The sequence below is a fragment of the Zonotrichia leucophrys genome, chromosome 21, assembly GCF_028769735.1.
Source record: "Zonotrichia leucophrys gambelii isolate GWCS_2022_RI chromosome 21, RI_Zleu_2.0, whole genome shotgun sequence".
Taxonomy (NCBI): domain Eukaryota; kingdom Metazoa; phylum Chordata; class Aves; order Passeriformes; family Passerellidae; genus Zonotrichia; species Zonotrichia leucophrys.
Window position 1 is genome coordinate 7,837,731 of NC_088190.1, and position 56,204 is coordinate 7,893,934.

Below are 56,204 nucleotides of genomic sequence, written 5' to 3' on the forward strand. Positions count from 1 at the left end.
GAGCCTACAAACATCCTCCAGGCTGTTCCCTGTGGGCCCATCCCATGGATGCTCCTGCTTAGCAGGGAAGCATCCTTCACTTGTGGGAGGCTTTCTGGAGCAGGGGAGGTGGTGACTGGCTGAGATCTCAGTGCTGCTCCCCCTGAACCAGCTGGGGTGTCCCCTGTCCTCACTGCAATAGTGACAGCTCTGTGCAGCCCAGTGACGGTAACAGGCAAGGAGATGGATCACGGAAAGAGGGATTTTTATTGTCCAGGGGGAAGCACACACTCTGAACATAAAAGGCAAACCCTGCCCCACCATCCCCACAGCCAGGAGCAGCGCAGGGACCCCACACTGCAGGATCTGACTCATGAACCACCTGCAAAGGGGCCATCTGGCAGCTCCCAGCCTCAGATCCTGCAGCCCACCTGGCTGGGGCTGCCCAGCAAACCCCAAGGACACAGGTGTGGCACTGCTCTGACCTCTGCTCTCACGTGTCTGTGACAGAGTCCCAAATGTTGGGAAGAGAGGACAGGGCCAGCACCAGCCGCCTGTGCTGCAGGGCTTGGATGAGCTTCATCACATGCTGGCTGTGGGGAGGGAGTGTGCCAGGGCTGAGTGCAGGATGCAGGGTGCAATACAAATGAAACAACACATTGCATCTGTCCCCCTCACAAAAAGCTTCCATAGGAAGAAGTAAAATACCCACCATAGTCAGAGAATCCATCAGCACACAAGTGCTCTGCGTGGACAGCCAAGCCAGCCCCGGACAGGCTGGTTTAGCCAGGATTATTGCAGCTGAGAAATGGCTTTAACCCACCCCCCACCCCCCTGTGCCCCAGCAGGCCTGGCAGGAGCAGCCCCCAGGCCCCATCCCACAGCACCTGCACTGGAGTGCTGCTGGGTTTGCTGTGCCGAGGGAAGGACAGGCTGCTGGGGTCAGGCTGGACCCTGCAGGGACTGAGGCTCCTCCCCAGTGTCCCTCCCCTCCTGTCACCCCCAGCCATGCTCCCGGCACGTGTTTTTTGCAGTGAGTTCAGCCCCACAACTGAGGCTTCTGTGCTTTGAGACCATTTTGTGTACCTAACATCCTACTTCAGTAAAACAGCTCCCAAACCCATAGAAAATTGTATTTACACCAAAAGGAAACTCCCAGCCCACAGCCTGCCCCACTCCCCAGTTATCTGCACCTCTGCACCCAGCTCAGCCTCTTGGACCAGCTCCACACATCTCTGGAGGCCACTGCTCAGCACCAGGCAAGCTCACCCAGAGATGCTCCTGTGGAGGACAGACCACTCTCCCAGGGTCACCAGCAGGGAGGTCTGTGCCCAGAACCTCTGTCCCCAGCCACAGGATGCTGTGATTGCAGCTGGAAACACGGCCAGGACCCCTCCTCTGCAGGTGATGAGCAGCCCTGGGCACTGGCAGCCAGGTGATGGCACAGCTCATGGGCCTCTCTAGGACAGTGTAAGAACAAAGCAGAGCTGTTTCTCTGTCCCTCTATCATGTGACATGGGAGCACACTCTCCCTTTCCTCTCTCTTCTGGGGGAGGCCAGGATGATTCTGCTGGCAGAGAAACCTGAGCTTGTGGCCCTAGGAAATATGCCTGGGCTGCCTGGAGGGCTGTGCTGGATCCATGCAGTAGTGCTGGTGGCTTGAAGAGGTGGAGAGTGTCCTGCAGCACTCCAGGGCTTCTTGAGTCTCCAGGCAGAAGGCCCTGGACAACTCTCCTCCCAGCTGGGTGGGATGGTCTGAGGGCAGAGCCAGGTGCTCCTGGCACTGCTACCTTGTTTTCTGTCCCCTGGAGGTGGGCCATGAAGTCACCTTCAGGCAGGTGCAGTTGGGAGGCCCAGGCTGGAGCGTGCTGGGAGGTGCAGGGAGCAGGGCAGTCCCTGCTGTGTGCAGGGTGCAGATCTTGCTCCGTTCAGAGATCCCAGGAGCTGCCTGATCCACAGGAGCTGTGTGCCATGGCAAGCCCAGCCCACTGCTCTTGCTTATTGCTGATGTGGCTGATGCCCCTGCACCTGCAGGAGCTGCTGGACCATCCCACTGGGTGAAGGGGTTTTCTCCTGTCCTGCACAGCTGTGGGGACACCCCCAGTCCCACAGGGAAATGGCAGAATCATGATGTGTCTGCTTGTAAGGCTGCTCCCCCCTTCCCCTGGGGGAAGGAAGCAGCAGGACCCCCAAGGTATCTGGAACACCACGTTTCCACCAATGCTGAAATCACAGAGATGCTGGCAGGGCTCCAGCTGCTGGTGCCCCTGTTCCTGCTCACCACCCTGCAGCCCCTTTGCCAGGGTAAGTGTTAAGGAATGCCTGATGCAGCTCTGCAGAGCTTTTGGTCAGAGATGCCTCCTGGGGCCGTTCGTGTTCAGCAGCTGGGATCTCATGGCCTGGATGCTGCTCAAGATCTTCTTCTGGTGGCCCATCATGGTGATGCCCAGACTCCGAACATCCCTGGAGAACAAAGACACTGTCAAAGACACCTGAGCCAGGCCCCAGGGAGACAACTGCACCCATGGAGCAGCCTGTGCCTGGCTCTGCTCCACCTGCACATCAGCACAAGGCTGGTCCTGCCCAGGGTCCAGGGACATTCTCCCAGGGACAGACAGACTGCCACTCTCTTGGACATGTCCTCCTGTGACAGCCCTGTGGGAGCAGGAGCAGCATCACTCCTGACAGGCTCAGGGGTGACAAGATCGATGCTGTGAAATTGGATTCAGTTTTAGTGAGATGCCCTCAGATAACTCAGTCAGAAGGATGGATGATGAGCCTTCCCCATTCAAAAGATTCTCTGATGTGCATGACAAACAAGGATCACTATCAGCTAATCCCAGAGCAAAGGCCCCATGTACAGCACCGACCAATGCACATGACAACTCTCTGTATCTCTCTGCCTTCCCATTCACTGCCACAGGAACCCCTGTCCAGCAGCTCCCTGCCTTTGGACAGGGAACAAGGCTCCTTAGAGGCTGAACAGGCTGTCACTCCTGGTAACAGCAAGGGATGAGACATGTAAGCAGATATAAGGGAGGAGCTGACATAGTTGCCTTCTTTTCTGGTACTGCTTAGATGCTCCACCTTGGAAATGCTCTAGACAGGTGGGAAATCAAGCTCCTTACAGCAGGAGGGTGATGAGACAGATCTTCTCCAGCTCTGTCTACTTAACCCACCCTTGGTAATGTGTGAATGAGCTTCCAGTGATGTCTCCCTCCTGGCTGCACTGAGCAGGGAGCCAGTCCTGTGCACAGGGGCCTGACAAAGCTCCAAGGTAATGCCCAGCTAAGGTTGTTTCCCAGTGATCCTGGAGAAGCTGTGCAGAATAGCACAGCCACACTCTGTTTTGCAGGGAAAACAAAGATGAGAAGCACAAGAAGACAGCAGCCCCCTGCCTGACCCTGCTCTGACCAGGAGGCTGGGTTAGCAACCCAACCTGAATTACCTCCTATGGCCCTATGGTGACATTGGAGAGCCACCACAGAGCACTGGAGGTGACTTGGAGCTCACAGCCTCTCAGTACAACTCACACACCTTCCCTCAAAGCTCAGTGCAGCCTTGGCCCTGGCCCAGGTCTCACCACTGGAGATACCTCTCCAGCACTGGGGACCAACCAGGCCGAGCAGCAGAGGCAGGAGGTCACTGTTTGGGGCTGGGGGGTTGCTGTGGGCCTGGGCACACCAGACAGTGCTGTTTGCTCCCTGCTACTCACTCGAGGTTCATGTGCATCACCATGCCCAGGGAGGAGTACCCGGCCATGGCGAAGTTGTCGCGGTAGTGCCCCAGGCGGATGGAGTCCAGCCAGTCCTCCACAGTCAGGCAGCTGCTCAGGTCCAGGAGACCCCTGTCCAGGCGTGGCTGGGTGAACCTGGGAGCAGAACAGACGGGATTACATGAGAAACGTTGGTCCAAGGTGAGCAGGCTGTAGGGACACCTGAATGCACCTATATAATCAGGAAAGCATTAAGGCTGGAAAAGCCCTCTAACATCATCAATTCCAACTCAGCACTGCAAGGGCTACCACTAAACCATGTCCCCAGGTGCCACATCCACACCTCCAGGGGTGATGACTTCACAGCTGCCCAGGGCAGCCTGTGCCAGGACCTGACCAGCCTTTGTGTGAAAAAATTTTTCCTAATATCAAACCTAAACCTCCTGTGGCACAACTTGAGGCCATTTTCTCTTTTCCTGTCCCTCATTCCCTGGGACCAGAGGCCAACTGCTGCCTGGCTGCCCCCTCTTGTTGGGGAGCTGTGGAGAGCCAGAAGGTCCCCCTGAGCCTCCTTTTCCCCAAGCAGCCCCATGCTCTGAGCAGGATCAGGTCATTGGGCCCTGCTCACACAGGGGCCTGGGAGCCCTCACCTGTTGATGGTGCCTGTGCACTTGAGGCTGTCGGGGTTGCGGATCAGCTTGTCCAGGATGCCCACAATGTGGGAGAAGCGAGGCCGCTCACTGCGCTCCTTCTGCCAGCAGTCCAGCATCAGCTGGTGCAGGGGGCTGGGGCAGCCCATGGGCGCAGGCAGGCGGTAGCCTTCCTCCACTGAGGTGATGACCTGCAAGGAAGCCACAGCTGCAGTGGGGCTGCACCCCATCCCACTCCAGCCCCACCGATGGGAAGGTCCATGGAAGCTGCTGGGGCCGTGGGATGGGAAGCAGAGGGATGTGCACAAGCTCCATGCTAAACAAGTGAGTGGCTGCCTGCAGGCTCTGTGCAGAGCTGGCAGCGGGATGGACTGTAGCAGACCCCACAGAATTGTCTAAGATCCCGTGGAGGGCTGAGACTTAACAATAGGAATTCCTGAGTCATGATAAGACAGCAAAATAAGCTCCTGTCTTCTGCCTCTCAGACCCCAGCTTATCTCTGTAACCCCACAGGTCACTTTCCCCTAACCCTTACTATTGGGCAAGTTTGGGATCCCTCTATACCCTATAAAAAGGGGCTGTTATAGCCTGTTCAGGAGAAGAAGAGCCATCGCTGGAACCTTCACAGACCCCTCAATAAACCATCGCTGTGGAACCACCAGGACCTCTCCTTCTCCTCTCTCTCGTCTGCTTCTCCCCATAGCCCTCTGGCACCTTAGCAAGCAAGCCAAGAGCTGAAATCATAAGAGAGCTGATAATCACAAAAGAGCTGAAATCCACTGAGCTTGCTTAAGGCAGGCACGGCTACGAGCGGCCTGGATATTCAGGCACTCTGCCTCCAAGAGGGACTGAGCTATCTGAGTAGGACTGCCTTGCTCAGGGGCAAAGCCTGCTCTGGGGCAGGGGAGACCTTTACTGGACATCACACACACACAGGAAATCAGTGCTATGACAATGGAGTTGTTTAGTGGTCCAGTGGCCTAAAATATTGCAGCTTCCCTCCAGCAGACAAGCCATGAGGGCTGCACTCACGCTCAGTTTTTCTACAGCTGGGGTGTGGCACTGGTCAGCAAGGCTGGAGGAAATGCTGCTTGAAGAAATTTTGTGGAGGGGGTAGTGTAAGCCCCTGCATTCATGCCCTACTGTCACCAAAGCCACCACAAAATAAAAAAAAAATAGGAAGAGAGGGGGCTCCCAGCACAGGGGGACATTTATAGTACTCAGAGGTAAAAAGAGGAGTCCTGTGGTTCTGCAGAGCCAAAATACTAATTTTACTGCCTCCTCTTGAAAATTTTGCCCTCAGCTTGTAGTCAGGATTATAACCTACATTTTCCTTCAGATTTTATGCTACCCTTGGGGTGAGAGTGGTTTCACACGACTCAGACAAGCCCAAAGCCTACAGCTGGGTGGTACTAGGCTGACGCTCTCAGCAGCCGCATTCGGACAGTGGAAGGGATGGATGCCCAGCAGTGGAACTGGCAGGCTGGTCCAGTGGGGCTGCCATGATCCTAGGAAGCCCTAACCCCTCCCAGGGACTGGGAAATGTGGCACAACGTGAGCTGACTCTCTCCAGCCAGCAGAAAGGCAGGATTGCAGACAGCCACAGAGCACACAGCCAGTGTGGCAGTGTCTCCCTGCCTGCATCTGTACTGGGAACTTCAGTCAGTGTCCCCAGAATGAGGCGGGATTGGGAAGGGCCAGCAGGCAGGTCCATATATGAGCTCTGGTCACTCCTGGGTGCCACGGGACTGCAAAGGCAAAGGCTGTGCAGTGCAGGGATGGAGTGCTGTCGGCACAGGGGGGACATGCACCCTGTGCACAGCCCTGGGGGGATGTTTAGAGAGGCAGGAGCTGATCCTTGGGCCCTGCTGCCAGCCCCAGACTGGCCGGGAGGGCAGGAGGGGCAGCTGGCAGCACTCACGTCGCGGTTGGTCATGTTCCAGTAGGGCCGCTCGCCGTAGGCCAGCACCTCCCACATGACGATCCCGTAGCTCCACACGTCGCTGGCCGAGGAGAACTTGCGGTACGCGATGGCCTCAGGAGCTGTCCAGCGGATCGGGATCTTCCCCCCCTGGAAAAGGAGCGAGAGTGGGGGCTCAGAGCGGGCAGGGCTCAGCATCGCGAGCTCTGCAGCTGGGACAGCTCTTGGACAAGCTGGGGTGGCATCTTCTAAAAAGGACTGAGGAGGGAATCTGCCCAAAAGAAGCCCAGAGGGGTATGTGAAGGACAACTTCAAGGTGTTTCCAGCAGAGCAAGGAGAACACTGTGCTCTTTTACAAGGTCTTCATGCACAATTTGGTTCCCCGGTGCTCAAGAGACAAGGAATTCAAAGTGATGAAGAGGAGCCCTGGGCTACCAGAGCACACAAGCACAGAGCTGATTCTGTGTGCAAGCAGAGAGCCTGACCTGAGCAGACAGGGAGAGTGATGGCATGTGCTCCCTGTCCTTCCCTGCTTTGACAGGCAAGGACTGAAAAGGCAGATGCATTCAATTAAAGGACCATGCTGACAAAAATCAGCAATATATGGACTAAGAATGCTTTTAAGTTGGAAATGTGGTTGCCAGCCATCTGAAGAGGAAAGTTGCAGCGTAGGGGACATTGGGTGGGCTTCCCAGAGCCCTGGGACAGGAATGGTGTGCCACCACCATTGAGGGATACCTGTATAGGGAGAGCTGCCTCTACCCAGCTGAGTCCTGCCTGCTCTGGCACATGCCTTGGTAAGGGCTGAAGATGAACAATGTGTCTTTTGGGAGAGTTCCTTGGGTGAAGCAATCTCCTGAGCATGTTGAAGACAACACAAGAGGAACACAAGTTTCTGAACACAAAGAAACCGCATTTGTGGGGTACCCTGACTGAGACCTCACCAGAGATCTGACTCTGGCACTGCATCCTTGTGGTTCAGCTCTGCCCACACTATGCACTATCCAATCTTCCTCCAGAGCAACCAGGTCTGGTGGTTTCACTGCACCAAGGTACCTCACAGCACCAGAAAGCAAGCAGCAGGAGCCTTGCCCAAAGCAAAATTATTTGGAATGACATGCTGTTTCTTGAGATACCAGAAGGAGCAGATGAACGCATAGACACACACAGAGGGAGCCCCTCTGGCTCAGCTTCTCCACTTTGCTGAAGCCAAGCAAAGACCATGAAAGGCCACGTTCTTTAGGCTGGGCCATGGTGCACTCATCCCTCAGAGCTACAGCTGCTCTGGGACATGCTCAGCATCAGCCACCCCAAAGGAGCCTGAAGCTCTTTCTGCTTCTGTAGTCTTGGTCCTTCTGAGAAATGATGCTCAGACTCCTCTGCTACAGCTCCAAACTGGCCTCCATCAGGAACAGTCTGTCCAACAGATGTGTTCCAGGGGAGCACACTAATTCTTTTCATGGCTAGAGAAGAGTAAGAGAGCTCGATTTATTTAACATATTCTATGTATTTCATGAAAATGTATTTCATTTTGCTCCTAATGACCTCCCATGGAGGAGGACATCAAGAAACAGAGCTGCCAGGTTTGCCAGAAAAATTTCAACAGGGCTACACAGACAAAAGTGTCCTGCATGAAATAAAACCACAGGTTGCAAAATCAATTCCCACCTTTTCCACATCCATGAATGAGGCACAGTTACATGGAAAAACCAGTGTGTGGCCACAATGTTGAAGGGTGGACCAGAACACCCTCCTATGGATCAAGGACTCTAGGACAACTGTGGAGTGGATGGAGCTACAGAGCCTAGGGAAGGACTCCAGTGGGCACACAGAGGCCACACACACCCATGGGAGCAGTTGGCTGGGGATGTTTGATAACTCCCTGTCCTGCCATCCTGCTGCTCCTTGTTCACTGCACACTCAGTTCTGGGATGTCCCTGTGCCAAGGACAATGCTTTAAGGCTCAGGAGCTCTTTGGGTTTGAACTGTTGGCTCGAATATCAGCAGGAAGTGACACTGCCATTCCTGCCCTACCTATTCTCACTTGAGAGTCTCTGACTTTTCCATGTGTCTGGGGCAGCAGCCAGCAGCAGGGACCAGCTCTGTGAGCCACCCACCGTGGTGGTGTAGGCAGCGTCGGGGTCGTCCTCCAGGATGCGGGAGAGGCCGAAGTCAGACACCTTGCACACCAGGTTGCTGTTGACCAGGATGTTGCGGGCGGCCAGGTCCCGGTGCACGTAGCCTAGGTCAGACAGGTACCTCATGCCTGCCCCAATGCCCCGCAGCATCCCCACCAGCTGGATGATGGTGAATTGCCCGTCGTGTTTCTGGAAAGGAAATAACCCAGAGTTCGCTTGTGGTGCTCACCACCATCCTGTTGGTGCTCCTGTCATTAAACCAGCCCCCAGTGCCTCTCATCTTTGGCTTTGCACATCCTCTGAGCCCACTGCCTCCTGCGTGTGCCCCTGCCCACTTCCTGCCCTCTCAGTGCCAGTGACACGTGCTCAGCTTTTGCAGTGTCACTTCAGGGAGCCAGACACAGTGCCTGGAGCCTGTGTCTGCTGGAGAGGTGAGAGCCCAGCACCCACAGCTCTCTCTAAAACAGGGGTTTCACTGGCTGTGAGGCTGAGGAGCAGGAACCAGCCCCAGGGGATGTGCAGTGAATGAAAATACAAACTCACTCCTTACCCTGAGGAAGGTGTCTAGCGAGCCGTTCTCCATGTATTCAGTAACAATCATTACCAATTTGCCTGCAGAAGACAAGGGAGGTCAAGTTAGCAGAGAAGTCACCTTCCTCCAGGAAGCCCAGTGTCAGGTTTTCACTTGGAGAGACATGAATTCAGGTCTCTGGGTCTTCTGCAGCCCCTCAAGACTGGTGTCACCCCTGCACTGGGCAGGATTGGCCCAATGATGGGGATGTGGCAACAACCCAGACAGGTATCTCCCCCTCCAGGTGCTATTGACATAGCTAGGTCAGTTTCGTTACCCTGCTGAAATTTGCATGCCATTAGTGTGAGCCTTTGCATCAGAATGTGCCTTTTTGGAGGAAGACTTCAAATTATGATTCAGTACAGGCAGCCTTTGAAATAAATGCCTTTGAGTAGGACATCTCCCAAACCAACAATGATCTGGAGCACGCTGCAGAGGACAGTGTGGAACTACCATGGGGAACTTTGTTCTGGAAGAGAAGGTAAGGGGATGGCTGTCCCAGGTAAATGCACAAATCTGAAAAGCCTGGGGCAGTGAAGGCTGGAGTGCACCCAAAGTGAGCCCTGACCCACATCTCCCAGGCTGCCCACAGGGAGATGCATCCCAGCTCTGCTCTGCCAGACGCTCCCTCCCCTGCCAGCCACGTACTCCTGGTGACCACCCCCTCCAGGTGGATGACGTTGGGGTGGTCGAACTGTGCCATGATGCTGGCCTCGCTCAGGAAGTCCCGTCTCTGCTTCTCTGTGTAGCCAGCCTTCAGTGCTTTGATGGCCACGGGAATCTCCCTCTTCCCTGGCAGCTTCAGGCGGCCGTAGCACACCTCTCCAGACTCCCCTGCAAGGCAAGGGAAAGCGGGAGCATGGAGAGCTCCTCAGCTTCTTGTGCTCACCCACCAACACCATGAATCATCCAGTCTGTCAGCATACTCTCAGCATGCCTCAGTCCCTCTGGGTTTCAGCCTGGATTTCAATCCCCTCCAACCCCTCCAGGATTCAATCCTCTGAAAGGATTTATCAGCTCTTGTTTCTAGCTCAGGAAGGGTGGGAACATCTGAAACCACCTCTCTCTGGTGCCTGTCACTGAAGGCAATGGGCCAAGAGCAGTGGTTACAGTGGCATCATTCCTCTGGGTTTGGCCCTCAGGGTGCTGCTGGTAAAGTTCCAGCTCTGCACTGTGTTTCCACAAAGTCCCTGTTCCTATGCAAAATTCCCTTTTGTTCTGAAAATGTGCCATTTTGCTTGCAATTTCATTTGCATCTTGTCACCCAGGTTTTTTCATGGGTGCATGCTGGGACACCCATGGGGACAGGCTGAGCCATCTGCTGTGTCAGCCTGAGCCACCAGCCCCACACCTGCTGACGAGCAAGCCCCGGCACCAGGCTGCTCCAAAGGGTTTATTTCACTCCCCCAAACCCCCACTCTGTCCAAGGTTTTGATCGCACAAGGCTCAGGAGCAGATGAAGCCCTGCTGAGCACGGCTCTGATCCCAGCAGGCCAGGAGCACAGCTCAGCCTCAGAGCATGGATTTCCCTAAGCAGACACAAGCAAAGGGGCAGCTAGGCACCACCACTCACCAGACCCGATGACCTTCTCAATCTTGATCCGGGAGGCCTCTATTTCCCGGGTGAACTCATGCACAGCTTGGCAGGGGTCCTCGTATGTGTGGGGGTCCACATAGAACTTGGACTCAGGGAACTTCACTGCCGGGTTGCAAAGTGGAGAGAGGAGATCAGCACTCTCAGGCAGCCCTGCTGGGAGGAGGGACACCAGCCACAGGGCAGAGGGTGGCAGGGGCAGGACAGGCTGAGGAGCCATGGAGATGCAGCACAAGGAACCCTAAGTCACGCTTTGGTGCAGCAGGGTCCCCAGAGCAGTTCAGGACCTGGCTGCCCAGGTGTTCTCCACATGACTGTCCCACTCCCCCACTCCTACCCCTGGCCTGCTGCTCTCTGGGATGATCCTGCTGCACTCTCAGTGCACAGTGTTCAACATTTCAACCCCACTACCAGGATGCCCCTGGGATCAGATCGCCCACTCAAGTCTCCTAAGACACGTTCCCAGGAGGAGACAAAATACAAAACCCGTCCCCCTGGAAACCACAGCTCTGTCAGGGGGTAACAGTCCATCTCTGTCCATCCATGGGGCTGGAGTTCTTCCCAGAGAGTGTCCTACCTTGCCCATTCTGATAATGCATCTTCTCCTCATCAGAGTCCTGGAAAGCCTTGCTGTACCCACAGTGCCTGCCACAGAAGGACAAGGGTCAGAAGAGAAGCCCCCATCCCTCACTCCCACAAGCATTCCAAAAGCAGGGTAGAAGGCAGTGCACGCTGGGTCTGTGGGCAGGCAGAGAAACACTTGGCCATCCACCAGCTGCATCCCTGCATCTCACTGCACCGACACTTGGGCACTCTCCAGGTGCCCTCCAAGGCTTGGCAGTGCTAAAAGCATGTGTGCTCCAAGGGCCTGGCTCAGCATGCTCATACAAAGCACACAGGCTCCCTTGGATTTGTCTGCTGTAGAAAAGATCTCTCCACCCCCAACCTACCCACCAGTCCATCCAGTCAGCTCTTGTACTAGTAGTGGTTCTAGTACTGGTATTGCTTTTGCTCGTGCTACTGACATTCCGTATATCATATATTATAATGTACACACTGATTTATTACTATTCAGCCTGCTGGCATGAGGGGAAGATCTGAAGACTGGCTCTGCCTCAGGGAAAGTGGTGACCCTTAAAAGAAGTCTCTTGGCTGCTTGTTAACCCTGGACCTATAGATGCTCTGGACAAACTGAAAGGAGAAAAGTTGTGCCCAAGTTCTCCCCTCCCTCCTGTCCCTGCTGGAGACCTCCAGGAAACCTCACTAGCCTCGACAAAACTCTTACCTCTTCTTGCAGATCAAAACCAGCAGCAAGGTGACAAGGCCAGTGATGAGTGACAGGCAGATCCAGACAATCGTCATCGTGTCATACCGGAGAGACACTGGAAAAGCAGGGTAGGAAGGGGCTGAGCTGGAATTCACTGCTGAGCTCAGGCACATACCCACCCCATGGTCGTCAAAGACAAAGCCTTGGGCTGACAATGCGGTAATGGTCTTCAAAGATGAAGCACTGTTCCACCTATTCTCAGTTTTGAGCCTCTCCCAGTGTACAGGGACTGTTTACATGTGGGGAAATCAAGGAGAGATCTGAGAAAGCCATGGTGACACAGCAAACCAGTACAGAGAGGAGACTGGAGCCTCAGGACCTCTCCAGGTCTTCCCTGCCCTAACTGCTGCATCCTTCCTCCCTCTTCTTTCTAATGTATAAGCATAGAATCACAGAATCATTAAGGTTAGAAAAGACCTCTAAAATCATTGAGTGCAACCATTAACCCAGCATGGCCAAGGCCATCACTTAAACATATCCCCAGGAGCCATATCAACAGATTGAGTGAGCACTTCCAGGCATGGTGACTCTACCACTGTCCTGGGCAGCCTGTTCCAGTATCTTTCAGTGAAGAAATATTTCCTATTGTCCAACCTGAACCCTGTTTCAACTTGAGTCTGTTTCCTCTTGTTCCAAACATGTCAGGAATGTAACCTGTAGCAATCCCTGCAAGCTGAAACACTGGGGGGATGTGCCTTCATGTCCCCTCCCTGTGTGGCAGAGGAACAGTGGCCATGGAGAAGTATAGGGGCCTGAGTAAATATATGTATTGCAGCAAAAGATCTCTGTATTGTATAAGTGACCCTGCCCCAATTCTAGTTATTGTAAATGGGCTGCAGCTGTGATGTCCTTAATTGGGTGGCAGCTGTGGCCCGTGGAGTTAGCTGGGATAAAAGGGGGTGGGGCAGCCAGGGAGAGCTGGGGAGGAGTCCTGACTGAAAAGCAACAACAACACTGCTGTGAAGAGCTGTGTGTGAGAAAACCAGCCAGAGAAGGTATGGGACTCTAGAAATATGAATACAACCAGTGGTGACCCCTGACGTGATAGAAGATAGGACAGCCAAGAGCTGTGGCAACCTGAGAGCTGGGACTCTAGAAATACAAAATACAACAGAGAAAGGCATCCCCAGGCTCCAGGCTCCCTGCCCCACACTTCCCACACCCCACACCTGCACACACTCACCTGGCTTCCCCGTTTCCACCTCCACAGTCTGACTGAACCTCCCGCAGCCGGCAGAGGTGCGAGCCCGCACCTGGAAAATGTAGCGGGTTGCAGGCTTGAGCCCAGAGATGGTGGCAGTGGTGCTTTTGGATTTCAGAGTTGAGTAGCTCTGCATTTCCTTGTCCTGGGGAAAATCAACAACAAAACCTTCTCTGCATTAGCACGGCAACCACACAGTCTTCCAAAGAAGCCCCTTAGGCGAGGCTGGCTGATAGCAGGGGCTCTCTGAGAAACAAGCTCAGTGTTACCTTCTCATAGTACTTGATCTCATACTCCAGGATGATGCCGTTGGGCTGGTCTGGCTCTTGCCACAGCAAGGTGACACTGTTCTGGCCTGTGCTCTCCTGATGCACCACCACCACCTGTGATGGGGCTGGGGACCAGACAGGGAGTTAGGTGCCTGCTGAGGGGGGCAGCAGGAGACAGCAATAGAGAAGGGTGGAACCAGAGCCCCAGGCAGGACCCCAGGCTTAAACCAGGTTTCTGGTTTAATTAAAGCCATGTGGAGATGAGTGCTGTGATAGGGATTGCAAACAAACTTTTCCTTGTTTTGGCTGCATCAGTCTCTTTCCCATGGAGTAAGGCAGCTCTGAGAAGATGAGAGAGGAGGGAATAGTCCCAGCACAGGCAAGAGGGGACATGGGTGATTTATTGTGATCTGGAGCCAGAAAGGAGAAGGACCAGTGTGGTTGCAGGTCATGGAGAGTGTGGAGGCTGCTGGGCCTACACTAAAAGGGTCCGTTACAGTTCCTTGGACGGACAGACCCTAGATCAGAAAAAATCTCTGTTCAAGGCAACTGAGCAAAGCCTCTCACTGGGGCACATTTGCTGTTCTACCCAGTTCTACCTCCCTGGTCGGCCCGTTGGCCTCTCCACCCCTTTTCCCTTATATGTATACACCCTAGAATGTTCTCCCTTCCCTGCTTACCCATTGGGCACATATGGCCACAGTGTCCTGCCCCCTTTACCCTATTGGCTGCCACCCCTTGTCCTGCCTCCGTACTGCCCTGAGCCCTCAGCCCATTGGCCCTGATGCTCTGCTCTGCCCCCTTTGTCCCTCATATTTAAACCTGGACCCTCCATTGTTCTTTTATCTTTGTCCCTGGACCCTTTGAAGTATGGGTGGAATAAATCTCCTCCTCAGAGCTCTATACAAAGACCCTTTCCACTTCTTTGTCTTTGGTGATTCTACAAGAGCTACCTGAAGTGTGTGCTGGAGTGACTGTGTGTGACTGTGCCTGTGATGGTGTGACTGTGTGTGTGGGCGTGGGGGTGTGTGTGCACGCACATGCGTGTTGGAGTGACTGTGTGTGTGCTGCAGTTGATGGTGTTTGTGTGCTGTAGTGATTGTGTGTGTGCTGCAGTGACTGTGTGTGTGACTGTGCCTGTGACAGTGTGTGTGTGTGCTGGAGTGACTCAGTGTGTGTGTCACTCCAACGCACACACGCACGCACACTGTGTGCCTGTGACTCTGTGTGTGTGCTGCAATGCTTGTGTGACTATGCCTGTGACGGTGTGTGTGTGCTGCAGTGATGGTGTTTGTGTGCTGGAGGGACTGTGTGTGTGCTGCAGTGGTTGTGTGTGTGTGCCTCTGCCATGGAGCGAGCAGCTCCATTACTGGAGACATTTCTGGAAGGTCGGGCACCGCTGCCTCTCGTGCCACTGCCAACAGGCCAGCAGCTCACAACAGGAGATCCCTACTGCACAGTCCCCTCTTGTTCTACCTGTGGTAAAGGGAGAACGGCAGAGGGAAAGGGAAAATGGTAAGTGTGGTCAGGGTCTGAGCAGCAGTCTAAAAGTGCCTAGGGGTGCTCTACTGCCCTGGGATATTTGTCATCTTCCCAGGAGCTGGGAGCCTGTGAATCTGCTCTTGTACCTGTAGGCATGCCTGAACTGTAGCTGTCACAGCTGAAGGAACCAACTCACCAGCCTCTTTTCCTACTGGGAAAATAACCACTGGGAGTTCCCCAGAGTGTGGTGGGTGCTGTGATGGCCGGGTGCAGCCACAGGGTGTGACTCATGGGAAGGTTTCGGGCCCCACTTGTGAGCTTCAGTGTCAGGTGAAAAATGGGATGTGGCAGCTCTGGGGAAGACAGAGCTGCAGTGGCCATGGCTGCAGTGCAGGGGTGTCACCAGAGCAGCACAGAGACCAAAAGAGGCCACAGGGACTGCAACAGCAATTTTAGCTCATTGGGGATGGCTCCTCTGAGAAGCAGAAAATGCTGCTGATACAGAGCACCCTGTACCAGATGGGGAGATGGGAGAGGGTGGGATGGTGGGAAGCAGTTAAACTGCTTGAGCATGGGCAATGCCTTTCCTCCAAACAGCCCAGGGAATCTGTGCTGCAGCTGCCTCAGCCACTGGGGCTGGGGGCAAGGGTAACAGCAGCCAGGAGGTTCCCTCATGCAGTGTTGGGGTCCCTCAGCCCCCTGGAGGGCAGGGGGCTCTGTCACGTGCAGCAGCTGGAGCACAGAAGCTGAACTACTAAATTCCCAACCCCTCTGCTTTCACAGCACCTGCTCAGAATCCATTTTGCAGCTGAATGGTCAAAATAGGAATACTCAGCACTTCCTGAGAGCATATCCGTCTGAGACATCAGGCTGAGGCAGCTCATCAGCACTTGGAGGGATTGTGAGGGATCAAGCCAGCCGGACTGAGCCATTTCCACATGCTGCAGAAGTGCTACAGGCTAGCATTAGTGACAAAGGAACCTGTTCTCATGCCACCCATGAACTAACCAGCAAAGCTCCCAAGTTTCTCCCACTGGTACCCCTGCCACGAGACCAGAAGGGGCTCAGCATCATGGGAAGTTCTTGTGGGCTCATTTCAAACTGGGAGGACTGACAAGGAGGGTCAGTCCCTCCCCTGATCTTTCTGCTGACAGTGTGCTCCATGGAAAAATGCCACAGAACAAAGTCCTGTCCTATCTGGGCTAAAGCACTGCTCAGAGGAATTTCCTGAGGAAAGATCATTTTGCAGTGAGGGATTTGCAAAGGTGAGACATGCATGGCATTGGTGTAAGATAAGAGCAGATTATGAACTGCTGCCTGGCCCTTTGGGAAGGGACAAAAGGCTGGAGGATCAGCCTGAAACAGTCATACTCCCTTTAGTGTTCCTGTCAATAAACAAGTGTTCTCTGTGTCCCCTGTCTCTTGCAGAAAAGGAGCCACCAACAGTGTCTGCAAGCTGAAGGGAATGGAGAAGGGAAAAGGACCCCATGAAGCAGAAGCAGAGTAGAGTAAGAGTTACCTTGGGCAGCAATTTATCCCGAGCCCATTCCAGTTCCCTGAACCCACCTCACGCAGCACAGAGGACATGGGTCCCATTTCTCGGCTGTCCCATGCCCATCACCAAATCAGCCCTTCACTGCTAGAGCAGGTTCTGGCTCCTGCAGACACTGCCTGCAGCAATGCTGGAGGAACATCAGCATGACCTGCGCAGGCCGGGTCTGGGGGTGGGTCTGCTCCTCCTACCTGCCTGGTTTGTCGTGATGTTGGCCACTGCAGCTCTCCTGGACTCCAGGCTGAGGTCGGAGACGCCGTTGACGGCCTCCACCCAGAAGGAGTAGTTGGTGTGTGCCAGCAGGTTAGTGACGGTGAGCGCTCCCTGCTCCAGGCGCATCTGCTGCGGCACGAAGCGGATGCCGCTGCCACAGGCCTCGCACGGCCCCGCAGCGCCCGCGCAGCGCCGGCACCGCACGTTGTACACGACGTCCGCGCGGCCGCCCTTGTCCAGCGGCGGGCCCCACTCCAGCGTCACCGAGGTGCCGTTCACGCTGGAGATCAGGTTCACCGGAGCAGAGGGGGGCCCTGCAAGACAGGCGGGGATTCAGGCAGGGCGAGGGCTGCTGGAGCATTGGAAATGGTGGAGCGTGGGACCAATGGGTGTTGGAACCCAGGACATTCCTCTGGCTTCCCTGGAAGACTCCAGACCCTGGCAGGGGCTCAGAGACCTTGGCACGGGGTCAAAGACACCTGTGCCTTTGATTTTAGCCCATGGAAAAAACTCCCAACTTTGTATGAAGATGTACAAGCCACAAGAGTTTGAGTAGAATGATAGTGAATTTACCACAAGGTGGAATAGTAGAATTTTGGGGTTTTTAGAAAGGGAGTTCAAGAGGCAAGATGGAGGAATCTGGGTGTGTTCCGTCTTTTTCCTTCTTCTTCCTAGCCTCCATCTTCTGCTGTGATGGTGACACTTTTGGATTGGTTTAGACCAGAGACAGACTGTCTAACATAGGTGACAGGTATTGGAAAATTATTGTAAATAACATTCATGTAGTTTTTAGTATAAAAAGATAACACCGACCTGAGGGCAGTCAGTGTGCCTCAACCCGACCTGCCAGACAGTCTTCAGCAGGTCAGAAAAAGAATGTTATAGATAAGGAAAAATAAACAACCTTGAGAATGAGAGCCAAGGAATCCCGTGTTCTTCTTTTGTCTCAGGGTTGGGAAAAAGAGACTTTCTGACACCTCGGGGTCATCTCGGCACCAGAGACCCCATCAACTGGAGATGTGCCTTGGGCAGCAGGACCTGAGCTCACAAACACTGCTGCAAGGGACAGAGCAGCGAATGTGCTGGGCATGAGACAGCAAAGACACAGGCAGGGCACAGGGTGAAATGCCCTGGAGGTAAAACAATCAGGATCAGGATGCCAAATGCCAGACAGCAAGAGCTGCTGTTAGCTCTGGGGGAAGCAGGAAGCAATGGTGAGGCATAAAGCTTTTTGGGGAGAGCCACAGTTGATGAGCTGGATATGCTCACCTAAAGGGAAAGGTGAACTCACATTTCCTTGGCAGATTAATAAACTTGGGTGGATATTCCTTAGGGAAACACAAGTCAGGTGCTGCTTATCCCTCCTTCACCCTGGCCTCGGCTAGCAATGCCACACCTGTCTGTCCTCCTGGACAAACTGCAGAAAGGTGAACCCCCCCTGGGATGTCCTTGTCCCCTTTTAATAGCACTGGGCCCCTCAAAGCAACGCATTGCAAAGCTGAGCTGAGACCATATGACAAACCCTGGTGTCACCCACAGAGGAGGAGAGCACAGCAACACTGGCACTGACCCCATGGCTTCCCAGGGGTGTCTGACCACCCCATGCATGTCTGGGAAGGGAAAGCTGGGGTGGGGGTCAGTCACTTCTCCCAAGTAACAAGTGACAGGATAAGAGGAAATGGCCTCAGGTTGTGCCACAAGAGGGTTAGATTGGGTATTAGAGAAAATTGCCTCAAAGAAAGGACGGTCAGGCATTGGAACATGCTGTCCAGGGAAAAGGTGGAGTTACCATCCCTGGAAGTGTTCAAAACAATGTGTGGATGTGGCCCCTGGGGGCATGGTTTAGGGGTGAGCATGGTGGTGCTGCTGGGCTGATGGATGGACTTGACACACACGGAGGCTTTTCCAACCTTAATGATTCTGTGACTCTCTGAGCCTGGTCAGCTGCATTTGGAGAGCAGCAGGATGGGGCTGACACAGAGGCAGCAAGGGAGTGCAGCCAAGGACGGCTCTCAGCTCACATGCCAGAGATGCTCGGGGTTGTAGGACTGGGGGAACCCCTTGGGCAGCAGGTACAAGGGGGCTCAGGCAGGAGCACCAGCCGAGGATGTGACACTGCCCCAGTGCAGCACAGTGGGCACAGGACAGCCAGGGGTGTTCAGGGGGTGCTCGGGGGATACTCAGGCGATACTCAGGGGGTACTCAGGGGATACTCACGTGTGCAGGCGGCCGAGGGAGGGTCCTGCACGGCGCGGTAGAAGCTGCTGTCACAGTGGCACACACGAGCTGCCCGGCTCTCCGAGTGGCTGTGCAGGGGACATTTGGCACACAGCTGGTCCCCAGGGGCTGATTTGTAAAATCCCAGCTGGCAGGCTGCAGGGAGAAGGGCACAGGTCACAGGGATGTGCCTGGATGAGGAGCATCCCACGGCTCAGCAGATCCCACCAGCACAAAGCTCAGCTCTGCTCTCATGCAAAACAGCCTTTTTCCCCTGCACCTGGGCGAGTCCCCTCCAGCTGCTCGTCTGGAAACTGGGCTCTGTGGAAGCTTCTGTTCCCCCAGCTGCACTTACTGCCATCCTGACACTCGTTCCCCACTGCTTCACAAGCAAACTTGGGTGCCTCTGCTGTTCAGGAGCTGCCTGCAAAGCTCCAGGTATTTGTTGCCCTTGTGCCTGCTGTCCAGCACTGTCTGCCCTCAGGACAGAGAGCATTGCAAGGATCAAACCAAGGAAGCACTGGAAATCTATTGGCAACTACTCCAAAATACCATTTATGGGGCAAATTTACAACACAGTCCTCACTTCACAGGGGTTGCCACAAACACTGGCTATGCCCAGGTTCCAAAAGCATCTGTGTGGGAAGTTTCAGAAATTAAATCTCCACAACTGGGACATGGTACATGTCCCTCTGCAAGACCCTGGGGTGCTGCCACACAGAGCAACGAGTTTTCTTACACAAAAGGATAGGGAAAGAGCCTCTCTGGTTGCACAGCACAGCAAGAAGGCACTGCACGCCTGCTGCCCTCTCTCTGGAGGCAGAGGGACACTCAGGCCAAATGAGACAGCCTTGGAAAAAAGTTCTTTTCTGTCAATACAACCTGCCTGCAGTTCCTCTGCCTGCTCCCGATGCAGGAGCTCATCCCACACCCATTGCTCTGCTTCATCCTACCCCTTCTCCCAGCAGCCCCTCAGGTAGATCATTTGTCACACAAACAAACAGCTTGTCTCTTGTTAAAAATCGATTTCTTCAAGAGTGACATGTGGCATGTCAGGTATCTGTCTGGGGGTGGAAGGATCTGCCCTCTCCTGCAGACTCAGATTCCAAATAAGGGAAAGCAGGCTCTGTCTGGCTCCCTGTACTCATGAGGCACTTTTAGGACCAATCCTTGAATCTAGTGATTCAAGGATTATTCCTGACTCTGACTCATCTCTGTTTTTTCCCACTGAGGTAGTAATACCTTCATTTTCTCATCTTTACCTCCAGTGGCTAGATTTGCATACAAGCCTCAATCTTTGCTTTCAGGCATGTAAAAGGGTTTTTTTTTGTGATCCAGCATCCTCAGTGGGCTGTGTCCCTCCATGCTGTTTGTTCTGTTTCAAGGTGCTGATTTGTTTTCTTATTAATAGCACTCCTTTCCTTGCCACAGATCTCCCTGGACTGATACTACCAGCACATTCCACCTCTCACACACTGTACTGTGACACAAGGGCCTTTTTATAACTGAGCCACTCTAGCAATGGCAGCTGAAGGCAGTGCTCCAGTCATGTATCCCTGGTGTGGGGAGCACTTGCTGGTCCCTCTCTGGGCTCTGTCTCCAGTTTCTGTGGCTCTTTTGCACCAAATGCTCAGGAGTGATACCACTGGCAGGACGGACACGTGCTGCATGTGCCAGAGGTGGTGGCACAGGCTGGTGTCACACCTTGTACAGCAAAGGCCAGCAGTTCCAGACTTTGTTCCTAAATTTCTGCTTCTGCACTCCCCAAAGGGCATCAGGGCAAGGAGCAGAAATGCCCAAAACTGGGGATGCAAGGGAAGGCAGATGTGAAATTGCAGCAGCTTGGGGCTGACTTTGTTCCCCAGCCCTCCTGGCGTCTTTCACCCCCTCAGGGGCATCAGGAGAGGAGAGAACATGGGGGATGCAGATTTTCAGGGGATTTCATTTGGCAGGCTCTGGTGCTGACTGGTCCTGAGGATGCCAAGAGATTCAGGGACTCTGCCCTTGCCAAGTGCCCCCTGATGCAGCACCCCCAGTCTGCATTACATGAGCACAGATACACCCTGTTCTCATGTGGGGACAAGCCTGGGAGGCAGCAAGTGGTGGGAAAAACCCCAACCAAACTCCCAAAATAAATCATAAGAAAGAAAATTTCCAGTTTTCTTGTATGGGAAAGGATGAAGACGCTGTATGAGCACGGATGGGAGCTGAGCAATGGGACATCCCCAGCTGGTGCTGGGGAGGTGCAGGACAGGAACTGCTGCCTTTAACTTGTGAATGTCCCTTAGACCTGCAAACCATCATCTGCACCCATGCAGCAAGCAGCCACTTGTGGCTCCAGAGGCACTGGAGTGCTTCCCTCCACCTCTATTTAATTAAGGGCAGAGAAATCAGTGCTACCTCAGGTAGGAAAAGACAGGCAGCAGGAAGGATGGGAACACGAAGCACAGCAGATTTGCACAGAGCAATTGTAATCACTTAGCATTTAATGCTGTAAAAATCCCATTAATTACCTGTAGCAATGAGTCACAATTATTTTAGATGCACTCAAGGGGAAAATTATACTAAATGACAAATTACAGGTGAATTTGTGCACCAGGGCAGAGCCATCAGGAGCCAGCTCCCAGCACATGGACAGCATGAGCACGCAGGGAGGGCTGGGGAGCACCTGGTGCTGGGACAGGCACTGCTCAAGGGGGTCATGGACCTCTGAGTGTCTCAGTGCCCACTTCTGAGGGGAGCAGGACATGTGCAAAGCCTTCACGGGATAGGGCACCAGCTCCAGCTTGCACACAGTATGAGACACCTTCAGTACAGGATGGCAGGCATGTCCTGCTCTGGACTGAGCCCTCTCGTGCCATGCCAGTGACACGTGGAAGTCCCAGGTTAGCTCTGGGAAGAGCAAACGGCACAGCTGTGACCAGTAGGAAAAATTCAAACAAATGCACCAGGTCTAAAACACACTGGGCTCCACAGCCGTGGTTGTGGCACACACAGGAGCCTCCCAAGTCTGCAGCCATCCAGCAGAGAGGTGCAGAGTGGTTGTTCTGCTGTTTTCACGGCAGTCAGCTATGGCCACCTGCCAGAAGTACCTTCCCTGGAGCCCTGGGGAAGGTGAGGGTTTCTTTTATTCCTATTATTTCATGTAGTTGACACCCTTGCCCTGAATCTGAGGATCTCAGGTCCTGCCTCTTTGTGAGCCACCAGAAGTGCTGCCATGTCCCAGTGCCAGCCCCAGCTGCCTGTCCCTGCAGTTTGGTCTCACATGCACAGTGGGACAGGAGCAGCCCTTCACCTGCCACTCAGCCCAGGACTTGTACACCTGCATTCTTCCTGCAGCCCAGACCCCTGGGTGATCCTGGTGTCACCAGCAGAGCCCACAAACCCAGTGCTGAACGTGGGCAGAGCACATCTCTAGCCCTGTATTGCACTGCAGACCTGTCTGGGTCTATCCCGTGGAGCTTGAACTGATCCCCCACCCTGCCCTGCACACGTTGCCTGTCTGCCCAGCCCACCAGCCCCACTGGCACGTGTCACCTGTCCAAAGGCCCCTGCAGCAGCAGGTTTGTCTCAGGAACAGGGAGCGTGGAGGGCCCTGCCTGCCATCTGGAGTTTGGTCCATTTGTTTCACTCCCCCTCCATCCTCTGGGGACAGGACAACATCTGCTAATGAGCTGGCAGAGCTCAGGAGATGATGGATGGAGCTGTCAGGGATCCGCTAGCAGGGAATGAGCTGCTCCTCTCCCTCTCAAGTGCTGCCTGGAAGCAGAGCTCTGCAGGTGGCCCTGGTGGGACCACCAAGGGCTGCTCCAGCAGGGCTGCAAATGCCAGCACTGCCCTCATGTCAGCCTCTCCTGGCTCTGTGCTCTGCCCAGGAGGGCTGGGCAGGGTGAGGCCATGGCTGAGGGTGACATGGGGCAGCTCTGTGACACTGGTGCCACCCTTCCTGACCCTTCAACAGATCTGGGCATCTGCAAGCAGCAGAAGAGCAGCCATGTGTCTCCCTTTGGCCATGCTGGGAAGAGATAGAGATGGAAATAAAGGTGTCACAGCCACTGTGACAGCCAGAGACAGGCACCAGTCCCAGAGCCCCCCAGGCTGCACAAGCCAGCACAGAAAATCCCAGCCTCCTTTCAATCCAGTTTCAGCATGATGCCTCAAATCTCAGCTCCCATATGACACAGACACTGAAACAGAAGCCAGTTATTCTCAGTCATGTCTTAAAATGACACATTTGCCTCACTGCCCAAAATCTTCTGTTTTAGCAGGGCTGTGCTCCCGTTTCCCTGCAATCCCAGGTCAGCCCGGGCTCTGTGGCCTGGAGGGAGTTTGGGGGCCTGGCTGGGCTGGTGCTCTCATCTCCTGGTGCAGAGGCCATGCCTGGCCCCAGGGCCTGCTGGTGCTCACAGACCCTCCTTGTGCTGCTTGTCTCCACTCTGCCTCAGCCCTGGTCACCACATTATCCTGTCCACAGCCCCACTCCCACCCTGCAGCCCCTTTGCACCCCTCACAGATCCTCCCACTCCCAGTACAACCCCTCTCACCACCACACACCCCTGAACTTGTCTCCTGTTGCCCCAGACTCCACCTCACATCACTTCCCCACATCTTGGCCCTTCTTCCCACAGTTAACCCACTTCACACCCCACTGTACCCCTGAGTCTTTCAGAGGGGGAAACAGGAGGAATTTTTTACCCATGAAAGCTTTGCAAAGCTAGAAGAACCCTGTGCTTGGGGCTCCCAGCAAATGGCACACAGAGCAAAGGACACCCTGCATCCTTCTTGGTGACACCCAGATTTCACTGCCACCAGAACAAGTTGTATCTAGGAGGGTCCTGGTCTTCCAAGTGGAGTAATTGCACTTGTAGTGCTGGGAAAGCTGGAACTGCAGTTGTGCAGACTGGTTGCATCCCAAACTGGAAATCTGCATGATGCTGCCATAGAAAAATCAGCAGGTCTCAGAGTCACAGAATCACTCAGAACCACACCTCTAGCACAGAATTCCAGAATCCCAGAGAGGTTTGGTTTGGAAGGGACCTCAGAGATTATCCAGCTCCCCTTCCACCTTCCACTAGACCAGATTGCTCACATCCCCATTCAGCCTGATTTTACACCTGACACTCTTCTCTTTCCCACATCTTAAAAAAATGCAAAATAAAAGCAGGAAACACCCTGTTTTTCAAAAAGTCCCAGTTTGCTATGAGTGCTGCTCTGCTGCCTGGTGCAGACGTCTTCTTTGGGAGTGGAGGTGAGGCTGTGAAGATTTGTGTAGGTGAGACACCCTGACATGCTCAGAGCAAAGGCTTTTTTATAAAGCTTATCCAGGGAAAGGCTACAGCTTGGTGGAGTAGCATGGAAACAGGCAGCCTAGTGCCAGAATTAGAAAAAAGCTGTTTCCCAAACTCAGTCTTGTCAAAGAGTTTTAGTCAGAAGTATCCAAAGCTTCTGAAAAATCCCCACAGATTTCACCAGACCAGAAGCAAACCCAGAGAGCACAGTGTAGAGGAAGGGGTGTCACGCCTGGAGGTGACAGTGCTGGAGGCAGCTCTGTGTCCATGGCAAGGCAAGGAAGAGGAAAGGACACAGAACACCAAGAGCTCCATCCCATCCCTGGCAGGAGCTGCAGGGCAGTTTGGGGGCACGGCATGGCATCCCTATGGCTGTGGCTGTGTGGAGGGGCTGAGCTGTGAGATGCCAGGGCCAGCACAGCCCTTGGCCCCTCTGCTGAGCTCCAGCAGCCTCGGGATCTTTCTCCTTCCTGCAGAAGTGGCAGTAGTTTTCAGAAGGGGAAGAAGCCCTGACACAAACAGTGACATAAGTGGCATCTGGAGCTCCTGCCAAGGGCAGAACAAGTTTCTGGCAGGGCCCTCCTGCTCTGTTGGATGAAGAGAATCTTCCCCATGCAAGGCAGTCTCACCAAGCCTCTGAATGTGCTGGTGGGGAATTTGAGATTCCTGCCCCTCAGTGTGTTACGCTATCCCCAGTGCAAGGACTGGTGCAAAATTCCAGGTCTTTCTTGTGTTCTGTGTCCTAACTCCCCAACAACAGCTTCCCAGGCACCTGCACACTGGAAATCCAGAGGAACAGCCTGTTTTCATCACCCAAAGGCAGCCAAGTTTTATGGAAGAGTTCAAAATAAAAATCCCCTGAAAAAAACCCACATTCCCAAACTGGTGAACGTCCTCATCCATCATAGCCCAGCTGCTCCTCACCACTTCTCAGAGGGACACAGAGACCTGCTAAGCACAAATAAAATTTGATTAATCCCCATCACTACCCTGAACTCCAGCTCACTATCATTCTCACCCTTCATTTCTGTCAGCACCGAAACACAGAAAACTCAGAGGAAAAGTCACACAGAATATTCAGCCAAGGACAAACCCTATATTGTTGTGTTGGTGAGATACAGTGGTGCTCTGCAGGCAGCTCCATCCTTTTTGTTTGTTCCTTAGCAGAGAAATAAGTAAAGGGATGTTGGGGTTCTGCTTTGTTTTGTTTTCCAAGCAAATGCAATTAGCCACTGCATTTCAGAGGTGGGAGTGATGCTGGAGATCCTGGGATCACTCTGTCCTGCCTCCTGCTTCTCCAGGGATCTCACTGGGCTGAATTAACCACACACACAGCCCAGCACCCCTGGGCTCCCAGTCTGAAGCCAGGTCTGTGACAGTGAGCTGGAGCTCCCGGTATGAGACAAGTGTCCCCAAGGGTCCCCCCCAAGGCTGGATAAGCCTCTACAGGAAGAAGTCTTTGCTAATGAAAAAAGAAAGAGAGCAGGTTTGGATGGCATATTGGGAGGAATTGTTCCCTGTGAAGGTGGGCAGCCCTGGCACAGGGTGCCCAGAGCAGCTATGGCTGCCCCTGGATCCCTGGCAGTGCCCAAGGCCAGGCTGGATGGGGCTGGGAGCAGCCTGGGATAGTGGAAGGTGTCCCTGCCATGGCAGGGGCTTGGAAGGAGGTGAGCTTTAAGGTCCCTTCCAGCCCAAACCTTTCTATGATTCTGTGAGCTTTGGGATAACCAGGAGGTGACATGATCTCACCAGCAAGTATTCCCTGTATTTTACAGAGCAGCTGATGGCCTTGCACACCACAATGAAGATCTTGTGAGTCACCAACTTTTTTTGATTCTGTCAGCTGGCATCACAGAAAGGACTTTTGCATAACTCCCACAGCACCACTTTGGGATTGCTTCTGCTCCTGACCTTGGAAGCTTTGTCTTGGTACACTCATGGCAGAGCCCCTCTGTGTGGCACACCTGGGGCATTGGTGAACCAGCTCTGGGTACCAGGTACAGCCTGGTACAGACAGCAGGCAGAGGATGCTGCAGGCAGGAAGGGCTGTGGCTTGGGCCTGCCATGTGTGTGCTGGGACTTGCACAGAAATTCCTCTTGAAATCCACACCAAGAAAACTGAAACATCTTCCAAGATGTTTGCTTGGAGCTGCCGTAATGGGATATTCTCATAGAGTCATGGAATCCCCAAATGGTTTGGATTGGAAGGGACCTTGAAGCCCATCTCATTCCACCTATGGCTGGGACACCTTCCAGTAGACCAGGCTGCTCCAATCCCCATCCAGTGCCTTCTCCTGGCACGTTTCTCCTCAGGTGTTTCCAGGGCTTTCCCTGCCCCTGTCCCAGGCTTTGGGGTGCAGCTGGAAAGGGTTTCCTCTCCTTTCACACAGCTCTGCACCCCCCTTGCCCCACCAGATGTGGGACTTCCTTAATAGATGTCCATGGATACAAAACTGTATTCACAAGCACATAATTACCAAGCTGGGTATTTTCTCCTCTTAATTAGCAATGCCGTGGTGCTTTAATTGCTCGATTAAAGTTGCCCACAAGGAAGTTTTAAGGTACATTAAATCTGCTGATTGGTTCATCAGCATGAATCCCACCAACTGGAAAAAATTAACTGGCTTCCAGATTGCTAACCAGACTCTCCAGATCCATTTCCACCAGCTGTGTACCACAGGAGGCACGAGAGAGCTCAGCAGTCCTTCGTCTGTTCCCACCTCTCCTTCATTTTGGGGGCTGGAGGGGAAGGGTCCCAGCAGTGGCAGTGTCCCTCTCCTTTGCCCAGAGGAAAAAGGCCATTTTCCTGCTGAAGCAGAGCTGGGTAAAATCTAACCCAGGGCCAGATCCTCGTTCAGCCACACACATCAGACCTGGTGGCTGTTCTCACTCAGGCTGTACACACCCATCCTCATGTACAAATGGGCTGCTAGAGCAGGAATTAGGAATTGCTCAGTTCCTGCTCCCTCATCACCATTTTCCAGACTGAAGTGTTTAGGTCCCAAGAATTGAGGGAAAGCAGCCAGAGCAACAAGAACACCCAGAGGATAAGATGCCTGTTTCCAAATTTCAGGCAAAAATGTCTGAACAGCTCCTGAAAGCCATGGATATTCAACAAAGAAGCTCTTTGGGAGTGGCATTTCTGCCAAAGGCTCATCCACCCACTCTGACAACAGGAAAGGGGGCCTGCCCTCTGTTCCACTTGATTATTGACAAAAACCCTTCCTGGGAGGTTCTGTGCTCCTGGGGGTCCCCCATGACTGGATGCTGGATGGGTTTGTGTCAACTCCCAGAGAGCAGCACCATGATCTGTGGCCATGGCACTGCTGCTGGTGCTGCAAACAAACTCCCTCTGCATGTACAACCTGAGAGCAGCTCAACAGATTTTAGCCCAACTTGAAGTTTTTGCTCACTGATAGCTGGTGAGAGATGCAGCCCAAGAAATAACTGGGACTTGACTCAAAAGGGGGATCCTGATGCAAGGACCATGGATTTACATGGTCCAAGGACCAAGGTCTATCCACCGAGGACCACCACCAAAACTCAAGGTCTTGGTGGCTCAGGAGGCTGACAGCCCTCCCCAAGAGGGGCTGGCCAAGGCTGGTAGGAGGGCTGTGGCTGAAGAGCCACTGCCCCCAGCTGCCTGACCCTCCGTGTCCACCTCTCCATCCATCCATCCATCCATCCATCCATCCATCCATCCATCCATCCATCCATCCACACACAGGACAGAGTACCAATGGCCCAGCTCTCAGCCTTTGGGGAGGTGGATTATGTGCCCTTCCCTGCCCACAGATGCACAACCAGGCTCCCCTTTCCCATCCCTCCAATTGCACTGACCTTATTGAAATGGGTATCTATGTGTCCTGCACAGCAGTTGCATATCAATAAGGCGAATTATGCTGATTGTCTCCTTATCTGATGAATTGCTGGGACAGACCCTTTTCCCTCCTGCTCTTGCTTATTCTGCTGTTTAGGCAGAGCAGTTGCTATTTGTTGTGTGTAAGAGATGTTAATGTGCTGTGTGTGGACTGTTGCATTTCAAGGAGGAAAGAGCAGTCCGAGGCTGTGGGTTAGGGGGTGAGGGGAGAAAAGTCCTTCAGAACCTTGAAAACAGAGGGAAAACCAAGCGGGCTGTGCTGTGCCAGGAGGAGTTTTATCCTTGGGGTGGCCGTGGCACAAGATACTGTGGGGCTAAATGTTGGGAATGTTGGGAGCTGGCAGACCAAAGGATGTCATCAACAGATGTAGGAATTCCAGCTCAAATCCCATTTCTGTCCAGTAAGGTGCTGTAGCACATGTGCCCAGTCCCAGCTGGAGAAGGGGGTTCTCTGGAGAGGAATCTGGCAGAGGCATTAGGCACAGATTTGGGGACAAACATCTGGTGTGTGGGGGCTGTGATTCAATGCCAAGCCAGCTGGCATGCTCAGACAATCCCAGTGCCCCTGGGCTGAGGTCTGGCCCCCTCAGTCCCATGAAAACTGCCCCTCACATCCTTATTGCAAACAGCAGGACATCAAAGCAAGGCAAAATGTGGATCCTGCTGGGATGAGTGCAGGAGTCAGAGACCCCAGCCACCATTACCCTGGCCCAAAAAAGGGCAGAAGAATCCAACATGATAGATGACAGCCAAGCCCCATCCCTGCAAGGCCAGGCTGGACAGGGCTTGGGGCAACCTGGTCAAGTGGAAGATGTCCCTGCCCATGGCAGATGGTGGAACAGGATAAGCTTTAAGATCCCGTTCAACCCAAACCAGTCTGGGATTTTACAACTCTGTAATGGGGGTGAAAGGCAAAGAAGTTCCCAATGTTCCTATACATCATTCACCATGTCCCACCTCACCCCTTCCTTCCTAGGTCTATGGCACTGCCTTACTTCTCCTCTGAACGGCTGGGAACAGCCCTGGCCATGGTCTGGTTTCCTGAGCTGTCTTCCATCACTCTGGCAGGCCCTTACGAAAATGAATGTTAAAGAGGAGGGGAAGAAACCTCCACTGTTCAAATATCTTTAGCTTTGACAAATAAGGCATCTGGCTGTGAAAGGCAGAAGGAAATTAATTTGGAATCATATTTTAAACACTGCCATAGAGGCAAAGTATCTTCTCTAATTTCTCTCCCTCCACACCTCCTCTCCCCAAGCAAAAAATGAATTTCCCTGATATTTATAGAAAGATTATTAGGGCCACAAGGAGTGATTTATACCATCTCATCCCTGTGATCGAGAATGAAAAATTGCTGGGGCGACAGCCACTGGAATCCTGCTTTTATCCGCCTGACAATTAAAACGGCTAATTTCCAACTCCAACAGATCTGCTGGGCTTATAAATCATCCCCAAAAGGCACTTTTCAGCCTGAAAAATGAACTTTGCCCCAATCAGGCACAAGATCAGAGATTTGCATCTGTTTGCCTTCATGTGTAAATACATGTCCTGCTGCCCCACCAAAGGACATGCAGAAAGGAGGTGCTGCCCCTGTTCACTTGATGTTGGGTCATCAAACTGTGCTGGAGCCAGAAAAATGGTGCAGGGAAGGCAGGAGGGTGAGACAACACCCGTGTCAGAGAAAGCCCAGTGACATTTCTGTCCTGTTTCTGAGGCCACAAGGCTTGGAAAGTTTTACCAGAGAGCATTGCTGGGTCTGAGTCCGTCTGTGGGGCCACCTGGGGTCACCTGCTGGGCCACACTTCCTCCTGTGCCATGCCTGTGGTGGGAGCAACCCCACCCAAAACAGGCAGGAGGGCAGAGAAGGGGCTCTGCCAGGAGAGAGCAAACCTATCCAAGGAATCACATGAAAATGAGGCAGGCAGAGCCCAGCACCAATGCCACAGCCTTGCTCAGCCTCCTGCCTTTGGGGTGGGGATGTCCTGGGGCAGGGCGTGCAGCACAGCACTGCTGCAGAGGAGCAGTAGGAAGGGCTGGTTTGTCTGAGCCAACGTGGAGCTCCTTGTAGTGGTGGGGCTGGCACAGCCAAGCAGGAGGCCCATGCCAGTGTCCCATCCTGCAGCAGCACATGCCTGGCCCTGTAGTGAGTCCTATGTATTGGATAAGTGGGTCCTAGCTATTCTAAATGAGCCACAGCTGCTACCCAACTAAGGACTTTGCAGCTGTGACTCATTTAGAATAGCTAGGACCCACTTATCCAATACATAGGACTCTCACTACACGGCCCCACATACATCTTGCACCCACTCTTTAACACAATGGAAGACCTTTCCTGAGTTATTAGATCTATCCCAGGACAACTTTCAAATCAACTGTCACAGACAGAAGGAGTTTCAGATAAAAGCATTTATTCTGCCCATCCTTCCCACTCTGTAACTGGAGACCTGCAGGAGCCAGCCTGGGTCCCAGCAGCCCCTGGATCCATTCCAATCTGGTGTTGGACGTCCTGACCTTGAGCCAAGCCTCCCTAACTTGACGTTACCATGAAACTCAAACAAAGGCCCTGCACTCATATTTGTGCTGCTCCCCCTCCACACATCCCATGAAGAAACAGAGAGCAAACAAATCTGTGTGGAGGGCTCTCCCGGGGAGCCCGTGCTCTGTAAGCACACATCCCTGTGCTGCTGCTGGTCACCCCAGTTCCTTATCACAGTTTGTTCAGTTGGCAGCTCAAAGCTGCCCAGTGGCACTGAGGGCCCCTGGGAAGGCTCCCCACACCCTGCATGAGGGGCTCTGCAGCAGCCCTGGGAGGTGAGAGATGGAGGCAGTGACCTTGCTCCATGAAAGCTCAGTGTTTTCCTTTTTGCTTTTCTCCCTTTTAAACCCATTCCAGCAGTGGGTGTTTTGGAGAGGCCAAGCAGTGCCTTGCTGGAGCACACCAGAGATCTCAGCACCAGTCAGGGCTGCTGGGGGCACTGAGCTGGGATGTCTGGGCCAGTGATCCATGGTACAGAAAGATGGAACCAGGGCAGCCCCTGTCCTGCTGCCAGCCAGTCCCCATCCCAAAGCCCTGCCCTGTGCACCAGGACCTGTCAGAGCCACAGGAACTCCCAGGGAGTTTGTCAGTCATACCAGCCACATATTTTGGAAGCATGAAGCCAGCCAGCAAAGGCATGGACAGCCCTGGGCCTCCACAGAGACTGTCTGTCCCAGTTTCTGTGAGCAGGCTTCTGTCTTCAGCCCTTCCCCAAAGAGGCAAGAGCCCCTTGCAGGCAGCCCTTCCCTTGCAGGCCCTGCAGGCACTCACCCATGCAGGAATCCCGCTGCTCCTCATAGCCAGCGCTGCACACACACTTCCCGATGGGCACCAGCCACTCTCCCTCGGCACTGCAGTACATCTTGGGGGTGTCCCTCTCCTCGGAATGGCCCACGCACTCTCCCCGCACTTCCACCAGGGAGGACGAGTCTGCCCCAGTCACGGCCTCAGAGAAGGACGCCAGGTTCCTCACGGTGGCCGGGCACTTCTTGTAGTACACGCGCACCGAGACGATGGCGATGCAGGCGCCAATGTCCTGGAAGGCCAGGTAGAAGCCCCTCTTGCTTAGCGGCCCCACGCCCCGCACCTCCGTGTTCAGCTTCAGGCGCCGCACGCCCAGGTCCACGTTGGTGAAGCTCTCGTCTGCTGCGATGGTGTCGATCTTGAGGAACTGGCTCTCGCGGGTGCTGGTGCCCAGGTCCCGGTCAGACTCCATGTAGTAGAGGTTGAAGGTCTCCTTGCAGGTGCCCAGCACGCCTGGCATGCTGTTACAGTCCCTCAGCGTGAATTTGATCTCTGCGTACACGCGCCGCGCCCCGTCCCGCTGCACCCAGTTGGTCCGGAGCCAGTTGTTCTGGTTGGGGGTCATGACGTTACACACCTGGTAGGTGTGGATGGGGCTGAAAAACTCATCCATTTCATTGATTGAATCCCACTGCAGGACAGAGAAAATGGGTCATTCCAGATGCTCCCAACCCCTGGGGGAGCAGGGAGCATGCAGGGGTGTGTGCCATCTCTGCTGCTGTGTCTGGGTGGGAGGTCACTGCTGCCACAGAGCAAAGGGAAATGAGGAGCACTCGTTAGCTGCACTAATTTGGGCGGTGACACCCAGGTACAGCACTGTGGGAGGTGCAGCCCTGCTTGAAGAAGGAACACTAGCTGAGGTCCTGGCAGAAGCTGATGGCAATGTGTGTTTGGGAGGGCTCAAACCCTCCAGGTCATGTCTGAGAGCACCTTTCCTTGGTGCTCAGCCTGTCATTTCCAGCAGCAGCAGGAACCACCTGCCTTGTGCTCACCTGCATCTCCACTGGCTCGTGCACTGCCCATGCACAAACTAAACTGAGTGCTTTCCATCTGGAGAAGGAGTTTCTGGGTGGATACCAGAGGGTGAAGGGGAAGCCTGTACTGAGCACAGCACTGTCAGCAAGAAATGTGGACTCATGGGGGCTCAGAGGTCTCTCCTTCCCTGCAATGTGGTGCCAGTGTGGCTCCTCAGTGTGAGCCCACAGTGCCCAACCCAGCTGAGAGGCTGGATCAGGGCGGGCTCTGGGAACCAGAATGTTCATGGCTTGACAGCTCCAGGGTGAAAATTCCATATACTTGTGGCTGCAGGGCAAACCTGGGGAAGGGATACTGGCAAAAGCAGGTTGCAGCAAGCAGGATTGCAATGGAGGGTGGTCTGGATGAGTTTAGAGGGACAGAGACATGGGTGTCACACAAGGGAGGGATGTTACATGAGTTTAAGTGATAGGAAGTGAGAAGAAGTAGTGACATTTTGGATATGAGTTTCATAGGTGAGGAACAAGTAGAACTTAGCTGTTGGGAGCTACATGACACTTCTGGGGGCTCAGTCTTGCCTGGCATCTCCCTCTCCACTCTCACCCAATGCCTCACCAGGACACACTGCACAGGGGGCTTCTCACCACCTCTTCAGCTCACATTTCTGCTCAAACCAGGTACTCCAATCATATCCCCATGGATGGGTCTGGGACCCCTGAATTCACAGGTGAGCAAGGGAGGAGAAAGAGGAGCAGAGGAGAACTTCAAACCATCTGGCTTTTCCCCAAACTTAGAAACAGGCTTTCAAGTCCCACCCCCATACCCAAGCCGAGCCGTAAGGGACAGCCTCAGATGCAATGCTGCATCTGAGAAACTGGGGAAGGCTCTGGCACTCCTGCTCCTTTGCCTTCCAAATGATCACCACCTTTCCACCCCCAGCCTCAGCTTCCCCCTCCAGCACCTTCCTGGGGCCCTGGCTGTGCCTGGAAGCTGGCAGGGAGCAGCCCCACCTGGGCACCTGTGTGTACTGAGCTGTCTGTGGGAGCTGGGGGAGTCAGGTAAATCCCCAGCCATGCTGCACAGAGCAGGAAAACAAATCTTTTAGGCAGCATTTTAAGTACTTTAAATTAAACCTCTAGGCTTGCTCTGACAGGGCAAAAATGGTATTTTCTTATGCGAGTGGTGACTTGTGTTTCATTAGACACAAGGCAGCAGTCCCTAGAGAAGGATGCTCTGCTCCAGGAGGCTCCTGTAGCCTTCACCCCGGTGATGTGGGAGCTGACAAGGATGCAGATCCCTGGGACCTACACCCTCCAGCCTCGCTGGGTGCTGCCAGCAGTGCAGGGACAGGGCACAGCTAGGAGAGGGCAGCACACCTGCAGAACATAAGAGATACAGGTAAGAGGTATCAGTGATACCTGTAAAACAGTCCACTCACTTCTCCCCTCTCAGATGGGAATGTCCTTCCTTGTTTGACCTCCCTGACCTGCTGCTCCTGAGGACGTGTTGTCATGCCTTCTGCTCGTGTGAGGGTGATCAGAGCACTCACTGCCCTCATGTACATCTCCAGTTTTCTCCAGCATCTCCAGTTCTCTCCCGCATTTAGGAGAAAACCCTGCTTCTCTGTCCTAAAGAGACTAAAGTAACCTGGAAAAGGCAGCAGCTCCAGGTGCAAACTACAATGGGAGCTCATTTTAAGGGGAATATGCTGGCAAAGGGGGTCAAAATCAAATCCCGGGGAAGAAAAATGTTTTGTGATGCATTTAAAAAAATTGCCTTCTGAATTCCCAGAAAAGCCCAGATTTGTCCTGGGGTCACTGGGAACATGCCCTGCACTCCAGTACTCAGGTGGACAACATGGAAAGGGGCCAGGCTACAGGTCAGCTTGGCCAGAGGGATGAGGGCAGCAGCCCAGGGATGAGCCTGTCAAAGGTGCTGTGCCACCCAGGACCCTGCCCTGCTGCACTTGGGCCCTGGCAGTGTGTGCCAGCCCTGGCAGTGCTGGAGAGCACAGCAGCCCCAGTCCCACTCCCACTGGTGCTCAGGCTGCTGCTGCGGCGCTTCCGAGGGGGTGGAAGCCGCTGTCAAAATTAATTGAGCACAAATTAACACAACATCTGTTTCCTGTCTTTTCCCTGCTGAGTTTCCCGGGGGAAGGGAAGCAGAGCTGTGCACGGGAGGAGCCACACAGTGTGAGGGCAGAGCTGTGGGGGTGAGCAGGGATGTCCCCACAATGCACAGCCGTCTCCCCTCGGCACTGCCCGGGCGGGCAGGGCTCTCTGCTAGGGTCTGGCAAGGGAAAGATGAGGTTATTGTGAGCACCAAAATGCTTTGGATCCAGCTCATCTGGTTGGTTTTGGTCTCCAGACATTCTCTCCTAAATCTGGCAGAGGAGATGAAGCTCCCTACTGACACATCCCCACACGGCAGTCCCCATGCGGCAGTCCCAGAGCAGGCAACATCCTCCCTGTTGACAGAGCAGGAGATAAATGCCCACCTCCAAGTACCAGCAACATCAGTATCAGCCACACCTCCACCCTCTGGAGTGAATTTGGAGAGTATGCACATGCACCATCACTCTTTCAAACTTAGTGCTGTTTTGCACAGCAGCTGCACTGTCAGTTCTGTCCCACGGTCCCTTGGGATCCCAGTCTGAGACCAGTCCAAAATGCCACATTTGGCCTGCAGGGAAAGTGCACTAAGAATGGGGCAGGCAGGCTACCTGAGCTCGTGGCTCATATGCCACAGATTCATCTTCCCAGCGTGTCACAGGTCAACCAAGGTCCCAGGAGTCACAGGGCCTTTGGGATCACAGAATCCAAGAAATTATTTGGATTGGAAGTGACCATCTTGTTCAACCCCCTGCCATGGCAGGGACACCTTCCACTATCCCAGGCTGCTCCAAGCCCTGCCCAGCCTGGCCTTGGGCACTGCCAGGGATCCAGGGGCAGCCACAGCTGCTCTGGGCACCCTGTGCCAGGGCCTGCCCACCCTCACAGGGAAGAATTTTTTCCTAATTTGCATCCTAAATATACCCTCCCTCAGCCTAAAGCCATTATCCCTTATTCTATCACTGCTTAACCTTGCAAAAAGTCCCTCTCCAACCCTCCTGTAGGCCCTTTTAGGTACCAGAAGGGAGATGAAAGGACATGCTTCAGGAATGCCCATGACTGGAGGGGTTTTTCTGTCTCACCTTAGTTCCAGGCTCTGTGGGCAGGAGGGGACCTGCGTGACACTGGGTACCACTGGTTCAGGAACGCAGGCAGCATGCACACCCCAGGCACTGCTGGCTCTCAGTTCATGGGCTGAGATGGTTTTTTGAACCAAAGATCAGCTGGGCCCCACCAGTGTGATAAGATCCCCCAGCGAGATGGAAATGAGGACATCATAATTAACGTGGTGAGCGCGCACGCTGGGGAGGATGCGATTGCATCTGCATTCAGGAGTTTGCCTAATCGTTTAAATTAAAGTCAACACCAGTTATAAAATGTTTGCCAGATTATGAAAGGCAAGAGATGCAAACACCAGATATCTGGGCAGCTGAGTAAGGTCTTATAAGTCTCCCAGGGCCTGTGTGGCACAGCAGAGGAGAAGGAGGAGGAGCAGAGGAGAGGCTGTGTCCCCCTGGCAGCAGCTCAGCCTCCCACCATCCTTGGAGTGCAAAGGAATGAGTGTCCCCGGCCCTGGGACAGCTTCCAGGAGGGATGCCAGTTCTGCCTGGCATAGCAAAGCTTTTGTGGCCCCTGAGACATCCAGCACTTTCCTTCCCAGCACGCCATGGCACCTTCTCACACCATTGTCACTGGGAGAGGAAAAAAAGAGAAGGCTGTTATTGAAGCTATAAATCATTAGATGGGAGGCCTTAATGGAGATAATCCCCATGAAATCAGTCACTGCTGTGCCTAAGGAGGGATTTGTCAGGCAGTTAACTATCCTGAGCTTCACTGCAGGTGATTAACTACTGGTAGTGACCAGCATCTGGGGAATTAGCAATAACCCAGGATTTACTGAACAAGCACTGGGAGATGAGCTTTTATCTCAATTACCAGTCTAAATCTTTATTTTCCAATGTTCCTTTCCTACACTTTTTTTTTTTCCCCAAAGAAAATTAATTTCACCACAGCTTGAGCTGTAACTTGCTGGTACTTTGGACCCAGGTAGAGGCTCCAGCTTGGAAGAGAAACCCAAGAAAGACAACAGGAACATCAAAGTGAAGGAGAGAAGACACATGGCCTAGGCACATGGGAGAGCCCCAATATCTCTTGGTGGTCTGAGAAGAAGAGATGAACCTGAAGGGGGGTGGAATAGCAATGACACAGCACAGCTCACACTGGGGATGGGATTTTACAGAGTGAGCTTGGGGCAATCAGACCCAGGCAGAAAAACTCTCCTGGTGTGTAGGCATGGCTCTGCAAATAGCTCAGTCCCAGGGCTGAAATCCCCATTCTTAAAGCACAAATACTGCTGGGACACCATCCTGTGGCCATGTCTGTGCTTTCAGCTGGGGGTTTCAGCAGATGTGGTGCCTTTCTGACAGGGTTCTCTCTGGGTCTGTAGGATGAAGGAGGAGCACCCCTGTCTAACTGTGCCCAGGGGCTTCAGGATGCATCCCTTTCTAGGAGCAAAGGAGCAGGGATAGGGAGATCCAAAGCCCTCTGAAGTTCTTTCCTGATTCCCATCAACAAAGCCAACATGGAGCATGCCAGGTGGGATTGCTGGGGACTGTACAGGGCCAGGAGCTGGACTTGATGACCCTTGTGGCTCCTCCCAGCTCAGGACAGTCCATGACTCTGTGACAGATGCTGGGGCAGCTGCCTGGGTGGCAATGCCCAGCACCTCTCTGGGCTGACCCCAGCCCCTGCTGCAAGAGGGAAACTGTGGGGCCACCACAGAAGGTGCTGGTGGGAGTGGATGGGGAGGTCATGGGCAGCATGGGGGGCCTTCCTCCAGCACTCAAGGTGCTCCCATTCTAATTAGCTTTTGCAAGGCATCATTCAAGCTCCTCAGATGCCCTGTGTCTGAACAAAATAATTTCCTGTTTGACTTTGTAAATCAAAGTAGACGATACAATAATTATTAATAATATGTTGACTTATCTCATCAGTGTTTTAATTAGTCAGTAGAAAGGCAATTTGCAGCGGGGCTGATCAGCTCCCTCTGATCCAGCAGGTCACGTGCCCAGCCAGGAGAAGGGAGAGAAGGGCACTGGGGCACTGGGGCGTTTGGCTGGGGAGAACTGGGATACACGAGGCATGGCAAGGGAAGGGGTTGACCACACTGACAAGAGTTTAATTTTCAATGCAAAGGGAATTGTTCTGGGAAAGGAGCGAGCTGCAAAGCTCCTGGGAGCCCTTTGAAGTTATAATTGAGAGGAGCCGCAGCCTGCGGGACAGGGATGCTCCCGGTGACCCCTCTGCTTCCTGCACGTGTCTCTGGGGTGGAGGTGAGGGGGGGGATGCAATTAAACCCCTGAGCAGCAATTACAGCCAATTACCCCTCAGTTAATTGTCTGTCAAGAGAAAATGTCAAAACAGGCCAGGCATTGCTCCCTGATGGCCTGACATTCCCCAGGGCCCATAGCACTGCTGACCCTCACTGTGCCCATTGCTCCCAGCTCCTGCTCCTCTGCTCTTGCTGGCCCTGGCAAAGCCAGACAGGGAAGGAACCTTCCAGTAAGGGAAGAAGTTCACCTTGCCCACAGGTGTGATGAAGTGGTACCTGTCCAGTTTTGCCTTGGCTGTGCAGGTAGCTCTGGGATCTCCCAGCCAGAGGATGAAGCCTCTGAAGCTGCTGCCTTTCCTCTGGATCCCCAGGTGTGACAGGACCTGCAGGTGCCACAGGGCGAGCCATAGGGCACTAGGCAGTGAAATAGCAGACACAAGGCCTCTTCAGAAGCTCCTCAGGCTGGGGACCAAGGCTCTGTGCTGCTTAGTGCCATGAAAAGAACCAGGCAGAGCTACCCGCCTGGTGCTGTCTGTCACACCCGTGTGGTGGCCCTGGGGGGAATGGAGATGTGAGTAAAGCAAAAGGAACAGGACTTCAGCCAGCAGTGCTGGACCCTTGGCAGAGGATGCTGTGTCTCCCCAGGGATGAAGCTGACACACTGTGGGGAAATCCTGCACTGTGGCCCAGGCAGGACAGCTGGGAGGTAGCAGGAATGGGGGGCCACTGCCACCAATCTTTCAGCTAGAGTATCTAAATTAAGGAAATGCCAGTAAAAATAAACAAACTCCATGAAAATCTGGCTTCACAGTACAATGCCTCTATACAACCCCAGCCCAAAGCTACAGCACAAGGCAGGGGCAGGGACTGCCCCAGGGGCACCCAAAGCACTGGGCACAGATGGTGACCAGCAAAGGGAGTTCCTTCCTCAGTGCAGGGATCACAGCAGATCTCTCCCACCTAAGCCTGAGCTGCACTCTGGGGGCTGCATCTGCTCAGAGCCAAAGCATTGGCACTGCCAGCAGGGATTCCACCCCAGCTTCCCTGAGACACCAGCACCCTAATGCAGCTCCTGGTGACAGCAAACAGATCCCAGAGCAAATTTCCTACTCAGAAAGGGCCTGGAGGTGAAGGACCTGCAGGGAGGGAATGGAGTGAGATGTGGTTTCCAGATTAGTGATACAATGGCCCATGGAGGAAAAACCATGGTCCAGACCAGTGTTTAGAGGAGCCATTAAAACATCCAGCTGGAAAAATATATGAAAAGTTGAGGGTTTCACACAGTTGAGGGTTTCACAGACAGTTTCCACACAGGTATGTGGTCATCCTGTCGGTAACAGGGCCAAAATTTGGGCAAAAGCACAGGGTAAGTGCACAGTGGAGTTACCCCACGCCTGACTAAGGTCCTGTAGGACTCAGCAGCATGGCCTAGAGGTGGCTCTGGTGTTGGGTGGTACACAGCATTTAATGTTGTGAGCCTTTTTGGTTTTCTTTTACTTTTTTGGCACCCAGTATTATAATTTTGTTTTATTCTTTGTTATATTTATTTACTCTTTTTAAAATTTACTTACTGTTTCATTTATTATATATAATTTAATTTATTACATAGATTATTCATAATATTATTATTTATTTTTAATAAGCATCACCAATAAGGTGGAGAACTCAGATGTACTAGTGTTCAAGAGCTGCTGGTGAAGGACTGCTGAGCATCTGCTGTAGAGAGCCCTGAGACTCAGCCCCAGCCCCTGTGGTCACCGTGCAGTCACAGCTGACAGTCCAGATGGGGTGGGGCTCTGGATTCATCGCTGGATTTGTCAATGTCCAGCACAGGATACTGCACCTTAGCTGGCCAAGGAAGTCCCTGGTGTCCTGAGAATGGGGCTCCTGTAGGCTCAATCCTTTTGTCTCTTTGGGAGTGCAAGGCCCTGCCCAGCACAGCCAGCCCAGGGGATTCACCCTCACCAAGGCACCTCAGTGATGCAATGGATTCCACCTGCACTCCTGACGGGGACCAAGGGCTGGGCACCCAGAAGGATAATCCTGGGCAGTCTGCAGGCAGCAGGTGGCCTGACCATGGGCAGGGGTTAAGGACAGATGTGGACAATGGAAAACAGCCCTGTCTCCCAGAAAATCCCAAAAACATTCTCCCTTGCAGGAGAGCAGAGGAAGCCCCGAATGTGTGTCAGGCTCCTCCAAGATGCCACAGTCTGGCAACAGGGCTGGGATGAGATGACAGCTGATTAGTGACAGGACAGCAGTGACAGCCAAGGGCAGCCATGAGCAGGACAGCATCTGCCTCATGCAGGCAGAGGCAGAGGAAGGTCCCCTGGCTGCAGACCAGGGGCAGGCAAACCCTCGCAGCGATCGCTTTTAACAGGGGCACGTTAACAGCCTCGCCACAGGACCTGCAGCATTTACCAGCACCAGCAATTTTGCAGCCAAGGATGTTTTTTCCTCAAAGCTGTGCTGTTCTGAGAGCTGAATGAATTGACAGGTCTGAAGGCCCGTATTTATGCAGGAGATCACATCCCATTAGTTCCACAGTCCCCTCTGACCTTGTACCTCTCAATCTCTTACGCTCCCAGGATACTCATCATTGCAACAACTAACTGCTAAAATTAGACTTGAGTTAACAATTTAATATATTTACATATATGATAAAGTCTGATAGAAATCTGATCATTGGTATTATTATGAATTCACCGTTCTGATCACTCCTGCTCAAGCAGTGCAGGGACTGAAAGTCTCAAGCAACAGATCAATGAAAATTATTAGAGACCTGGGAAGATTTCTGTGGGAGGTGGAATTGAAAAGATTAGGACCATTTAGTTCAGAGAGAGGATAAAAAGAATGGACATGAAAAATCAACACAGCAGCAACAGCCAGGTAGGCACCCCAATTTTGCGCGTTTTGTGCCTGCAGAAAGCCCCACTGTGCCTTGCAGTTGGTCCTGCGGGTATTTATGGGATTGTTTCTGTTCGCTAAATGAATGGGAAAAATCCTTCCAGTCAGGTCACCCTGACATCTGAAACTTGCTATTTCCAGAAAGCTACTGTGTCAGGAAAACCTGGGTATGGAAATGCAAGTGAAGGGAGAGTGTGGGAAGGATCCAGCTGGTGGAGATGGCAGGCTGGGGATGGGGGTCAGCACACCACCATCCCTCCTCTGCACCCCCACTGCTGTAGGATGCCATCCACAGGGGAGGCTGCCCTGCCCCTCCTGCCCAGTGCTCACAGAAATTTCCTGGATTCCAGCTGGCTGGGACCTTCCTGGTCATCTGGGGCTGTTCCCCCTGGTGCTCACCAGTGCAGTGAGGAATGAGACACTTCTTAGCATGTCCCAGCTCTTGAGTCCCTTCAGAGTTCAGGACCTGATGACGGCCTGGTCCTTACCAGGGGACACAGAAGGTTAAATGGCATTTCCAAAACAGCTGTATCCCTCTGCCAGTCTATCAGGCTGGCATTTTCCCAACAGACATGGTCTGTTTGCCTCATCAGCACTGACTTGGGGCTGAGATGTCCATTCCCTGCCACAGTGACCTATGGTGACCCATCCCACTGGGGTCCCCCTCCAACAGTCCCTTCATACTTACCCCATGTGAGGGATAAGTCATCCAGCCCCAGTCTCCCAGGATTGTTGATGTGTCTAGCAAGTTCACTGGAAAACACAGGAGTGAAAGCCGTGTTAGAAAGCTTTGTCCCCATCCCCAAGGAACAGAGCCACTATGAAGAAGCCCTCTTCACTTGCCATTTCCTTGAAAATGCCCCCCATCCATCAATCTTTTTTCAGGGACTGCCTGGCTGGATATGAGGCAGGTATGGAGTTTGGGGATGGCAATAAGGGATGCTCCCCAGAGCTGGTGGCTCAGGATAGAGTTGAGTCCTGGCCCCAGCACTGAGACCAGTGTGACCTTTGGGGGAGAGGAAGCTGCAAAGAGCAGGTTGGAGGGAATGCAGAGCAAGGAAGGATTGTGGGAACAAACTCCCAGCATCAGGTTGTCCACCAGTCCCACCATGGACCAAGACAGATGCAACTGGAGCATCATTTCTCAGCTGGACACTTCTCCTCTGGAAGCCCTTTAGGCTCAGCTCCCTCTCAGAATCCCTGGTTTGAAGTCTGCACTCCAGCAGCTGCTGTAATTGCACACTGCAGTGCACAGCTCCAGCACAAAGAGACTCCCCATGGTCCTGGCTGACACCCCACTGGAGAAGTCCATCAAAGCCAGCCCCTCCAAATCCCTGCCACCACCAGGAGCCCAACTTAAAGAGGAGACAGAGGCAAACTGCAGGAAGAGGGGAGCAGATTGCGTGGTAGGAGAGGTGAGGATGCCTTCCAGCATGCTCAGAAGCTTTCTGTGGAAACCTGTGCAGTGGCAGCAGTGGAGGAAAGCAGCAGTGGAGGAAAGCCTCTGAGCCATCTGAGCCCCAAGCCCCAAGCTCAGACCCCACAGCATCAAGCAGAGGAGAGCCTTGCCTTGCCTTGCCTGATAACCTCAAGTTGCTCCGCACCTGGGGAAGGAGCCTCAGCTCCATGGTGCAGACCCAGAGGGATAGAGGCTTGGGGGAGGCTGCCAGCAAGGTGCCTTGACCCTTGGTGCAGTGGGCACCAGGACCCTGATGCCTCAACACCCCCCAGAGCACCAGTCTCCCACAGGGACCCCCAGTGCCTCCAGCTTTCCCCATTCCCTTTATCCTGAAGCCACCCAGAGAGGTCAATGCCGCAGGAAGCTCCATCCTTGCTGGCTGCCTTTCCTCACCCTTGAGGAGCACCAAAGTGGACCTGGAGGCACCTGGTCACAGCATCCCTCTGCAGCACCAGGGCTGGGCAGGCCCCAGGCTCAGGAGGGATGGTGCTCTTGTTGCCAGGACCAGCTTGTCACAGCAGGGACAGGGCATATCAGGACAGTGGCTCCAGTCCCTGCAGAGCCTGGGCTCAGCATGAGGCTGCTCTCTGTAGCCTGAGGAACGGGTGCCACTTTCATTTACTATTACCAGGCAGGGAAGGAGAGGGGAGGAGAGAGGAGAGAGACGTGAGCTGGCTGTGAAACACCCGGACGTCATGCTCCTGACAGAGCAGATTAGGAGCTTTTGAGGCATTTATTAATGTTAGCAGAACAATTTGAAAGAATTTCCAGGGTTTCTTGTGTGGTTCCATTGGCCCAACAGCAGGCCAAGCCCCTCCACTCCTTGCGCAGCACTGCTCCCACTGCTAAAGAGGCCCCTTGCCCTCAGCACAGAGTAATTACCTCAGAGATCTCAAATCCATTTTTATTTGTTATTGTTAATCTGAAGATTTTCTGCCTATTTTCCCAGGGTAATTCACCCAGCAGGAGCCCAGGCTTGGGAGTTTCCCTGTTCACAGTGCAGGACCACAGTCCTGGTGACCCTCAGCAGGCAGGTTGCAGAGAGAAGACAGCTTTTGCAGACCCTCTCTCCCCCCCACCGTGGTCTCTGCACCCTCTTTCCCACGCTGGGATGCTCAGCAATGGATGTGGCTGCCTCCCCCTGCTCTGCAAGCAGCAGGAGGAGCCTGCATGAACTGGGGTCCAGCGGGATCATCGCATTGTGAGGAATGATGCTGAGAGCATACAGTGGGGTGTACCCCAGACTTGTCTGCCAACAGCCTGTGGGACCTGGAGTCAGCTTGCTACACCTCATCCCACCACCCTGTGGTCATCACCCAGTCTCACAGAGATGTTGTCATGACCTGAAGGAGTCTTCTCCTTTCAGTTGCTTTGGTTCCCAGACAACCTATGCCAGCTTGTGTCCCACCCATCGTCAGATTCCTCTTTGCAGGAAGAAGGATAAGTTTCTTTTACTCCCTCACTTCAGCCAAGTGCACAGAGCCCTGCATTTTAAGCCCACACAGCAAGCACTGCACAAACACAAAGGCACTGTGTGTCCTAGAGCTCCTGTTAACTCATGGATAGCCCACCCCCTGTGGATCCCAGTGTCCATCCAGCAGCACTGTGACAAGCTCCTATATGGGGACACCAACACTCTCCCAAAACCCGGCTGGTTACAGCCCAGGTTACAGCCCAGGTTACAGCGCAGGTTACAGCCCAGCTCCAAGGGCAGGTGCCACCCCCAGTGCCTGCTGTGCCCCGTGCAGCGAGCTCCTGGCCGCGCTCCCCCTCGGGGCCAATGCTCTGAGCCCCCTGCGAAGCCGCAGAGTGAGCAAGACCACCACAAAGGACGCCTTTCAGCTCAAACATTTTTTCAGAAAATGTGCTGGTTTGGGAGACCTCTCTCCTACAGCTGGGCAATTCTCTTTGATGCTATGGACTGTCTGCACGTATCAGTCTCAAACCGTGAGCTCCATTTTGTTTTCCTCAGCACCATTTTGTCATTTCCCCATTCTGTGCCTTGGCCTTGCCTTTCGTATTGAGCCAAAACACCAGGAGGTGTCAGGAGAAATTCTCGCCCTGGTGGAAAAGCTGTCAAGCCTGATTGCCCATTCAAATGTAAGCACCTAGGAGAGAGCGGGTCGTTTCCCAGCACAACTGGGGTCTGCAGACAGAGCCTCACGTAGGGCAGACCCTCATGCTGCATAAAGTTGCATCGTGCAATGGTGCATGAGCAGTGGACATTGCAGCCTCATAGATACAGACCAGGCAGGAGTCAAAGTGTGCAAATCAGTATACGATCTATGTATATATTGTGTTTATACCTACATCTCTGCTGTTGGATCTATATCTGTATCCATTTCCATACCCATATCTACCAAATCCTATCTCCTGCTTGGGATAAGTGAGGGACCTGAGAGTGGGACTAGCATCCAGAGGATGTGAGTTTTACTTGGGACCGTATATCTCTTGCCATATATCTGTATCTATATCTATTTCTATATATATCTATATCTATATCTGTATCATTATCATCTGATACCCATTTCTGTATATCATCTATATTATATCTGTATACTATATCTATATCTTGTATATCTATTATCTATATTAATCTTATCTATATCTATATCTATATCTATATCTATATCTATATCTATATCTATATCTATATCTATATCATCTGTATATCTCTATCTTATCTCTATATTTATATCAATATCTATATTTATATCTGTATCATATATATCTATATCATCTATAAAGAGTGAGTCTTACATACCCTTCCCAACACTTTCACTGCTGGCCACAGCTCCTGCAGGGATGTATTGCATCCCTACAAACAGATGCGGGAGCACACTGGAATCTCACATCCAAGCATCCTGGGCTCAGGAATGGGCTTGTGGTACCTAGGGGAGCTTGTGCATCCTCAGCCCACCCCGGGTTCATGGTGGGGTGGTGGAACAAGCCTGGGGGTGACACACTGGTGGATGTGCTGAGTCCCAGCCTCTGGAACAACAGTGAGGGACCAAAGAGGGCTCTGAGCACCCTCACTAATTGTTAACCCACTGTGGTCCTCCCTCTAATTACTCCACCATCTCCCTCTTAGGCAGGGGCTTTGTAGCGCAGGCATGGGGAGGAAGGGTCACTGGGAGCAGCCCTGTTCCCTTGGGCTTCAGTTCCTCTCCATCACAACTTCAAAGGCCTCCCAAGATTCACAGCAAGGCTCCCCCCCCTCATGCAACAATGCCTTTTGCATCGATAATTAAACTCTTACCAGCACAGCTTGGCTGCTCCCCACTACCCAAAGACCAGCAGGCTCAGCTCCACAACTCTGCAGCAGCCCCACAGCAGCCCCACAGCCCAGCCCCTCTTCATGGGAGAATGACACAGGGATGGTTATCCACAGTGGGAAGAGAGGCAGCAAAAGGCTTCCTGAGAGGAGGGGAACAAGAGCCAGTGGCATTCATTTCTTGTAATCTGGGGCAGAACTTGGTGGGGCCAGGGTGGGTCAGCTGTTTGTGTCCCACCATTTAATGCAGGGGCCAGCTGAACAGGCAGCTGTGACCTTTCCAAATCAGGAGGCAAAGCTGAGACACAAAGTCAAGTCTTACTGGCCTTGGAACATGGCAAGAGGACAGGATGGGAAGCTTTGCTTTCAGCCTCCTGATCCCTGGGACAGTATTTAAGGAATGAAAATTAGCCATTTATTCCCCAAGACATGAGGCCAACGGGAGGGGCTCAGAGGGAGGAGCAGCCTGCCTGGAGGGCAGATCAGACCCCCCCTTTTGGGAGCTTGTGCAGGGATGCTCCCCACAGATCCAGGCCAGCACTGGGTTGCTGCTCTGCCAGACCAGCAGCCGGATTCAGGCAGGATTTTCCTGCAGCTGCTCATCCACAAGGCTGCACATACTCAAGACACAGCGAGGATGGGGCTGCCCTCGGCACCCACCGGCCTCGGCTGCCCAGAGAAGGAGTTTAGAAAAGCAGTGTGGGTAGATCCAGGAAATATCATCAAAATAAAGGAAAAAAGAAAACAGAGAAGAAAAATACCAAACAAACCAAAGAAATAAAAAATAAACACAAAAAAAAGCCACCAAAAACCAACCCACCAAGCTAAAAAGAAACATTTTCAAATGAAAGCAGTGCTGCTTTTTGGCTGTGCCCTAATTCCCATTTCAGGATTTCTTCTCAGACCTCCAGATTGTTGCTGTGAACTTTCTGCATTTAATTTTATATCATTTTGTAATGCATCAGGAGCGGCAATGCCCATAAGGACTGCCCAGAGGGTCACCCCTTTTCACTATACCCAGAGCAGGAGATACTTTGATGTAGGAAGAAAGCTTGTTTGTTCAATCAGTGCTAACAAAAAGCCTCAGTTCAGGTTTTAAAAATAAAATTATCAACCTGATCCTTCCAGCCCCTGCATGATATCATGTAAGATAATGTGCAGTGCAAGAGCACCTTACCTACCCGTGGTAGGACTGAGGTGTTGTGAAATAATGCAAAAAATGAAACAAAACAAAACACCCTGAATAAAGTATTTCTAAGGCTAAAAACCTTGAAATTATAGGGCAGTTTTTTTCTTCCCAGAAAAAAAAAAAGCACATCAAAAGCCGAACAACAAAAAGATGTTCCCTCTCAAAACTACAGGTGAGAAAATAGAGATGTAAAATGGTCATGTATTCTCCTGGCTTAGAGACTCCCAATGCTTGTGTGCAGGGGGACAGACAGGGAGAACTGGGCATGGTGATGTAGGAGACCCAAATTAAACACACTCCCCACCACTGGGCAGCATGTTACAGTACTGGTGTGCATCGCAGTGCAGGTGTGCAGCCATCCCCAGTACAGGTGTGCACCCCTGGTACAGGTGTGCATCCCCAGTAGAGGTGCGTACCCAGCTCCAGTTCAGGTGTGCATCCCCAGTAGAGGTGCGTACCCATCCCCAGTACAGGTGTGCAGCCCTGGTACAGGTGTGTACCCATCCCCAGTACAGGTGTGTACCCATCCCCAGTACAGGTGTGCAGCCTGGCACTGTGGCAACTCACTGGTTGAGGTGCAAGCTGAAACTGGAAATGTCAGGACACTCAGGGCTCGAGGATGAGTGTGCGGGGCTGGACCCGGCTCCGAGTGAGGGTGACCCCACACTCCCATGTCCCTGGTCCTGCAGCCGGTGGGAAAGGAACTGTTTCAGGCTCTAGGGGTGACTGGGCTTGCTGTAATTCAGGGCAGAAGCCAGAGGAAGAGGTGGGAAGGCCCTGGGGTGTGAGAAAGGTCAGGGATTCACGAAATTCCATGGAAACAACCAAAGTGAGCAGGGGAAGAAGCAAGACTGCAGTGAGGCTGGAGATGGAGCACTGGGGTCCCTGTGGCCCTGGAGGAGGCACAGCTGGTGTCCCCACGTCTGGATTTGGCCATCTGGGAGTCACACGTGTCTTTTCTTCCGCAACGTCCCCAGCCTGAGGGACAGCACAACGACATGGCCCCGTCCATCAGCAGAGAGGAGCCCATGCCTGGCACAGCCACCCTTTGATATCTTATCTGGCTAAAGCCCTGTGAGAACAGATCTAAACTCCCACACCACCAAAGAGTGGCTCCTGGCATCCTTGACCAAAGCCAGAAGCTTGAGGAACAGGTAATGGACCTGTGCCCTCCCTCTGAGCTGCAGTTCAGGTACAGGGACAGCCTGAACAGCTCATGGTACCAGTAACGCAATATTGTGACAGCCTTTAAAAATTACACAGGAGTTTTCTAACCCAAAATAAATGTCTTCTGCTTGCAGTCAGCAACACCTCTGTGGTACAGAGTCCAAGAAAGGGGAGCTGTGTCCAGAGGGGTTTGTCCCAGTGTCCTCAAGCTAGTCCTGACTCCTTCTTCTCTTTTCTCACATCCATTTGGTATAATAAAATAGACACAAATGCATTTTCAGCTTTAGTCACCAAGTTTTCCAACCTCTGCTGCATTTTTTGGACAATGAAGCTCATGCCACATATGCTGCTAACATTGTCCCAAGTCCTTTCCCCAGACTATTTCACTCCCCACACGTAAGATGCATGCCCCCTCAGTTATCTCCTGCCTGTTTGGGATCTGGAAGATTTCTTATTCCATACTGCCATTTCTTCCCATGCCACCCAGGCAAACCTGGCACTGGAGATCTGTGCCTGTATCAGAGCCAGGCAAACCTTGCAGCACCCTGAAAATGCCATTCTGCCCTTCCCACCGATCCCTGTGTCCCTGCAGTCCTGGTAAAGCTTTGAGTGTTATCCTCTCTGGAATCCTCACTAGGGAAACGTGGGTTTTACAAATGTGCTCGCTTATCTGGATTATCTGGAGGGGCTTTGCATGGCAGTTTTTCAGGCTGTCGTATGCTTTTTCCCTAATTTCTCTGAGGACAGCTTTGCTCTCGCACCAGTTGGCCACCCTAAACTGTGCTGAGCTGTTTGTACCCCAATGACATTTTAAAAGCAAGATAATTTCTTTTAAAGGCTTTTGCCTTTGCTCTCTTAAAAATAGCTTTCTAAAATGGAACATTTTCACAGACAAAAATACCAATACTAACTGCCTTTGAGGGGGACAGGCTGAATATCTCATACCACTGGTAATTAAATATCACAAAAGTCTTTAATAATTGCATGGAAGGAGCATAATACAGAAGGTATTTCATCCAAGGAAAGACCCAGGAACTTGCGGCATCACTGATGCTGAGATGGAGCTGGGATGGATTCATCTATCCAGCTGCAGCCAGCACTGTTGTCACTCACTAATGTGGTAAATAAGCATTTTAAATATGAGAAACTGGACACAGAGCAGAAGATACCGTAGGCACAACTATGATAACCAGGGCTGGAGGTAAAGAAAAATCACAGAAGGGAACCTGCAGAGCCCAATCTGTTCGTGCCCACAAGGGCTGCAAGGTGCACAGGTTGAGTTTACCACTTTCACCGCTGAAAAAGATGGGCTCTCTAATCCTGCAGGAAAAGCCTATCAAGAACAAACGGCTGGAAGGTGAAGCCAGGGAAATTTGTATTAGGGAAAGAGGGGCCTGATTTTTAAAGGCTGGGGCTGACGAGCCCTTGGAAGGGATTATTAAAAGCAGCACTGCCTTTGCCGATGTTTTCAGATAAACGGTGAATACTTTTCTGGCCACTATCCCTGGGCCAAATACACTTCATTAGGCTTTATTGGTGTGCCTGGACCTGATCCATTAAGGAGTTACATCCTTAGGCTTTATTGGTGTGCCTGGATCTGATCCATCAAGGAGTTCCATCCTTTACACAGTTGTTTATGACACCGAGTATCGCGCACCGACACGGGCAGGACGGGGGGTTTTGTTTATTTTGAAGGTAATACAAGTGCATTATCTGACCACTGCCTTTGGGACTGGTAAGGCTGAAGGGGTTAATCGCCTCAGTGACAGAGGAATCATTTTGAGTGTTGGCCAGGCAAACAGGCTGGGTTAGAAGAATGAACTATCAAAAACTGTCAGGGTATGAATAGAGTTATCATATGAATGGATGTGCCCCTGGAGATAAAGGCAGCACCGAAGACTGCCAGCGAGGCCAGCAGGGACAGGCAGAACACAGGACCCGAGCAGAACAAAGAGCGGAGGTGGCGGGATATCTCCAGAACACCAGTGCTCCCCAAGCTCTGCCGCCGGCACCCAGCACTGACCTGGCATGTGTGGGATGAGCTTCCACCCTTCCTGAGCATCTTTGGGGCTGGGTTTGCTGCTGGCTTGTTGAGGTTTTTTTTGAGCAAAATATTTTGCTAACCGCCTTTCAGCAATCGAAAAAATAAGGAATTCTTTCCTCTCCGGAGAAATTCATCAGGTTTTCAGTTGTACTTAAATTTGGCTTCATCAGATCCATTTCCACCATCACCAAAATGGGTGCTCGTTTATTGTCACTGGAAACAACCCCCTGCAATTTCAGGAAACGAGAATTCAAGGAGAATGAAAAACCTGCCAAAGTAGGTGTGTTTTGTACACAGGTGCGTTATTTTTCTGCAAATTTTGGAGGTTGATTTTCCAGAAGTTTTCTAAGCTATTAATACAAGAGGGATGGAAATGAAGATGGCACCAGAAACATATCCCCGTAAGCCTACCTAAAATTATGCAAATATTTGCTTTATATCAGCATTCTGGGAGCAATCAAAAAATTAAACACCCCCAGATTTTTTTTTCACTAATGTAGCCTAAACCAGCTCCCTGTTTTAAACCAATGCTTCTCCATCCCCCATCATCAAAAGTCCATAAGCTTAAACACTCTTGTTTCCTATCCTCAGAGAGGAGCACAGACCCCCACAGCCTTTTTAAAACGGAAAAGGCGATTTCCTCTCCCTTTCAATGTCTTGCTTTTCCCGCAGCCCCGACTTCGGCATTGCTGCAGAGAAGTAGGAAAGAAGCATTGAATAAACATGCAGATTAGTTTTTACCTTTTTTTCTGTTTGAGCAGAGGGGCAATTAATGAGATTACAATGAGAGATTAGCGGGGGAGACCCCCATGAACCCTTCCTGTGGCCCCCGTTTCAGCAGCGCAGCGAGTGGCTGGGTTTTCCCAAGGATTCTGGTGCTTTCCTGCACCCCATCGCTGTTGAGTGGAGGAACAAAACCCCATCACTGTGGTACAAGGAAAAGATAAGCATCCTCTCCTCGGCTCAGGTCCTCCCCTGTACATCACCCCGTCCCCATCACCTGCTGTTTGCCTCAGCCAGCGTGATGTGCCCCCAAAAGCTGGGGGAAATGTCCCCAAATCCCCCTCCCCTGCTTCACCAGGTCCTCACATGGAGCTCTCCAAGCTCATCCGCGGGCCACGGGCTCCATGTTGTGATGGGGAGGAAGGTCACCCGTCTCATGGACGGAGGGCAGAGCTGAGCTGGGGGCACCACCTGGGAGGGAGCAAACCCCCAGCAGCAGCATTTGAAGTGCCATTTTTTGACAGAAAATACAATTTTGTTATCCCTCACCCAAGTTCCAAATGTGGTGATTTCTGCTTGTCTGATTTTCTTTCAATTTAATGAAGATATTTTGTATTTTATTATTTAACTTCAATTTGTGCTATAATATAAAATACCTGCTTTAATATTTTCACCTATGCAACTCAGTCAGCAATAGTGTAAATATTTTTAGTCTCTCATACTTCATATTATTGAAATATCTTATATTGAAATATCATATATATTGAAAATAATTTTTCTACCTCCCTGCTCTAAAGCAATTTAATAATTTCAGACAATACTTTTTTCAGTACTCCAAATAAAAATCTTCCACATCCTGCAAATTTTTACCCCCCCTTTAAAAAAAAATCTGAGTTTTGGCTTTCAATGCATTTCGCAATGGCTGCTGTGCTGAAATGGGGGATTTCCCATGGAATAGCGATTCTCTTTTCCTCTTATTTCTCACACACGCCTGTACACAAGGCTGAAAGGAATAAAAAATATAAGCTTAAAACTTCTTGGAACAAATATTTCAGGAAAGAGAAAGGCACTGGGAGCTCTTGGCAAGAAAAAAAACTAGGGTTGAAGCTGTTTTTTTTAAACAGGTTAATACATGTTTTTATGCACCAACTGCCTCCCAATACATGCATGCAGAGTGTAGCACACCGTGGCCTGAAATTTGCTTTGTGGTTGTAATTTTCTACCTTGTGGTTCCCAAACCAGCACTGGGTTTGCTCGGCAGCACAGCCAGAAATGCAGGGCACAGAGAGGCTGTGGGAGCAGGCAGAGCTGATGGGCAAACAGGCTACACCCTCACGCCGTGCCCATAGCCACCTCACACTCTGCGACGGGGCAGCCAAGCCTGGCACAATTGGAGGGTGGCATGCACCAAGGCTGGGCTCTGCTCTGCAGCATCTCCCACATTTCCAGTCCCATCCCACGCCAGGGTGCTCAACGACCGCCGCCACAGCCGATCCAGCGCGGGCGCTGCTCCCAGCCCAGCCCAGCACTGGCGCACTGGGGACCGGCAGAGCCACGGCCACATCCCAGCTCCAGTGCTCGTGTTGCGGACCTCGCTGGCACTGAGTGCTCCATGCCAGGGCACAGCAGAGCCCCAGGATCCATGAGCATCATCATGGTGGTGGATGGAGCACCACCAGCTTTCTGCAGGCTCTCACACCTTTTCTTGATGCCATTCAGTGCCTCCTGTCTGGTCTAATTGAGATCCAGACTGCTCGGTCTGCCCCAGAGCCCAGCACATCCCCAGCCCTGTGCAACCTCCTGAGCAAGGCTGTGATTGAGGATAGCTTTCTTTTCCAACAAATCTTATGGGAAAGCCAGGTCTGTCCCAGCTGGCGACAGGCAGACAGCAGTGCAGGGCCTGGCCGTCCATGCAGACACCACAAAGCCCAAGTCAGCATCCAGGATCTCCTCCATAGAGTAGAGCAAGGAGGCCCTCGCCTCACTTGTCAGAGCCCAGCGAGCGCCAAGTTCGGGCAGGGCTGTTTGGCTTTGCGGGGCTGCAGCACTGAGAGCCTGGTGCTGCACAGGCAGCATCCTGTAGCACTCCCTGCCCGGGACATGGGGCAAAGGGCAGCTGCTGCATCCCAGAGCAAAGACCAAGCAAGGGCTGGGAGTGTCGGGGTGCTGGGGCCCCATTCTGCACCATCACAGCCCATCCCCAGCAGTGAGACCCCAATGCATCCCCCTGTGTGGGCAGCAAAGCAGATGGGAAAAGGAGCAGGAAGAAGGCCAGGAAGTAGGCATTTGGCAGAAAACAGTTAGGACCAGCAAATAGCTGGAAATCGGGGAAAAAGTGAGGAAAATGCTGGTGGGTGTTGGATGATGACAGTAAGCACAAGGACCTAACCCAGCAGGGTTCTTCAAAGTGCACAAGGCACAGGGGTGGCAGCCCTTGGGCCCCGGTGTGCTGGAAGGATGGCAGAGATGCTGGGGCAGAAGGGAGAGATGCCATCACCTCCATGGGGCAGGGACACCGGCCCCAGGGCTCGCTGCAGAGCCTGTGCCGTGCTGGCCATGGTTCTCAAGCACAGCAGAAGGGAGGAAGGATGCTGCTGCCGGTGCCAAGGACATGCTCGGAGCGGGAACAGCAGATCCCTGGCGATGAAGATCAGCAGACCTGGGAAACAGCCGTGCCGCCGCTGCCAGCACAGAGGGAGACAGGCGAGCGGGTGGGTGGCAGGAGCAGCACTGCCGAAAGCCAGAGGGGCCTGGAATACTGGAGAAGGGACATGAACGAGGGCCGGGGATGAGGGCAGCCGGCAGCTGGGTAGAGTGGCTGGCTGGAGAGAGCAGGCCTGACGTGGCTGACACCAAGATGTCGGGAGAGGATCCTCAGCTGCATCCCTGCTTCCTACTTCAGAAGTTTCCAGCCCTTTCTCTCACGAGAAGTTTCCCACCTGAATGCTCTTTCCAGCAACCCTAATCCTCCGCACACCTTCCTGTGCCCACCCACTCACTCCATCACAGCCCACGCTGCTCGGCCAACGCGCCCGGCCCCGCTGCTGCCAGCTCCAGGGATGGGGATCGCCATGGCTGAGCTGGTGCTGGTGTCCCTGTCCTCTCTGCAGCCACCCCTGCATGCTGCAGCAGAGCCCGGGCACAGGAGGGAGGCAGAGCTGCCGGCATTGCTGCAGAGTCAGGTTCTCCTGACCGGCTCCGAAGTTTTGCCTCTGGTGCAAAAGCTCCAGGATTAGCAAACTCAGACAGGGAGGAACCTGGAGCTGCACTCCCCTGGGAGCACAGAGAAGCAAAGCCCGGCAGGGCTGAGCCCATGTGGGCTCATCCGAACAGCCACAGCGATCCCGCGGGTGCCCCTAACACTGCCCCGTCACTCCAGGGCCACCCCGGTTCCTACCTTCGCTGGTGGTGGCCGAGAGGCAGGCAGCCAAGGTTATGACGATGGAGAGCGAGGATGTCAGATCCCCCTGTGCCCATGCCATGGTCCGGCGGGGGCCACCAGCGCAGGGCCACCTCGGTTGTCCCAGCACCTCTGCGAGCGAGCTGCCTCTGCCCAGAGCTCCGGCAGTGGCCGGCAATGCAAAGGCACTTTGCGCACATTGCTCGCAGCCACACGGGCGGGCGGCAGGGAGGGAACAGCCTGCCCGTCACCGCTCGCAAGCCAATGGGCTGGGTGGGCTCTGCAGCGAGCCCCCCTTCCCGCGCCACACGCGCTCTGTGCCCGGAGCCGGCGCCTGGCCCGGGCTCCCGCTGCCCGCTGTCCCGCACCCCGCCCGCGGGCGGCTCCCACAGCCCCCGCTGTCCCGCACCCCGCCCTCGGGCTGCTCCGAGAGCCCCCGGTGCACCGTGTGCCCCCCGTCCTGGAGCAGCTCCCACAGCCCCCGCTGCCCCGTGTGCCCCCGTCCCGCTCCGCTCTCCTCACCGGCCGCCGCCAGACCCAAACTTGCGGCGCTGAGGGGAGCCCTGCGCTCGGCCGGGATCAGGTGTGAAGGGATGGGGTTACCCATCCCTCCCGGTGTGCAAGGAGAGGAAAACCCCTTGTAACTGCTGCCCTTCACCCCCATCCCGATGCTTTCCGTGCCACCTCGTTATGGGACAGACACCCTGCTCACAATTGACCTGTGGCAGCGGGAGCAGGGGGCAGCGCATGGGGCTCACAACGCACTTTTTGCTGTCACCTGACAGAGGGTCAACCCTCTCCAAAGCACTTTGGGAAGACACAGCAATTGTGCCAAGGCAGAAAGGCTCGGCACTGGGCAAGGGTGTCCTGGGACAGGCTCCTGGGATTACCTAGGAAACACAAAGCATCCTTCCCACAGTCTCTGCATCCCTCTTGCTTGGAGCCACCAGAATTGCCAAGCCAGGTGAGTACCTTGTTCAGCATTAAACACTCGACATCTGTCAACAGACCCCCTACAGCCACCACTGCTTCCCCATCTAAATGCTGAACAATCATTAATACCTGCCCGTGGTAGCCACAGATGCTGACTCCCGTCCACGCCACGTGCAGTGACTCATTTGCTCCTTCATGCACTCGTGGCCAGTGCATTGTGACTGCAGCTCTACCCTGCCCCTGGAACCACCCCTGGGCAAGGCACACAGGGCAGGATAGGCCCCTCTTCTCTTGCCTGTCAGGCCATCTCTTGGAAACTGAGATTTGCTCAGTGGGGACAGGGAAGGAGAAGGGTGCTGCACACCCTCCATGCCACTCTGTGTACCCTGTATGTTCCCTGGAGATGCTAGAGCCCGTGCTGGGGCACCCCATGGTGCAGCTTTCTGCGTGGAGGAGTGAGAGGAGCTCCCTGCCCGCTTCCCAGCATGTAGTGGCAGTGATTTCTCATTCACAATGGATGAGGGCTGTACCTGCAGGGACGTGTCTGCACCACTCATCACCAGGACCTGGGAACAGCACAGAACCTCGGGTCCCTCCGGGCTGTGTACCCTGCCTGCCTGGGAAGCAGGCAGTGCAGAGACAGTGCTGGAGAGATCCTGTCATCAGCAGGATCACAGGATGGGCTCACAGAGCGCTCAGGCAGGGACACAGCCGTGCCTCAGGGGACACCAGGCACTGCCAGGGCAGCTGGCAGAGGCCGAGGGGGCTCTCAGGTGACAGGTACAGCTACACAGGGCACTTTACAGTGGACCTCAGAGCAAAGGTCAGGGCTGATGGCCTCCAAAATCACAGCAAGTCACCAGGAAGCCCCCCATGATGCCACAGTAGTTGCACCCCTGCAGGTGGTGGGAAAGCAAATTTTCTGCCAGCTATCACATTGCTACTCTGACCCAGACATTTCCATTTGCTGAAAGGGCTTGTCACAGCTCAGTGCTGGATCATTCAGCTCTCTGTCCCACAGTGCCCAAGCAGAGCCAGGCATTCCAGAGGGATGATATTCACACTGCCACCATCTGCCTGGCTCTTTTGAAACTCCCCTGGAGAGCTACCTCCAGCTCTGGTGCTCATCTGGAGAAGAGAAGGCTCTGGGGAGTCCTTATAGCCCCTTCCAGGGCCTAAAGGGGCTCCAGAAAACGGTCTTTGGACAAGGGATGGAGTGATAAGGGGAAATGGCTTCACACTCATACAGGGCAGGGATGGATGGGATATTGGGAAGAAATTCCTCCCTGTGAGGTTGGTGAGGTCCTGGCACAGGGTGCCCAGAGCAGCTGTGGCTGTCCCATCCCTGGGAATG

At 53.3% G+C, this 56,204-nt stretch overlaps 1 protein-coding gene and 1 long non-coding RNA gene across 5 annotated transcripts; one reads left to right on the forward strand and one right to left on the reverse strand.

Annotated features, from left to right (window-relative positions):
* Positions 1-227: 227 nt before the first annotated feature.
* EPHA8 (EPH receptor A8) lies at positions 228-54,446 on the reverse strand. 4 transcript variants are annotated; one of them, XM_064730423.1, is made up of 17 exons: positions 54,440-54,446; positions 41,350-41,414; positions 31,305-31,968; positions 18,830-18,985; positions 16,591-16,926; positions 13,366-13,490; positions 13,079-13,241; positions 11,854-11,950; positions 11,146-11,213; positions 10,548-10,724; positions 9,623-9,808; positions 8,954-9,015; positions 8,383-8,592; positions 6,266-6,415; positions 4,345-4,535; positions 3,695-3,850; positions 228-2,442 (listed from the first exon to the last, which is right to left on the reverse strand). In XM_064730423.1, the coding sequence occupies exons 2-17, from the start codon at positions 41,368-41,370 to the stop codon at positions 2,328-2,330; spliced, it is 2,877 nt and encodes a 958-aa protein (XP_064586493.1). In that variant the 5' UTR covers positions 41,371-41,414; positions 54,440-54,446; the 3' UTR covers positions 228-2,327. The 4 variants fall into 4 exon arrangements, with proteins under 4 accessions (XP_064586493.1, XP_064586492.1, XP_064586491.1 ...); XM_064730422.1 differs by lacking the exon at positions 54,440-54,446 and adding an exon at positions 53,915-54,105 and having other exon boundaries at positions 10,548-10,673; XM_064730421.1 differs by lacking the exon at positions 54,440-54,446 and adding an exon at positions 53,915-54,105.
* LOC135456528 (uncharacterized) lies at positions 12,831-16,618 on the forward strand. The gene is made up of 3 exons (XR_010442564.1): positions 12,831-12,890; positions 15,631-16,112; positions 16,276-16,618. It is a non-coding gene; the product is annotated as an uncharacterized LOC135456528 (long non-coding RNA).
* Positions 54,447-56,204: the final 1,758 nt, after the last annotated feature.

Bases quoted from the DNA above. Each gene is read 5' to 3' on its own strand.
- EPHA8 (XM_064730421.1), bottom strand. From the start codon at position 53,999: ATGGCATGGGCACAGGGGGATCTGACATCCTCGCTCTCCATCGTCATA. The intron at 41,415-53,914 runs GTAGGAACCGGG...TGTGTTTTCCAG, and splicing joins CTCGGCCACCACCAGCGAAG to TGAACTTGCTAGACACATCA. The intron at 10,725-11,145 runs GTAGGACACTCT...CCCTCCTCCCAG, and splicing joins GCATTATCAGAATGGGCAAG to CAGGGCTGCCTGAGAGTGCT.